This window comes from Acipenser ruthenus, chromosome 7, assembly GCF_902713425.1.
Source record: "Acipenser ruthenus chromosome 7, fAciRut3.2 maternal haplotype, whole genome shotgun sequence".
Classification (NCBI taxonomy): domain Eukaryota; kingdom Metazoa; phylum Chordata; class Actinopteri; order Acipenseriformes; family Acipenseridae; genus Acipenser; species Acipenser ruthenus.
The window spans coordinates 47449826-47521914 of record NC_081195.1 but is presented as its reverse complement, the minus strand read 5'-3'; the positions used below and the strand labels follow the sequence as shown (position 1 = coordinate 47521914).

At 37.7% G+C, this 72089-nt stretch overlaps 4 protein-coding genes across 8 annotated transcripts; 2 read left to right on the top strand and 2 right to left on the bottom strand.

Annotated features, from left to right (window-relative positions):
- Window positions 1–18510: 18510 nt before the first annotated feature.
- On the bottom strand, window positions 18511–36114 carry brd1a (bromodomain containing 1a). Of its 3 annotated transcripts, XM_034026567.3 has the most exons (13): window positions 35704–36099; window positions 32913–34282; window positions 32418–32574; window positions 31566–31697; window positions 30497–30625; window positions 29688–30000; window positions 28994–29251; window positions 25595–26092; window positions 25119–25245; window positions 21191–21318; window positions 20592–20701; window positions 20132–20286; window positions 18511–19960 (listed from the first exon to the last, which is right to left on the bottom strand). In XM_034026567.3, the coding sequence occupies exons 2-13, from the start codon at window positions 34268–34270 to the stop codon at window positions 19777–19779; spliced, it is 3549 nt and encodes a 1182-aa protein (XP_033882458.2). In that variant the 5' UTR covers window positions 34271–34282; window positions 35704–36099; the 3' UTR covers window positions 18511–19776. The 3 variants fall into 3 exon arrangements, 1 of the variants encoding a protein (XP_033882458.2); XR_004546451.3 differs by lacking the exons at window positions 18511–19960; window positions 20132–20286; window positions 20592–20701 and adding an exon at window positions 24539–24746 and having other exon boundaries at window positions 35704–36114; XR_009329173.1 differs by lacking the exons at window positions 18511–19960; window positions 20132–20286; window positions 20592–20701 and adding an exon at window positions 24559–24746 and having other exon boundaries at window positions 21208–21318; window positions 35704–36114.
- A 1971-nt stretch (window positions 36115–38085) lies between these two features.
- LOC117414850 (zinc finger BED domain-containing protein 4) lies at window positions 38086–47731 on the top strand. 2 transcript variants are annotated; one of them, XM_034921857.2, is made up of 2 exons: window positions 38086–38390; window positions 42953–47731. In XM_034921857.2, exon 2 carries the CDS (start codon window positions 43220–43222, stop codon window positions 47036–47038), a length of 3819 nt encoding a protein of 1272 aa, XP_034777748.1. In that variant the 5' UTR covers window positions 38086–38390; window positions 42953–43219; the 3' UTR covers window positions 47039–47731. The 2 variants fall into 2 exon arrangements, with proteins under 2 accessions (XP_034777748.1, XP_058883154.1); XM_059027171.1 differs by lacking the exon at window positions 38086–38390 and adding an exon at window positions 38448–38684.
- A 1173-nt stretch (window positions 47732–48904) lies between these two features.
- On the bottom strand, window positions 48905–55882 carry alg12 (ALG12 alpha-1,6-mannosyltransferase). Of its 2 annotated transcripts, XM_034025140.3 has the most exons (9): window positions 55610–55872; window positions 54805–54937; window positions 54396–54569; window positions 53749–53943; window positions 52927–53030; window positions 52492–52715; window positions 51886–52055; window positions 51457–51532; window positions 48905–49549 (listed from the first exon to the last, which is right to left on the bottom strand). In XM_034025140.3, exons 1-9 carry the CDS (start codon window positions 55766–55768, stop codon window positions 49321–49323), a joined length of 1464 nt encoding a protein of 487 aa, XP_033881031.1. In that variant the 5' UTR covers window positions 55769–55872; the 3' UTR covers window positions 48905–49320. The 2 variants fall into 2 exon arrangements, with proteins under 2 accessions (XP_033881031.1, XP_033881032.1); XM_034025141.3 differs by lacking the exons at window positions 48905–49549; window positions 51457–51532 and adding an exon at window positions 51539–51670 and having other exon boundaries at window positions 55610–55882.
- A 125-nt stretch (window positions 55883–56007) lies between these two features.
- LOC117415375 (cysteine-rich with EGF-like domain protein 2-B) lies at window positions 56008–65887 on the top strand. The gene is made up of 10 exons (XM_034025637.3): window positions 56008–56699; window positions 57155–57237; window positions 57645–57755; window positions 58136–58227; window positions 61477–61653; window positions 62258–62356; window positions 62789–62872; window positions 63308–63403; window positions 63894–64034; window positions 65579–65887. The coding sequence occupies exons 1-10, from the start codon at window positions 56574–56576 to the stop codon at window positions 65644–65646; spliced, it is 1077 nt and encodes a 358-aa protein (XP_033881528.1). The 5' UTR covers window positions 56008–56573; the 3' UTR covers window positions 65647–65887.
- Window positions 65888–72089: the final 6202 nt, after the last annotated feature.

Below are 72089 nucleotides of genomic sequence, written 5' to 3'. Positions count from 1 at the left end.
GGCCTCCCTTGCCTGCCAGGGATTTAATAAATTTACACGATAAATTTATCTTTCATTACGGTCGGGCTGTCTAATTTCATAATTCACCTTTCCTATAGCCCAAATCACTTCATATGGCCCCTGCCATTTAGCACATAGTTTCAATTCGGAGGAGGGAAGCAGCAGCATTACTTTGTCTCCTGGTTGAAAGGTTCGAATTCGTGCATTTTCGTTGTAATGCTGCTGTTGCCGGTGCTGAGCCGATTTGAGATTGTCCTGGGCCAAACGACCGACCGAATCCAGATGATCTCTCAGTAGGAGCACATGCTGCACTACATTTTTGGACAAGCCTTTGTGCTCCTCCCACCCCTCTCTCACCAGATCGAGGATGCCGCGAGGCTGTCGGCCGTACAAGAGTTCGAAGGGGGAGGACCCTGTCGAACTCTGTGGAACCTCTCTCACTGCAAAAAGAAGTTAGGGGAGAAGTGATGCCCAGTGTTTTTGCTCTTGGGTCACAAATCGTCTCAGCATCTGCTTTAATGTCTGATTGAAGTGTTCCAGCGTTCTGTCTGTCGATGATAAACAGATGTCCTGATGGGATGTATTTTTAAGATTTTGTAAACTTGCTGTAACGTGTCAGACAGAAAGTTATCAAAAATATATCTTGTATTCTTGTAGGAATGTACTGCAATATATTTTTAATGTTTTAAATATGAGAATATATATAAAAAACATATATTTAGGAAAGAGATGATAATATACCATGTATTTTAAATATATTTTTATTGCTTTGACATATACTGCAATATATTATTTTTCCGTATGGGATCTTCCAAACTGTGCTCTGATAACAGGATGCGGGGCTGCTGGTTCTTCATAGGGGTCAACAAAACAACACGGGAGGTAGGGCTTTTTCTTGTTAAGCTCCTAAATTATCGTTTGTCAGGGAAGCTGGGACCGTTACAGTTTTTAAGTCAAGATTAAAAATGCACTTTTATAAAATGGCTTTCTTATCTCAGTGGGTTTTAATGTAACTTTAAAATTGCTGCTTTTGTATTATTATGTGTATACTGTTATTTAAAAATGTTATTTAAAATCTCTGGTTGTGTCAGTTTATGTGTGACATGCTATACAAATGTATTGTGGTTTGTTCTCTTTTTTTTCCTGCTATGTACTGTACAGTGCTTTGACATACTTTTGTATAAAAAGCGCTATATAAATACAATAAATAAAATAGACATTTATTATTATTATTGTTATTGTTATTGTTATTATTATTATAATTATATCTACCTGGAACTACTATACTGTTACAGTGTTTGATATTCTGCCAGGATATACAGAGCTCTTAATGTGATTGGTTAAGACAATCCCATTTTTTTTTTTTTAATTATGCGATGAGAGGGATACATATGAAGCCTATAGAATTGTGAGGTTATTTTTGGAGAAACTGAACCCTGTGGAAGAAAGACTAATATTTACTTTCTAGGAAGCTTATAAAATATTGAACAAAATGTCAAGAAAATAAGGCATAAATCTCTTAGGAGAAAAGTAAACTTGTTTATTTGTGTTAACCTCGGGTTACCCAGTCTATAAGCAGCCATATTTCATAGTATATGTGTACAGTAAATATAATTGTGTTGTGTAAAACAATTTGGAATTTGATTATTTGTGTCACTTAATGCCACAGTAGCCTAGAAGAAGACATAATTACAATAACCGTCAGTAATTCTGCATTGTATAACTGTACAAATAGATTAATGCACCTTATTTAGATACCAAAATATTTTCAATTTCTAAACATACAGTTTTTAACAGTAATCTTTTTAATTCTTCAAGAAAATGGCTGTGCAGTGGCAATTGTTTTAATATTACAATGCCTATTACTAATCATTTGGCTTAAAAGGATATGCAAAAGTACATTCTGATTAGACATATTTATAAATTACTTGAGGGTAGTACTCATATGTATTGGGTCGTCCCCCCCCCCAAAAAATGGAATCACCTGTTGTAACACTGTCAATAGGGTAAAGGACCACCATGAGCAGCAGAAAGGCAATCTGAAGAAGTCTATTCCCAAGAATGGCCCACTGAGGGGGCGATTTAAATACAGTGGAGTGCATGTTATTTCTCTGTTTTTTGACCTCTTCAATCAGATTTCCTGTCCCAGGAGGACACCCCCCATAAAAAGCCACAGCATTAGCAAATGAGTCAAAAGCATGTGTTAATATTCAGGTCTCTTAATTTAAACCACAAATCAAGAACGTTTGATTGAATGCCAATAATGTGGGTACACGTTAAAGACATTATTACAGTAATTTTGAAAAACATATAAAGGATATTTAGAAAAGAATAATCTATGGCACTATTTTTGCAATGCATATATACATTATTTAAATCACATGATGGCGCACAAAGATGCCCATATTGAACACACACACAAACACACATATCTATATATCCTGACATAGAGATATATTTTGTTTTTACATATTTTTATATTACTAGTGTTTGAGAACATATTTCAATCCTCTCTATAAGATGCCTGATGCATTATCATTAATTTTTTAGAATCAATTACTGGAAAACAAACTATGCTGCTCTGTGTTTCATTATTAGAAAGATCCTTGAGACAAAATAGGTTCTTGTTTGTAAAAATCCAGCTAACTTAACTATATACACAATGCCAACTCAGAGCAACCTGACATTAATGAGGCAAGTTTTGTTGTTAATACTTATTAACTCTATCATAATTCTCTACAGATTTTTTATATTTGTATTTTGGAACCTAATCATCAATCAGAATGATGTGTTCAAATCCCTTAATGACCATTCTGCTAATTTACTGTTATCACGTGGTTAATGCTTGGTACTTCCAGATTTCAAAACCCCAGGAAAATACGAATAAGATATTCCTCCTCTTTTCCCTCACTTACACTTTGGGGACCATGTTTTATATCCAATATGTTCTGCTTTGCACAGTGCACCTAAAGAAAGTATTCTTGAAGATTATGCTAAAAGAATATGTAGCTTCAAATGTCTTTTTTTTTTTTTTTTTTTTTTTTTACATTTCCCTGAATCTGCCTTTATCTAGCTTTGAGCTTGCCTGGATAATTCAATGTACAGGGACTGAACAGCCTTCTTCAGCATTCAAATCATGTAACAGTGAAACTGCCAGCCTCACTCTATTGTCTATGTCTATATTATTAATATTATTATTATTATTATTATTATTTATTTCTTAGCAGACACCCTTATCCAGGGCGACTTACAGTCGTAAACAAAAATACATTTCAAGAATCACAGTACAGTATAATATATATATATATATATATATATATATATATATATATATATATATATATATATATATATATGTATATATATATATATATATATGTATATATATATATATATATATGTATATATATATATATATATATATATATATATATATATATATATATATATATATATATATATATATATATATATATATATGTGTGTGTGTATATATAGAGTAGATGGGACTGGCAGAGCTGACATGTATATAAATGAGGAACAGTAAGGGCCCAAGCTCTGATCTTTGTGATACCCCTTTAAATATCACCCCCCATCATATTTTACACCACATAATACACTCTGTTGAGACACATACTGATTCCTGTACAGTAAATTTTGTATGCCGATTTTCTGTGAATAGTGCTTGAACTCTTTGTCTTATGCCGTTAAAATGAGCCAATTATACTGCAGTGTCTAATCACTCCTCACACCTTCCACACATGGCAATCTTGTCTTCTTACCTGTTTTGCACCTCTAGAGCTTTATCTTATTAAGGTTGGTGACAAGCAACATTTTTGCAACTCTGAGATGTCTTCAGGTCCATCCAGTGTGCTGGTTCATTGTCAAATCAAATTAATATGGAAAAGACTTTATAGGGCAGATTGACGTGCCCTTACTACACCTTGCAGATTATAAAATTATCCTTTTACTGGGGCAAAATCCAAATCTTTCTCTCTGAAGTTGTCCCAATTGTTGCCACCTACCTGGGGGTGTGTTTTTAGAAACTGGTGGCAGGTCATGCGTTTACCTTGAACCACATCTCTCCTCCTATGCACATACTAAATGTATTACTAGTATACTCCCTCTGTGGGATTTCTTGTTTATTGTATCTCAGGCTAAACAGGTGGATGTGCAGGCATTTAGTGAGTAAGGTAAATTGACAGTTCACTGAAAAAAAGTATTCCCAATTTGAATTCCTCTTTGATAAATCTCATTGGCACCCTTTGGTCCATCATTTAGAAATTGTGTTTTTCAACCTTTTGTATTATCCTAAAATCTGGTGGACCACTGCAGTGCAAACCTTTTGGGGTTGGGGTTTTAAGCATGTTATCTCTGTGTAAAGCAAAAAAAAAACATGCTCACTTTGAAAACTACAAATAAACATTAAGGAAGATAAGTTTAAGTTTCCTATTGGTTTTGGAAAAAAAATGCAGACCTTTCTTTATTGATTAGCAGTTGATTTTGCTATTTGATTGGTTTCCACACAGTTTAGTTGGTTCTTTTGCCAAGCAGGTGTAACATTTAATCAAGCAGCTTATTTTGGCGCCAGCACACCGAAGAGCCTCAACAAAAGAGCCGGGAGTCTAGCTGTGGGAGTCCAGCAAGGGGAGGCCTGCGCTGAAGACGCTGTTCGACTAGATTCGAACCTAACGGGCCTCTAGAAGAAGCTATCTACTAGTCAGGTCTGTACCCTCCACCCTACTGCTCCTACTGTGCCTTTTGTCTTGCTTGTCCTGCTATGACTGTCTCTCACATCCCTGTTCTGTCCTCCCGTCCTCGTCCTCTGCCCTCCCTCCGCTGCTGCTCCTCCAACCCCTCTAACCTAATTTCTCTGCCTCTCCCCCCCTCCCGCACACTCTCTGGTGCACTCTGGAACTGTCACTCTTCTGCTAACAAAGCTGATTTCATCTCTGCCTTTGCCTCCCACCTCTCGCTCGATGTCCTTGCTCTCACTGAAACCTGGCTGTCCCCTGATAACACTGTTACTCCTGCTGCCCTGTCCTCTCTCTACGTCTTGTCCCATACCCCGCGTCTCACTGGACGGGGAGGTGGGACAGGTCTTCTCCTCTCTCCCTCCTTACTCTTTTCTGTCCCCTCCGATCTCACCTCACTCTCTGTCAATACCTTTGAATTTCATGCAGTCCAACTAACCTCTCCCTGTCAACTCCTGCTCATTGTCCTGTACCGCCCCCCTGGGCCTCTCACTCACTTTCTGGAAGAACTCGACTATCTACTCTCCTCCCTCCCCTCTCTGTCTACCCGACTGTCCTGTTGGGTGACTTCAACATCCATCTCTCCAACCCCAGCCACTCTGCTGGATTCCTCCCTCTCCTTCACTCCTTCGACTTCTGTCTCTCTCCGTCCCCTCCTACCCACAAAGCTGGCCGTCAACTGGACCTCACCTTCTCCAGGGCCTGCTGCCCCTCCACCCTCTCTGTCACCCCCCTGGACCTCTCATCACTATTTCATCTCTTTTTTTCTGTCTCTCCCCCCTCTCCCTGCTCCTCCTACCCCCACTATCACCTCTCCCCCTCTGTCCTTGCCTCCACTGCTCTCGCTCACCTCCCTCCTATCGACTCTTTTCACAACTCCCCGTAGACTCTGCTACCTCCACCCTCTTCTCCCTCACCTCCCGACCTGCTCGCCCCTCCCCTCCCCATCCCTGGCTCTCCTCTGCTCTCCGCTCGGCAAGAATCGCACTGCGATCTGCTGAAAAGAAATGGAAGAGAACCAAACTCCCTGCTGCCCTAGACCTTTACCGCACTCTCCTCTCCTCTACTCTCTCCTCTGCTAAATGTGCTTATTTCCAATCTGTAATCCAAGCCTCCACTAACAACCCACGTAAACTATTCTCTACCTTCTCCTCCCTCCTAAACCCTCCCCCCTCCTCCTCCCTCCTCTATCTCCCCTGATGACTTTGCCTCCTTCTTCTCTTCTAAAATCTCAGATATCCGCAAACTCTTTAACACCTCTCCCTCCCCCGCACCCCTTCCTGCTCCAACCCCTACACCCACTACATCCCCTACTAACTCGCCCTCCTTCTCCACCTTCTTGCCCCTCTCAGACTCTGACCTCTCCTCCCTGCTCCAGGGTCACAACCCCACCACGTGTGCCTTGGACCCCCTCCCCACTCACCTATTTCAAGCTGCTGCTCCTGCTCTACTCCCCTTCATCTCCTCCCTCCTCAACACCTCTCTACTTTCTGGTATCTTTCCCTCTGCCTTCAAAAAAGCCTCTATCACTCCCCTCCTCAAAAAACCTACCCTCGACCCCACCTCCCTCCAGAGCTACCGTCCTGTCTCCCTCCTACCCTTCCTCTCCAAAACCCTCGAGCGGACTGTACACCGCCAGCTCTCTGCTTTCCTGTCCAACCACTCTCTGCTTGACCCTCTCCAATATGGCTTCCGCTCTGCCCACTCCACTGAAACCGCCCTCCTGTCTGTCACCAACTCACTTAAGTGTGCCCGAGCTGCCTCTCTCTCCTCTGTCCTAATTCTCCTCGACCTCTCTGCTGCCTTTGACACTGTTGATCACTCTATTCTACTATCATCTCTTGCTGACCTGGGGATCTCTGGCACTGCTCTGGCCTGGTTCTCCTCCTACCTCTCCAACCGCACTTACCAGGTAACCTGGCGTGGAGCAACCTCCACACCTCACCCTCTCTTAACTGGAGTCCCCCAAGGGTCAGTCTTGGGTCCTCTCCTGTTCTCTCTCTACACCCGCTCCCTGGGCCCCCTCATCGCATCCTATGGTTTCTCATACCATTTCTATGCTGATGATGCTCAGATTTTCCTCTCCTTCCTCTGACTCCACCATCTCCTCCCGTATCTCTACCTGTCTGTCTGCTATTTCCTCCTGGATGCACTCGCATCACCTCAAACTCAACCTCTCTAAATCTGACCTCCTTTTCTTTCCCTCCTCCTCTGATCTCTCTATCTCTGTTCCTCTGGAATCTACCACACTCTCTCCCTCTTCCTCAGCTAAGAACCTTGGAGTCACCCTGGACCCCTGCCTCTCTTATTCCCAGCACATCTCCAGGTACTCTTGTACTAGCCTACAGATGCCTTGACCAGACTGCACCCAGCTACCTCCAGACCCTCATCTCTCCCTACACCCCCACTCGACCTCTCCGCTCCGCCTGCACTAGAAGACTAGCTCTACCTCCGCTACGCTCCCCTGCCTCCAGAGCCCGCTCCTTCTCCACCCTTGCTCCGCAGTGGTGGAATGACCTTCCTACAGATGTCAGGACTGCCCAGTCCCTGACCACATTCCGACGCATCCTTAAGACTCACCTCTTCAAAGAGCACCTGTAGAACTCCTCTGTTTGTATCCTGGGACACTATCACCCTTCATGTAAATGTGCTTTATTTTGCTCTTATCTGCCCCTATTTTACTGCATTTAATCCTGTACTTCAGAATACTGTAATCTGCCAAGTGTTTAACCTGTAGTACTTTGTATTTAATCATACCCTGATGTAACTATCACTATTTAATCATACCCTGATGTAACTATCACTATTATCTGTTGTATTATTGAATTGTGGTTTGTCACACTTATACTTTGCTTGAACAAAAGTTATTGTATTTCTTGCTCTTATTGTATTACTTGTATTGTAACACTTGAAATGTATTTGCTTACGATTGTAAGTCGCCCTGGATAAGGGCGTCTGCTAAGAAATAAATAATAATAATAATAATAATAATAATAATAATAATAATAATAATAATAATAATAAAATGATAAAAGCATTTTTATGTATTGTACCTATCAATATTTTGATTCGTGTTTTTTTTTTTTTTTTTTCAAAGAAATTCTTGGGACAGGCAAGGACTGGCTGTTGTGAAACACTGCTCTATACTACCCTGAGTAGTTTCTTGCCAGTTTTATACTGTTATATCTGTTTTATTCCACTCAAACATACCTCTGCACTTGCTTTAAAATAGGGTCTGATGCATCCAGTTGGTCTCTTAAGCTAGCTATCCTGATGTTTGCTATTCTCACCCGATTAGCCACCTAAGTTATGTCTTCCCCAAATAAGTAAAAAAAATTCTATCTGGCAAGAATAAACATTTTACTAGTTTACAGTGTGTCTGGTGTCTCGTATAGGAATTATATCCACCACCTAACTTTGCTTCGACATTTGTTTTACACATCTCCTGAAAAGATGGTTAGCATCTGAAATAGTAAAGTCAGACACAAGATTAATTACAGGTGACCATTTCCTAATGGAATTGAAAGCTTCACATTTTCTATTTTCTAATTTATATGTCTATGCACATTTTGAAAAAAAAAATGTAAAAAATAAAACAGCCTTGTGAAGTTCATTAACTAATACATTCAGGTCTAAAACTGACTGAATGCATCAATGTCAGCCTTGCTAACCTTGCCGGCAGAAGATAAGTGTCATCCAAACGAAGATTAATGAAATTATTCTGGTATGTTAATAGCAAAGCAAGGCCAGTGCCTTTGAAATCTGTGGTATTTTATTGCTAACATTTTGAACATGTAATGACTTTCCTTTATGTAAATACAGTTATAGCAGCAGTGAACATTTTACGACTATCTTCAGAGGTTTAATTAACCATAAACAACAGATTTAATCAATTACATTTCATTACTGGAGTGAGAGTTCTTTTTTACACTGAGTTGTAAGAATATTTTCAGAACAACCAAAAAAAAAAATCAAAATAGGTTTTCTAAATATGTAAAAATAAATAAATAAAAAATGTATATACAATACCACTTTTTTTGGAAAAGTAAAGATTGTAAACTATTGACAGGTGTAAAGTAATATGGTCAAGATTGTAAAATAATGGATATTTAAGAACAGTGCTATTTCTGCACTTAACAATTATTGTATTATTGTGCATTGTCTTACATATTACATACTTAATAAGACAACCAAAATGACAATGCATATAAAATACACAGAACAATACTGACAGTATGCATATACAATATAAGAACTGAACAAAAGATGTGCACATAGTATATGAAACCTTGTGCCACTTTTGCTATATATTCATAAGTGTAAGTAAAGGATTGTTTTTAAAGGTTAAGGGTATATTTATCTGGCACTTGTGAATGTAGCATGGTCTATCTTCTGTGTCATTGAAATCCCCCTTCACAGAATGACATTTTCCTCAGAATGCAGGTAATGCTTTTATGTAGAGAATAATGCATTCAAGCTCCACATTTGTCACCGGGGCTCACCTGCTGACTTTTATCAAGCAATTTCTTAGGAAATGCCATCTGAAGGAAGCAGCAATTGAGAATTCAGCTAATTAGGGTGCCTCAGTCAAAGTTATTTGATGAAACTGATCTGGGAGATTGAACTTCATGCTTCACTTGCTTTCCAACTGTGCCCTTTGTGTACCTCCCATAGCAATTATCATCTGATTGAGGCAACAGAAAACTGAAAAGTTGCCTCTTTGTTTGTTTTTTCCAAGGCGCAGAGGTACAGTATATGCAGATTTGAAAGTTGTTCATGTTTTCCCAGGAACTACTGTATGAATTATTAAATAACCAATTATAATTAATGACAATAATGACAGAAACAGATTTTCTGTGCAGCCTGCTTGTAAGAGTTTTCCTTTCAACCTACTTCAAAAACACAATCATAGGTGGGTAAAATGTACTGGAAACACCGAAAGCCCTAGCCAACATCTACAAGACTTTATTATTATTTTAATTGCATCCTAAAATTAAAATATATAAAATATGTTCGATGAGTCTCTGCATGCAATCTATACGTTTTCTTAGTATTCAAAACTTGAGATGAGAATGTTATAGCTAACATTTATTACCATTTAATTGTCTTGAATTCCTTAAGGTAGTTTTGCATAGCACACTGTGTTACAAAGTGGCCAGGTGAAACCATTGTAAAGATCTTAAAGATTGCTAAATATATATAAATATATAATATAATGCTGTGCATCTGTTTCAGGTATATTTGATGTTGAATTGTGTTATAATGTACTGAGTGTTACAGTGTGTGTGATTTTTACAGACTGAATGCAACACTTATCTGCAATGCTATATTTTATAAAGATGTGGTCCATCAAAATGCATAAGGGTATAGTACAAGGTGTAAAATTATTATTATTTTATGCAGGGGGGGGGACAAGTCTTTTTTATCGTGTTTTTTTGTAAAAGTGATAATCAACACTGGAAATGGATTAAACATTTTTCAAGTCTAGTTATTTATTGCTCAAACTATGATGAGTAGACCAGATATTTGAGGATAATAGGATACAAAGGTGAATAAACAGAAACTACACTTCTTTTCAACAGACCAAGAACCTTTATAGTAACAAAGTATGTCAAGGAATGAAGAAGGACAGTAGGATTCTCTATAACTCACTCTTCTAAGACACAAAAGTAAAGCAAGGATGACAAATGATAAAGGGGCAAACACGTTATTGGCAGTACCCACCAGTTAGAACAAAATGTGAAAATGACTGAATACACATGGGAAAGTAAAAGTGTCTGAAGAATAACAGAGGCTGCAACTGAAAAATTCTGAAAGGGATCTTAGAGGAAATCTTTTTGAATGACTGAATAAGTAGAGAATAAAATCAACAAAGGAAACAATATTTACACTAATGGAGCCCTAATGAAGAAAATGATTTGTTAAACACATCCAAACAAACATGTAGGAAACCGGATATATACTGATGCACAAAAGAAACACAACACTCAGGTCTGATGGATTTACTCAAATATTTTAAACATAGATATCAAACAAAATCACAGAAAATGTGAACAAAAATACAGACTAAATGAATCATGATAAGTTTTCAGTATGAAACATGACACACTCTCAAAATGAAAACATTACAAAGTTAGTATCTGGTATGACCTCCCCGAGCATTAACAAAATCCTGGCAGCGTTGACACATAGACCTGATCAGCCTCTGGATAGACTGCTGTGGGATGTTCCACCACTGTTCCTGTGCAGCTGCAGCCAGCTGGTGATGGTTGGCTGGTAGTAGTTGTCTCCTGTGGATGGCACTGGCGATTTGATACCAAAGATGTTCTATTGGACTCAGGTCAGGAGAAAAAGCTGGCCACGGCAAGACCTCAACATTGTTTTCTTGAAGTTGTGCAATTGTAATCCTAGCACTTGCTGGAAAATCGACACTTCCGGATTGGCTTGGAGATATGGAATAACTGTTGCCTCAAGGACTTCGTCAATGTATCGCTGAGCAGTAAGGGTGCTCTCAATCTGCACCAAAGGTGTTCTTGTGGTAAAAGAGATTCCTCCCCATATCATCACACTTCCACGCCCCACATTGGTTTGAACAATGCAACAGTCAGCACAACACTCACCACGGCGTCTCCACACGTCTTCCTGGAATTTCTCGTGCTTTAGTCACTGCAGTCTGAAAACGATTACGCAGATGGATCAGTCGGATGTGACAGTCCTTGGCCAGTGTGGTGACCCTCTGCCTTCCAGGACGTGGCCTGTCCCTCAGAGCCAGTTTGCTGGTTTCTCTGGAGTAGTCTGCTGATTGTTGAAGCAGAACATCTTATTCTCTGGGCAACTTCTCTCACAGACAGGCAGCCTTCAATCATGCCAATAGCAACCAGGCGATCTTCATTACTCAAGCGGGGCATGGTTGTATCTTTTGCCGTTCTTGTGTGAATTAAAATCATGTCTTTTCGAATGGCTATTCATACAGATTCTTAAATCGGCTCATTTTGGCAATTCTAACTCAACTCAAATACCAAACGCTGAGCAACTGGCATTTTTATGAAATCACACGACTTGATCAGTATTTTGTTATCCCAAGTAACAATACTACTCAAACAATCAACAAACCCATCTGCTCTCTATTTAAAATGTAAATAACATTATGTATGTGCCCAATGAGCTATTGATGTAAAACTTAAGACTGTTGTGTTTTCATTGTACTTCAGTATAGAATAAACACAGTTTACCTCAGGAATGGGCAGCTCTGGTCCTGGAGGTCTATTCTAACCAGGGCTTGAATCAAATCAAAGTTTATGGCAGCCATAGCTATATTTTATAATAGATAAAGAATACAACATTAGGGGTGCAACAATTAATCGATGCATTGATTATTGATCATCTGTCCTTAAATTTCCCGAGCTTCAATTACATATTGGTGAATCGATGCATCAAATTTGAACCCAGATTGAAGTCTTCTGTTGCCGGTTTGCATTAAAACCTTGAGTGTGTGAGAGTTTTAAGATAAATTTAACAGAATATTTTAAAAATTTCAAACCAATGTTAACAAGTGACTAATAAAGAAATAAACAAGTAGATGGCCTCAGCAGGAACACAAGCTGCTCTCAAACTTTACTTTAAAGTGAACTATATGGTTTTAAAAACAGTTATCTAAAAATGCTAAATTAGAAAGAAAAGGTACTCTCCCTTTTAAAATGTCATTTTTGCTTCCTTGGCTGTTAGCGCTTGGGGGTGTATGTAAGCTCCTACTGCAGTAAGCAAGAGTACAGAGATGTGTGTTCAGCGGAGGTACTTTCAAGGGACAAGAAGCTGAACTACACCAATTTAAACTATGTTTAAGTTTCTAAAAAAGGAATCTACAGGTGGCTAAATTGTGAAAGCCTACAGTAAACAGACACCAATGAATTATATTTGAATGTGGAAAATGTAACAATTGTGGGTCTCAAGTGGATACAATTTTAAAGCGTTTTAAATTAATAAAAAATATATGTTGGTCTTTTCTATTGTAGAGGTTTACAGCGATCACTGCATTAAAACATGTGAAAGCATCATTAAAACAAAAATGAAATATACATCATTTTGTTTTATATATTCAGCACTTACACACATGATTATTCTGTCCATGTGTGGTCCAGCAGCATATCCCAATGAAAGCTACTGTACTGTGTTATAAAAACCATAAGGCAACATGAAGTGAAACCAATATGATAATGTAAAAAAAATAAAAAATAAATAACAGTAGTTTGTGGCTTTCTGTATAAGCCGATTCATGAGGAAAAATAAGGTTTTAAGAACCACTGTAGACATGCCATCAGCTAACCTTTGAGTGTCAAAGTATAGCATACACCCCAAAACTAAACCAAGCTCCAATAATTCATTAATTGCACAAATCACATATTCTCTCATCATTCCTGTAGCACAATGCCAATGATAGCTTGGTATTTTACTATATAGACCAATAGCGCCATCTGTCAGTAGATGATGGAAGTCACTAATAACCAAAAATACCTGGTAATTCCAAAAATGTAAAATGGACATGTGAATTGCCACAATAAAATTAATGATGTATACAAATCGAACATATTACTTGAAATGGGTTAAAGCTACTTCTACTGCCGTGGGAAACAAAGTTTATAAATATATATGACAACCCAGTGAAATTGAGCAACATAAATTAATCTACAGCATTTTAGTGTTAAAGAAGGTATAAACAAGGTTAACAAAAAATGGAATCACTATAAATGTAGCACACACTTTTGTTTAAATGGACTGTCCCTTTTGTTACGTAAATAGAATGCCAGACATGTATTCTGTAATTATAAAAGTAGTATCTCCCCACTGAAACAGGTGCTGACTGGTAGGTGTTCTTTTCTGTATTATAGATCTGAATCAAAAACACCAAGTTATCGAAAGTGCCCAGCCATTTAAAGTGGAGATATCAAAAACACAAGCCAAGTTTCAAGAAATCATTGGGGCAACCTTGCCCAGCACAAAGCAAATATGCTCATAAGACCCGACACAGAGGGCATTGCCAGGCATTATACAACCGTTTGGGTAATGAGGCCCGAGACGAAGTCGAGACGCTATTACAAACAGCTGGTCATAAAATGCCTGGTAATGCCCGATGTGGAGGGTCTTATTGCGTATATATTTCAATGTTACAGCACAATTAACTATAATTTGTATTGATTTTAACTGAATTTTTAGGTTTTCCATTTTCTTCCCACGTATCCTGCCACATAAGCACTCTAAATGAACGTTCTATAAATATAGTCCTCCATAACAACAATCTTCTCTACAAAATGTGTAGAAAACAGCATTTTTAAAAACTGTATACTTTTATTTGAAAACAGAGAACAAAAGATTGTGAAAAAAGATTAATTATTTATTATTAATTATTATTATTATGGTTATTAAAAATGCTTCCGTGAAAACAAACCCCAAGCTCGAGCATGTCCCATACCTCTTTGCGAACGCCACTTCATCGACTTTCTGGGATCCGGTAGGGTCTCTCTCGCACTGTGACACCTGGGGGAGAGATAACCAAGTTAGTACAGCCAGGCAAGTCAGAAAAAACATCGCTGAACTCCTCAATAAGCTTGCTGATCTGGAACCAATTGTTCCCCCATCAAAATCATTTTTTTGCTAGGAGTCTCTGGACAGGGGCCTAAATCATCCTCTATATTGCCTGGGGCTATAAACAAGACCTCCCTTGCCTGCCAGGGCTTTAATAAATTTACATGATAAATCTCACATTCATTACGGTAATCGGGCTGTCTAATTTCATAATTCACCTTCCCTATAGCCCGAATCACTTCATACGGCTCCTGCCATTTAGCACACAATTTCAGATCTGATGAGGGAAGTAGCAGCATTACCCTGTCTCCTGGTTGAATGGTTCGAATGAATGCATTTTTGTTGTAATGCTGCTGTTGTCAGTGCTGAGCTGATTTGAGGTTGTCCTGGGCCAAGCGACCAACCAAATCTAGGCGATCTTAGTAGGATCACATGCTTCACTACATTTTTGGACGAGCCTTTGTGCTCCTCCCACCCCTCTCTCAACAGACCGAGGATGCTGCAAGGCTGTCAGCCGTACCAGAGCTCGAAGGGGGAGAACCCTGTCGAACTCTGCGGCACCTCTCTCACTGCAAAAACGAAGTAGGGAAGAAGCGACGCCCAATGTTTTTGCTCGTGTTACAAACCGTCTCAACATCGACTTCAAGGTCTGATTAAAGCGTTCCAGCAAACCGTCTGTCTGTGGATGATAAACAGACGTCCTGATGGGACATATTTTTAATATTTTATATACCTGCTGTAATGTGTTAAGACAGAAAGTTGGTTCCATGATAAATCAAGATCTCCTTGGGGATCCCTACTCTAGCCATAATCTGTACTAACTCTGTGGCTATTGCAGCGGCACTAATGGACCTCAATGGAACTGCCTCTGGGTATCGCGTTGCATAATCTACCACTACTAATATATGCGTATACCCAGAGTCAGAAGGTAGCAAAGGGCCCACTATATCCATTGCAATGCATTCAAAGGGAGTGGAAATTATCGGCACTGGAACCAAAGGGGCGGGGCGCACTCGACCCGGCGCTACTTGCTGGCAGTCTGGGCATGTGGCTACATATTTCGACACATCAGTATGAAGACCTACCCAATAGAATCGAGCCAATATCCACTCCCTTGTCAGCTCCGAGGTGCCCCGCAAAAGGGATATCATGAGCCAGCCTGATGACCTTTGTCCGACAAGACGGGGGAACCAATAATTGTGTTACAGGCTGCCCTGTGCCCGCGGCTAGATTTACCCTTTACAGTAATTGCCCCTTGATACTGAAGTGTGGATATACTAGTGCCCCAGCGCCATCAACATCCTTACCTTCAAAAGACTGGACCTGCCCCAAAGCGTGCACTTGTGACGGGTCATTATGTTGGCCCCACACTATGTCCGGTATATTGAGAGGGGCCAGAGTAGCTTCTGCCCTAGATGGCCCAGTATCCTTGCCCTCTCGGTCACATTGCATTCCTACTCACTTTCGTTTGTTACCATTCAAGCACTCTCCCACCAGACCCCAGCCTTGTCTCAGTGATGCTCCCTCCCATTTTGCGGTCCTTCTCTCTATTTGTTTTTCTAGGATGGAAAATAGAAGAAACATTTCAGCTTGAAAAAGAAACACATCACCAATTCATTCCTTTTTCTTTTTATCTGCCACGTTTACGTGTGCGGCTGAGTCATTATTTACATTAATTCTTTAAATTTTGGCCAGTCTCGGCCCAGAATAACTGGATGTGGAAACCTTTCCACCACCCCTACTACCAGGTGACGTTTTATCGGTCCTACCGATAAGTATGCTTTTAGTGTGGGGTATGCCGTTGTGTCTCCATGGATACAGGAGATGGCCATCTGACCTTGTGGCTACCACAACACACCGCCCAAGAAAGCTGTTCTAATTAAGGTTTGCTCACATCCTGTGTCCACTAATGCGTGGGTTTTCACATTGCCTAAAACCACTTCAATCATACAAGGCCCCTCGCGACCATTTTCCCTGCGCTTACCTATCTCAGGTGCCCAATTACACGCGACCACGTCACAGTCCATGGCAGCAGGGCATGACCTGGCCAGATGTCCGTTGGTTGCACCTAAAACAAGTTGGGGGGACAGAGGGAGCACTGGTCAAACACATCTCTCGCTGCTGGTATGGCAACGAGGCCGGTGTAACAACTTTACCCCTGCTGGGGGTCAACCTTGATCTCCATGAAGAGGAGGCAAGGTTGCCCATAGGGGCCGGAGATCTAGGAGGTCTGGACCCCGGTGTTGAGGATGGTGTTGGTGGAGGAGAGGAGGGGCTCGACTGCTCTGAAGGGCAGGCACCGACAGTATCCCTGTCCGGGTGGAGATCAGGGAGTCCTCGTAATCCTCGGCTAGTTTCACGGCGTCTTCCAGGGTGTGGGGGTTGTGGCATCGTTTCCAGGCTTGGGTATCGGTGCCGACCACATGGTAGAATTGCTCCATAACCACTGCTTCCCCCATTTGCAGGTTGGTTTTCTTCTAGGGGGTCAGCCAGTGTACCAAGTGGTCACGCAACCGGTCCGCACCCTGGGGTGTGTCTCCGGGGATCTTTGGTACTCCCTGAACCGTATCCGGTGGGTCTCTGTCGTGATGTTGAGGCGACGGAGAATGGCCAGCTTGACCAGGTCATAACTGGCGGCGTTGATGTCGCTCATAGCCTGGTAGGCTGCCTGAGCCTGCATGATCAGGTAGTGTCCCAGCTGGCTCGCCCAGAACTCCCGCAGCCATGACGCGGTGGTGGCCATCTGCTCAAACGCGACCAGGTACGCCTCTGGGTCGTCCTCCGCCGACATCTTCATCGCCTGAGCCTTCGGTGCCGACACTGCTGGTGTTCCTGTAGGAGCTGGTGCTGTGAAAAACGCCAGCCCTACCCGTTCAGTGAGCGCAATGTAGTCTCCCATCTGCTATCCAGCGCCTCCAGCAGCTCTGCCAGTGCATTGCGGTCCATGATCCCGTGTTCTGACACCACGTGTGGCAAAGTGGTTGATTGTGAACAGGTGCAGAAGTGATGCAGTGCTGGAATAACACAGAGAGACTGTAATCCGGTATGGAAAAGGAGTATTTTATTTTTATACTCCAGGTCTGTTGACCAATACAATGATCCCCGGCAATACACAGCAATGTATAATGCTCGGGGTTAAATAACGGATTGCAGTCCCAAACAATAAACGCAGGTATCCTTCCCACAATATACATACACGGTAACCAGTCCTGGGTGCGTGCTGTAGTGCTCGGGGTGGGTGATACAGTTTAATAAGTGACAATAGTGTAGTGCTGTTCCGGGTTTTTATGCTGGCCCTTAGCAACAGCTCCGGAACGTGTTAGCTGTCTATAAAATACAAGTAACAAATTATAGACAAGACAAACAAACACTCACAATATTTGATAAAATGCTGCACGGGTCCTTCCGGGTTGTTTCCGTAACCAAAGCGAAGGAGTAGATTGCGATTCTCCGTCCCCTTTTTATGCTGTCACGCATGACCCCTTGGTAAACGAGTGCAGCTGTCTCTACTATCTGCAGCTGCTACGTTGTTTCCTTTCCGGGTCAATACGTTCCTGCAACAGAGTCTCGCTTTCTTCCAGACTGACCGACTTCCCGGCCCGGGGAAAGAACTGTCAGGCAAGCCCGTCCAAAGAACTCTACTTTTGCTGTTTAGCGCCCTCACAGGTCAGAAGGGAGATTTACAACCAAAACTCACTGTGTTTCTGTCACACACATAAAAAAGCCAGACCAGACAACAAGTCCTGCAACAAAGCAGTTGTCCAGGTCATTACAATATATATATTTTTTTAATTTGTAAGTAAAAATATTAAAGCATGACAACCTTTACGTACAAAAATCTTCACTAACATACAATTGAACAAGAACTGTTGAGTATTTATTTGTTTCATACAGTAGTAAATGGCAGTGTTTATATCCGATAGTGAAAAATATCAATTGTGTATTAATTTTTCAATATTTATTAATGTATTTATTTATTTATGTTTTACTTTTACCAAATATATAGGCTATCCTTCAGCATATAGCTAATTCTCATACCTTTAAGAGTGGTCTAGGCCCTAGGGCACGTGCCTTCTTTAAATGTCACATATATTGTCATTCATATAGGGAAGATTGTTTCTGGATGACAGTTGTAGCCTGGGTCAAACTGGTTGTAAAAAAGAGCTTGCTCGCCATGAATCAAAACCAGGTTTTTATTTTCAATGTAAAAAAAAAAAAAAAAGTAATACAAATGCAGTACTGGAAACCCACCAAGCTTTTTTTTTTTATCCCACCCGTAATGCTGTTTCTCCCCACTCAAAATAATAATACAAAAAGAAGGTACTAATTCTATGCACATAACACATACCATACAAAAATGTACTCCAACATCTAATGCTACCCAGCTTGCCGACTAAATTAACAAATATCACAAACTCAACATCTCAATTGTCAAAATGACAAGATATCAAAATCTGATTATGCACAAACTAAGTACTTTATACTCAATATCCCCAACAATTTGTAGAATGTGTCATCTAATCTAGATTTTAGTGTGCCAATAAAAATGTACAACTCTCAAAATTCTCAGTTTATAAAGAAATTTATATAATTTTACAATAAATAAAAACAAAACGAGGCACATCATCCTAAAATGTAAAATACAGGTCCCATACAACACACATACATTTGATTAAAAAAAACTTTACAGAGAAATCATATACCATGTAAAAATTATTAAAAAATGAACCAAAAAAAAGTAACAGGTAATCTGGGCAGCAAATATTTGGTGTAATGAAAATGATACACTTCAGGTTTTTACATATACTCAAGCTTTCCCATGAAGCATTTAAACTATACAAATATATACATAACTGAGAATACTAAAATTCTAAAATATAATATCACTAATATTTATAAAAAAAAAATAAAAAACTAGTTAATGCCACTTGGAGAAGCTTAAGTAAACAGACAATAACTTATGTAATTCAAACAAGATATAAAAACAAACAGCAGTTACTGAAATCATACTTTAACAGTATGTTATAGCCCTATTTCGGTCTTTGATTTGTTTGTAGGATTTTACAATGCATTTAGCACCAGGAAAGCCCACATGGTGATATGGTACATTTCTTGTATTTATAAATATATATAAAAACTGCAGTTAATCCACTGTACCCAATAATAAAAAGAACGAACCGTGTCTATGGAATAAATTAAAGCTTCAGACAATATACACATTTACATTTTCATATTAGAGAAAAAAGTTCTTTCAACTACAGTGAGGGATGGAAAAGGTCATAATTAAGAATGGGAGTGAATATTTTAGCGTATTGCTCTTAGCTGAATGCAGTTACTAAGTACAATAATTGAGAAGTAGATCTCCAGCACATTCATTAAGAAACAGTAATCAGCCAAATATAGCAGAAGTCCAAATGAGGCAAGATGTCAAGTTAGCACCGATTTAATCAACATCACTAAAATCACTAACTGGTTCCCCCTGTACCCGACTTAGGTGATTCATTGCTCGATCAAAGGCAGTCTGTACAGCTTTGCGAATGCTGGAGGTTCGACCCTCCATCATTTTTAACTTGTCGATAGTTTTCTCAATTCCAAGAGGAACCATTTTTGATTTAGGAAGCCACTGCCTGGTAAAACAAAAACATAATTAAACATGTAATTACTTTCATTAATAATTAATTACTCAAAACTATAAGATAGATGGAGATAGATAGATAGAGATAGATAGAATAATTGATACAAAGTTACAGAATCTATTGAGCTTCAAATTCTTAAAATGTTTAACAGTATGCACTTACCAGCTTCTCTTGTTGTCAAAGAAAAGAACAAGGAAAAGTTTCTCTCCAGACTTGAAGTGCATTTGTTCTCCTACTTTTAAAACATCCAGTGGAGGTATTGGTATGGACACACCATTATGGTGACAACCAAGCCGAGGCATTTTTGGATCTATTATCTAAAAAAAAGAGAAAAGAAATAAATAAGTAAAATAAATAGCACATTGTAGTAAAAAAAAAAAAAAACACATATTTAGCATATTTAGTCCCCAACTAAAACAATAATTTATTATTTTGGCAATACAAGGGTTGCACTTATGCCAGTATAAATGAAGCACCAAGGATGCACATAAGGTGAGACCTGCAAGAGTGATAACTAGCCCCTTCCAATCATGACTATCTAGCATTTAAACTGATTAACCAATAACGGGGATTGACAAGGCCAAAACATATAATTACAACATTTTCCTTTGGTTTAACTTACCAGTGCAGGATAGGAGGGATAGCCACTACACTTTGCCCAAACTAGTTTCAGAGGTTCCAGGACAACAGTTGCAGAATTAGCAGGCATCCATATATTGTTGTTGCCAACTTCTAGGAGAGCAGGAAGAACGACAATCAAGTTATGATGAGTTCACTGCAATACATTAAAAAATTCTTCCACGACACACTTAAACACATACAATAATAAATGAAACATTGTTTTAGAAGACAGATGTGACTCAATGGGTGTATTTACAGGAGAAGGACCTATACTTTGTATATCTATGATTTGGCCCATATGTTAATATACATTTTCGTTGTGTGCGTGAAGGCTTTGCCTCACTGCATCAAAACAGCTAATTGCAGTGAAGTAAAGCCCAGTTTAGAATGGTGAGTGACAGAGAAATGAAACTTACAATGGCTTGTAACTGCAGTCCTGCAATTGAACATGAATGCATGATGAAGGCTAGCATTTCTGCAGGACAGACCTTTGTTGTGATGTTGCTTTGAATTTGTCATTTAAAGAACTTCAGATAAAATAACTGAATTAATGCACATTAAAACTGCAAAGTGACACTTTTTTTATATAATAATAAATACCTGCTGCAATTCTTGCTGCTTTAGCAAAGTTTCCAGTTTCAATGCAAGCTATTAACTCATTTTTGTCATCAACGGTGTTTCTTCGTACCAGTGCCGGTTTTCCTTTCCCACATTTCGGAAGGCTCAAACTTGAGGGAAAAAAAAAAAAAAGATTGCATTAAAATTAAGTTATTTTATTTTTAGTCCCCAGTTTGACACACTGGTTAATTCTTACCCACATATTATGTTAAAATAAATCAGCAATGTTTAAATGTGACTGTGTTTTTTCAATAAATAAAGACGCAGGATATGCCATGACTATTTATGGGAGTACGAAATACAGGGAATTATGTGCCTTAAAATCAAGCTCTACATCTGCTTAGCAATGGATTTGAATGCAGCCGTATATTACAACAAATTTACTAAATAATAACTTAACACTATGCACTCTGTAGCATTGAATCCAAAAATACTGTTCGACATTATACATGTCAACACTTTTTTTGTTAAATAGAATACTCAATGTTTTCCGTCGGTGTACAACTGGAGTAATATAATATCCCATGCATCTACTGGACTAATACAAATATTTATAACAATTAAAAGGTCACTTCCAAATTGTAATTATACTGCAAAATATGTTAACCATTGTTTTATAGATGGAAGCAATGATGTGTATCTAGTCTAAGTCAAACTTGAATGTGGTAATTAATAATAGCCAAATTTGGCTCAAAGTTTGCAACACTGGATAACAGTTACATTTAGAACACAGGCTCTCAAACTTGATAGCGGACCCTCCCTTGGTTAAGGGCAAACTTGACAAACGGTAATATGTAATATGTAAAAGATCACACTTCTGCACACAACACACTGGCCATTCTAAAAGTTTCCCATAGTAAAAGCACAGCAGTGTAATAAAGCCTCAGTGACAGCATGGCAAAGCATAGGTAAGCAATGTAAAGAACAGCAAGGAATGGTAAAGCATATTATTAATAAACTTGGCAAACCATGGTAAATGCATAGCATAACTGGGAAAAGCAAAAACTGCCAAAGTATTGTGCAAAAAGACACGGTAAACGTGTATAAGGGGAGGCTGTGGATCGTCAGTTTCCAAGCAAACCTGAAAAAAGTCAATTTTCTGAGGTTACGTTTTATTTAAATTAGTGCTGGGACGAACACGGGATTTTCATGTTCGGATACCACACCTTAAAAATCAAGTGATGCGAGCTATTTCACTCAATGGTTTTTCCTTCTTTATGCAAGTCAAGGTTGTTATAATAGTAGAAAACACTAGTGGAGGCTTTGAGAATTGTTGATGCTCATAATGCATCGAAGTAGAAAAATGCAACATGTCTAAGACTTTTACACAGCAGTGTATATATATATTTTACATATACACACATATATATACACACACACACACACAGTGCCGTGAAAAAGTATTTGCCCCGTCTGATTTTCTGCATTTTTGCACATTTCTCATTGTATTTGGTCAGATTTTTTTGTGGGTTGTAGTAGTATATAGAGGGAGTCAGAGAAAAAATGACACCAAAGTTTGGTGCTTCTTTCATTTGTTTGGTGTGCAAGGTAATCAAACATGCAATCTTCAAGTGTGAAAAAGTTATTGCACCCCCCCTCCCCCCTAGTTAACTCAGCCCAATTAAAGGGATAATTAGGGTCACCTGTTTGAGTACTTTGGTTAACAACCAGGCCTGATTTCGGCCAGCCCTGCCCAATATAAATCTTACCATCAGAATGAAGTTGTCAGCACACAGGTTCTAGAGGCACATCATGCCACGAACAAAAGAAATTCCTGAAGACCTCCGGAAAAAAAAAGTGTTGATGCCTATCAGTCTGGAAAGGATTACAAAGCCATTTCTAAGGCTCTGGGGCCCCACCGAACCACAGTCACAGCCATATTATCCAAATGGAGAAAGTTTGGGACAGTAGTGAATCTTTCCAGGAGTGGCCGTCTTGCCAAAATCTCTCCAAGAGCAAGGCATAAAATCGTCCAGAAAGTCACAAAGAACCCTAGAACAACATCCAGGGATCTGCAGGCCTCTCTCGCCTCGGCTAAAGTCAGTGTTCATGACTCCACCATCAGAAAGACACTGGGCAAAAATGGGATTTATGGCAGAGTAGCAAGGCGGAAACCATTGCTCACTAAGAAGAACATGAATGCTCGTCTCAAGTTTGCCAAAAAGCACCTGGATTATCCTCAAGAGTTCTGGAACAATGTTCTATGGACAGATGAGTCAAAAGTGGAACTTTTTGGCCGACATGGGCCCCGTTATGTCTGGCGAAAACCAAACACTGCATTCCACAGCAAGAACCTCATACCAACTGTCAAGCATGGTGGTGGTAGTGTCATGGTTTGGATGGTGGTGGTAGTGTCATGGTTTGGGGATGCTTTGCTGCATCAGGACCTGGACACCTTGCCATCATTGAAGGAACCAAGAACTCTGCTCTGTATCAGAGAATTCTACAGGAGAATGTCAGGCCATCCGTCCGTGAGCTGAAGCTGAACCGCAGCTGGGTCATGCAGCAAGACAATGATCCGAAACACACAAGCAAGTCTACATCAGAATGGTTGAAGAACAAGAAATTTAAAGTTTTGGAATGGCCTAGTCAAAGTCCAGACCTAAACCCCATTGAGATGTTGTGGCAGGACCTGAAACAAGCAGTTCATGCTCGAAAACCCACAAATGTCACCGAGTTGAAGCAGTTCTGCGTGGAGGAGTGAGCCCAAATTCCTCCACAGCGCTGTGAGAGACTAATCAATAACTACAGGAAGCTTTTGGTTGCAGTTATTGCTGCTAAAGGTGGCGTAACCAGTTATTGAGTCTAAGGGGGCGATTACTTTTTCACACGGGGGCATTGGGTGTTGCATAACTTTCTTGAAATATGTATCACATTTTTGTGTTATTTGTTCACTCAGGGTCCCTTTTATCTAACATTAGGTTTTGGTTGAAGATCTGATAACATTCAGTGTCAAAAAAATGCAGTAAATCAGACAGGGGGCAAATACGTTTTCACGGCACTATATATATATATATATATAATTCCCAGCTGAAATCATTCTCCTCCCCCTCCCCCACCAACAATACCAGAGCATAACCATCAATTACTCAACTAATCAGGTGTCAGTACTATGAAGTGACCTATATTCAATGTATTTGGAAAAACTACCCTTGGAAATTATCAATAATTTGGCAAACAATTCTGAAGATTTTGCCTTGATTAGACAAACCATTCAGGGCCAGAACTAAAGCAAAAATATCCAAGACCTAGATTTCTGCTCAAACCAAGTTTCATCAGAATCAGATGACCAGTTCTCAAGTTATATGTAAAAATGTGTGATATACATACGTATGGACGTATGTTCGTACTTAGGGCAGCCTCCACTAAATCCCCATCGTCGGGGATGTTCATCCCCATGAAGGGGTAATAATGGTTTAAGTGGAAAGTTGCAATTGCCCCATGATGTCTATGTATGAGGTGGCATCTCAAAGGAAGGCAACCATCAACAAAATAGGAGTTCCTCTACTTATCAGCAGGGATGCTAGGAATCCGTTTCCTGCGGATAAATGCGGAAAGAAAAATATTTTCTATCTTGACAGAGAATTACATTTTAGAAAAAAATACCCCACCCTTCTTTTTTCTATATACATGTTACACTATTGCTAAAATAAGTCAGAGCTAACTCCCATTCTGTGAGCCGCACAACACAAGTTCTGCCACAGATTGTGCACCCTCAGTGAAACTGAAACCAGCTTCCTGACACAAATTTAGTCCACTTTGCACATCAAAAAGTGAAGATAGCAAAACAGTAAAATTGATGAATTTAGTATTTTAGTTTTTTAAACCACTGCAGACATATGGAATGATAAAAGGTCATGTGACAAAAATTGATGATTAGCAGTTGGATATTACGTACGAAAGAAAATACCTTGTGCTGCATAAAAGACTACTGCTTGAAGAGATACTGGATTCTGATGCACATCTGCGTCTGGGTTCAAGTTTTCTGGTTGGAGTGAGCTCCTTGCACTCATCATTCCCGAAACCATTAGCAAGTCCTAAAAATACATGGGATACATTATTATTTTTTTTTGTATTGCAGGCCTGACTGACAACACGGAATAAGCAAGATAAATAATCCATAAATCAACTTTTTACTCACACTAAAAATTACACCAACAAAAATGATCAACACCTCGTAAATATTTTAATAAATGGCAATGGTTTCTGGAAAAAAAGTCAATATCTAGAAACATCATATTCTTATAAAAACGTAAGTGAAATTAAAGACAAAATAGTTCTGAAGTAAGTTGTGACTTAAAACCTCATATAAAGAAGTCAAAACCCTTAAACATGTTGCAGATACTATATCCAGTATATTATTGTTTGTTACCGTTTTGATTTTACCTGTATCAAAACGTTTCACGGGGGACTCTTCATTGCTTTCACTGTCTCCACATGCACTTCTGGACCTCTTTCTTGGCTGAAGAAGAGTCTCCAATCTTGGAATAACCACAGACAAAAATGTTTTGGTCCCTAGTTGAGGAGAACTAGGCTGTGCCTCACTGATTTTCCCAGGTTTTTGAGGACTTGCACTTTTAGATTTTCGAAAAAGAACAGATGTCCGTCTGTTGACATCACTTGAGGACTCAGCTAATGTAGATGTGGCCACCACACTAACATCGGTGTCTTTAAGCAAGTGTTCTTGAGTGTGTCCATTAAACATTTCCTTTGGTGGAGAAATACCACGCATTTCATTTTCAAACTTAACTCGTTTATGCAATTTATTGTTCTCAGGGTTAGGTTCAATTGGTTTGAGGGTAGGTGGTTCTGAATTACTGTCCAAATTTAAAGGAGGTGGCAAAGAATCAGATGGTTCTAGTTTTGGTGGCAATGACTTGTCTCCTGTAAAACAAAATGACAATACTTGCAAATTACTGAAAGTTGCAACAATAAATATTGAACCTTATCAAGACTTGTTCCAGAGTTGTAGGTATTTATTTTTAATCTAATAATAAAGCTTTACCAAGCAGGTGTTTTCATTTTAATGACCTAAACAGCTGCAAACCTTAACACTGCCACACCAACTCAAGATTAATCCCACTGGTGTTTTCTAGTTAGTATATTAGATGTAGTCATATGAACCAATTTTGGAGACTTAACATTTAATGAACATCATGAAATATGAACTTTCACAATTTCACTTTATTTGAATCTTCCACTATTTTATTCAAAAGAAAAAGGTGGCACAACAGAAATTTGCCACTAAAAACCCTTAGCGGGCCTCTTTCATAAGAGAGACATGCCTCACTTTCTTACATCTGGCATCTTGACCGAAACCGAAAGCAATAAATTATCATGGAGCCCGGGTGCTGGGCAGAAATCACTTTAAATGAAAGAGAGTTTATTTAAAACATATTTATTTATTAACAGCAAGGCTACATAACTGTACAGAAGGAGTACAACTAGCTGTCTACAGATGGTATGGAACGGTCAGAGTTCAGGCAACAGCACATGTAACTACAGCCTTGTGTTAGACCATAATAATCCTGCATTTTTTCATCATTTTAAAATATTGCAGTGGCCACTTTTGTATATTTATATACCCATACACAAAACATAAAAATCACTGTATATGAAACAGAATACCGAAAGAGAAACAAAAATACCTTTCCAGGATAAATGGGCAATTCTAGTCGATAAGCACCCCTTGTCTACAGAATCAACTGGCATAGTTTACTAAGTTACATGCCGAGTTATGAGAAAACATGTAGCGTTGCATTCAGTGTTGTAGGCCTTTAGACTAGTGGTTTTTTTTGTTGTTTTGTTTTTAAACTTTATTACTCGATTGGGCTGTAATTGCTTCTAACTGGTCTGCATTATTATCTGCTATTGGTGTCTTTTTCTTTATCTGTATTTTACAAAATCTGAAAACAAGTGAGTTACTGCGCATCTGTTTGTAAACGCATCAGATGGATTTCATGACATCATGCAAAACTACTGCAGCCGTTGTGTAACACTGGAGAGAACATAGAGCTGAATTGTATTTTCAGGCACTGCTTGTACACAAAACAAGATTAATACTATAAAATGAAGTTTGACTGTTGCTCCAAGTGTGTCACTACATCAAGGACACCCTAGGGCACAGACGGCCTGCGGGCCACATCTGGACCTCGAAGCCTGATTGTGGCCTGCGATATGATCAGATACTGCACTGTTCAAATTGTACTATATTTAGACTAAATGCGTCGTCTCTGACATCAAGCGAGAAAGAAGGTGGTGTGTCTGCAGTTGAGCAAAGTAGTGTTGGAACAATGATTATCAAATTACGTTCTTGTATAGATTATTTTATTGCGTTAAATTATCGATCAGATTATTATCATCCGTTACCCAATATGATACGTTTGTGAGCAACAGCAGCTCTGCATTGAAGCAGTAAGTGGGAACGAGCTGTCAACATGAGGCGTAAATGTCGACAAAATGACTTTTAAATACTCAATACCATAGGCTTCTAACATCATAAACTACTTTTGAAATCAGCCCTGCAAGTATCTAAATCCAGGATACTAACCTTAATTGAAGAGGATTTATTGACAACCTTTACATTGCCCAATACAAAGAGGTCTGATTTAGGAACGTGGTATTAAGATGTGCTGCTGTTTAAATTATTAAAAACGACACTTATAAACAGTTAAAAGTACCGGTCAACAATGTGAAACTCAAAAACAGTCCAAGGTAAAAGTTTTAAGAAACCAAGTCAAGTAGACAAATATTGTTTGTCTGCTTTTAATTTCTTGTTAGGTTTTCTTACTGTTGCTGCTATATTGCTCCAATTTTATTTTGAAAGAATTTTGGAAAGAAATTTAACTGCAACAGTTAAGATAAGGAGTTGAATTTCCTTAGTTTTTCCAAGTGCTTCTGTCCAAATAAAAATCCCCCTCAACCGACATTTTCTGTTGCCTCCCTACAGTGGCTGTAGGAAGTATTTTTTATTTAAGAGTTACCACAAATTTAAAATGACTCTGGACATGAGAAATATTTAAAAACAATGAAATTGTTCTCAAAACTTGATTGTACTAGTAAGAGGGCAGGATGCAGCAGCCAGCAAAGTGTATTTATTAATTATTATTATTATTATTTATTTTTTTACACCTTGGTTAGTATCAATGAACAAGAAACAAATGGCAGACACCTTCCCCATTAAAAAAATGTAATCCTGTAATGTCAGAAATCAAGTCATCACTGCAAGCCAATAAGAGATCTAAGTGTGAAAAGATTTTGTCATAAATGTACAGCCGACGTGTGTGTGTGTGTGTGTGTGTGTGTGTGTGTGCGTGCGTAACTTGATAATGTAAATATCTACACGGCTGGTAAATTTAGAAGTGTTACTCAATCTATAAGAGCAGTGCAAGCCCTGAGAAACACAATGGAGTGGCCACAACTGTGTTCACATGTGTATTAATGTATACATTAATTATAAAAAACTAAAAATATATCTTTGGTACTGCCATAACATATATTCCAAACATTATGTTAGTTGCACAATATAACTCGGTGGATTTGACCCACTGGAAACAGTTACCACAAGTATATCTGTTAGTAACAGAAACTATTTCTTCCTTTCCACAGTAGAGCTTACTTCTGTAATATATGAAACTTCAGGAAACCAGCCCTTACTTACAGGAAAAAAGGAAGTCCATGAAAAACAGCAATTAAAATGACACTGAAATTTAACAGAGAAAAGCAGAACTGAAATACACTTTGAAATGGCCCACTGCAAGTATATGAGAAATACTTTATACATACCATCTTCCTCGAGATTTTGCTCTAAAGGTGTACTCTTTTCAGCACAAGTTGTGCTCAGCTCTGGTTGCTTGGATTCAGTTTTCTGCAGGCTAAGTTCGTATCGGACATTACAGATTTCTTTCTTTAATAATTTTAAGCGTTTGCTCCGAGATGGACTTGATTTCATTGCACAGGTCAAGTCAAGTTTTTCAAGTAGTTCTTTGAGCTGTTCTTCCAAGGACATGTGTGCTCTGTTTGCTGGATTTAGGAGTTTGTCCACTGAGGAGACAAAAAAGCAAAAAAACAAGTATATTTGTAAAACAGCTGCCACAGACCCTGATTACAAACTTATTTTGGACTACCTAATATTACCTTACAGACTGCTGATAACTTCTGGTAAATAATGTTGTAACCAAGTTCAATTGAATAAGCAGTTCTCTAGACAGACAAGTCTCTAGATACAGCTATCTCAAGTGTATAATATATACTATATGTAGGCTATGTAGAATTGTGAGGCTCAAATTAAAGTCTACATTTTTAAGAAGCAGGAGTATGAAGTGAAATAGTATGTAGAAGTGAGACTGGAAATGAGACTACCCATTAAATCAAAGTAGTTCTACATTGGTAGGCATCAAGATATCAACATTACAAAATTTGTATGAACAATCAAGGACTATGCATAGCTCCTTTACATCAGTATAGAAAAATAAATTACCATCTTCCCAGGAAAAAGGCAGAGGTGGTTCAATCTTTGGTGGTTCGGACAAGTACATTCCTGTTTCATAATCAAATCCAATACGTTTGGCATCACGATGGCTTTGCCTCAGAACAGCACCCCCCTGATCTCTTAATCGAACAGCTGCTCTGTAGAATATTGTGTCCTTAGCATTATACTTCATACAGTTTTCAATGATAAGGTTGAAATCCTCTTCAAATTCATCCAGGTTTTTATATCCTTGAGCTTCTATCCTTTTTCTCATTGTAGAAAAATCCATTGGATGTTTGATATGGTCCAAGTAATCAGAAACCTGCAGGGTAAAAAAAATATAAAACTTTTCTGTATGTAGGCATATCTTGAAAACCTGCTACAATTCTGCACAACTTAAATATACAATATAATTTGTACAAACATTTTAAGAACATAGCTTATACTACATGATTCTAGATTGTAGACAAAAGGATGTTTGTATATTACAGTACTGTTTTGTTTAATTTCATACACAATACTGTGTGGACCATGCACAAACACAAATCCTTAATATGGCAAAGACTAACGTATATAAATTAGAGTTACTGGTACTTAGATTTTTTTTCAAACAAGTGTTCCATTACATTTGCTAATGTTGTTGGTTTTCAATGAATATACGAATATGAACACATTGATTTAAATTCTGGGTGAAATAGAATGCCCAGAAATAGGTCTAGTCCTAGACATTTACCAAAAAAATAAAAGTTTTCTTTTGAAACCATTTTATGTGTCAATAAGAACAAAATAATAAAAAAGTGACAGATGCAGAAACAAACCTCTTTGAGGTTCACTGGCTGGGCAAAAATCCTGGCAGTATCTTTTTCTTCAAGCTGATCTTGCACTGACCGCAGAAGAACAGTGAAAGGTATCAACTGTAGCTCCATGGCAACCTGCTGAACCTTGATCTGTAGAAGAATAATGCATCCAAAGAAATTCAAAAATACAATTGCAAGCAGATGTCCAAGAAAAGGAACAGCAATATCAAGCCACACAATCAGTACACCACCTTTGTATAAAACAACTGGCACATACATAAATGAATTCCTGACCTTTGTACATATTGCTTCCTTGTTTTAACTCATGATGTGTATAGCACAGTACAAGCAAACACTGTGGTCAATATATTTTATTTAGTTCTTGCAACAAACTTGCAATTTGTGTTTTATGCACTGCTTGAGTGATTAATCATCATTTTTGCAATTTTTAAATGGCCACAAAATGGTTGACCAGAATTCATAGAATGGCATAATTGTGCATAAAGATCACACTGAACACAGATGCAACAATAGCTTTACACAAGCAAAGCTAATTCCATGCACCACTGCAGAGACTGGCATGTGCCATAACTTGGAGCTTTTACTGGAAAAATGCGTTAATCGTATCTGTTAAAGCTGTTGCCCTGTTAATTTATATCTGAGCTGTAATCCTGTATTTATAGATCACATTTTGAACATTTCTTATGAGATTGCTCTGGTAGATGCATACAATTCCAAACAATACATGACACCACAAACTCCTGACTGATTGTGGCAGGTGTCACTCACAGACATGTGTCATTCCAGGAAATGGCTCAGGACAATCAATGCATTGCCACATGCCAATCCCAGTATTACAGTACATTTAATTACTTGTAGTATTGTACATTTCCAAGACTTCAATGTGTTACTTTTCTTGCCCCTGCCTGTGGGGCCCAGAGAAAATCTGCAAGGACAGAATCTGTGAAGTGTAAGAATGTAATGCTAAAGTAGGCACTTCCTTGCAATATATATGTATGTCAGAAAAAAGATCAAAAAACACAAATCAGGCAAATTTCTAATCAGGGAAAAAACAAACAAAAATGTTTACCTCCTCTCTCTTTAATTTCTCTCGTTTACGAATTAACTCCACCAATAAGCGTGCCCTCTCAAGGTCATGGCGAAGCCTGTGCCAGTACTTCAATTGTTCTTTCAAAGCACTGCTTTCCTCATTATCTTCCCGCTTCAGAAAACAAAGACCAAGACAATTAGTAACTTCAGACTGTTTATATTGTATATTATGTGCTGGAATAATAAGGCAAAACCAGATGACAATGGGGTAAAAACATTAATAGTTACAAAAGAAAAAATATTTTACAGGAGCTTGAAAAGGAAGGCTTGAACGAAACATAATCACTCAAATTCAGAATAATCATAATACTGTAATCCGTCACATATCCGATTGCGGTGGGACCAAAGGGTGGATATGTAAAAAGGTGGATGAATGAATCATGTTTTAAATACCATTACACACAGATGTAACAATTAATATATTCATACAATTATTTTTTTGAGATTCGGTTTATTAGGGAGCTCTCCTGTATCCCTTGTTTAGAAAGACACAGGGTATTCATGCTTGTGACAAAGTAGCCATCTCCCATGTCGATGCGTGCATTCGCTGCTGAGTAACAGGCAGGAGATCGAGACGGAGATTGAAGTTGATACGCCCCGCAGGCGAACAGGATTTATTTACAGATCAACACACTGAACAGCTCAAGTGACACTACCAGCAATGGCATCGCACGGATCACAGATAAGTGTACGAAAACTTTGGTAGGATCTACAATATCCGAACTAATCTCCTCTGTTCAATAATAAATTAACATTGCTGAAGAGGTTGATCATGGCAGATAAACGAATGTGAGACGGACTACTTTAGTTATCTTGATCCAAATTTACTTACCTGCTGTACATTTCGTTGTGACTGTAAATTTGACTGTAAACGCCGTAGCAATGGCACACCATTTCTTGACTGCCTTTTCAGTGTCCAGTAATTCAAAATACGTTCTATAAATAGTTTCTTTCTCTGTACAGCAACTTGATTGAGAATTTTGTTCAACCTAAAAGTAAGAAAACTGGTTCAAACTCAGAAGATACATTAGATTAACAAAACAGCAAAAAAGCCAGTAATCTCTTAAGTACGAGACATGGCGTACCTGTGGGATCTAGGGTACCACTGTACTTAATGAACACATATTTTGCCTATTTTTTAATAATCTATTTCAGGGATACTACTATATTTAGTAAGCAGGTGGTCTGAGTAAGTACAACTCCATCATTTACTGCCAATCCTCCATGTTGCACCATGTTAGGAAAAAAACACTTGGTTTTCACATTACTAAGAATTGAAAAGATATTAACAGTTAGTAACCCACAATTCTTATATGCTTAAACTCACCTTTGAGATGGGATACTTGGTACAGATACTGTAGGAACAGCTCCCAGTGGTTCAGCTAAATTTTTTTTACTCTTCTTGTTTTTATGCCTTCCTTTTAATCTGGTCCTAGCTGTTTTTTGCCCTTTTTGACAAAGTCCATTTTTTGTTTCAGCTTCGTCATAAATTGTCAGAGGTCTCCTTACACAGCCCGTTGGAGTATGTGCATCACAATAGGCAGTCTTTTTCACAGAGAAAGTTGTTCCAGCCTCTATTACTTCTTTTACAGGTTCCATTTTCATGTAAAGGCCTGCTTTTTGAGCACAAGTCACATGAAATGCTGTGTAACAGTTTGCTCTATGACACTGAATGCAAGCACCATCCCCTTTCTGTTTACAGAGGTAGCATGTCAACTTCCACCTTGCTGGAGGAATATTCCTTACACCATCAATTGGCTCAATAAAAACAGTGTTAGCAAAACCCACTTCAGGTACCCACAGGGCACAAACCACATGTCCCCAACGATCATCATCCGTCTTTTTCAATGCACCACCCTTGTTGGGGCAAAGTATGCAGTCTAAAGGCTGGGAAGGAGACTGCAAGCAATGCCGGCAGAGCCACTGCCCCTCTGGGATGTATGGAACTCCATAACACTCTTGATGCACTGCTAAATTACACATGTCACAAAATAAAATGACATTGCTGTTCTGGCATTCACCATCCATACATATGCAACATACTGCATCTTCATCAATGAGAGACTGGGGATCTCCTTGGTTCTGGTTCTCAAAGAAAGATTCTTTTTCAAATCTGTCCATGAGGAACTCAAATACATTTTGAGAAACAACACTCTGCCCCTCACTTCTGCGTTTTTCATTAACAAGTTCTAGCCATGCATAATCCTCCTCGTCCATATCATACTCTACCTCTTTATCAAGCTCATCAGAGGATTTCTCAATAAATGTGTAATATGACGGCGGTCTCCGAGGAGCTACAGGTGGGTTGTAATCAACAATACGAATTTTGGGCTCTGGGAGAGTACTAGATGATACTGGTACCCCATGTGCATTTGGCGGAACAGCATTTTTCTTTTTTAAATTATTGTTTTTAAGTCTTTTGGATCTTATCAGAGCTGGCCGTTGGCTGTTTTCCTTATTGCTGTTACATTCAGTTAGCTCTTGTGCTGTAAGGTCATCCTCTGATACGATCTCTAAAGTGTCAAAAATACTGATTCTATGTAGACGACCATCAATCTCCATGTCTACCATCCGCTGTGCCTGGGCATATGTCAGTGTTTCCCGTGTGGGAGAGTTCTTGATATTGCAAGGAGAAGCTGAACGCCTTGTCGTAGACACTCGATGATGACGCCCTTTTCTTTTCATTTTGGATATAACCTGGGAGAAAAAAGTCAGGGGACATGTAAGCAATATTGTAGTTATTTCTAAGAGAATCACTCATGTCATGTGACAATTGCCAATAATTGTTCCCACTTTTTGGCTGCATCCATGTTACTTCCTTTAACAAAAAGCTAACACCAGTCTCATTACTTTTTATTATCAAGCGATATTTTACAATTCTAAAGTTAAATAAAGTTGTTTATTAGATTTTAAATTCAGTAGTTTTTATTTATATACTCATGGATATTAATAGATAAAAAGGAAAGGGTTACCTTTTATTGGACTAACTAAACAATAACTAATCACAAGCTTTCAAGACAGATGTCTCTTCAGGTTAAAGTAGAAGAGAGAGGTTGATGTTTACATTCAAAAGGTGACGGATATTAATTAACGCCAATGCTATCCAGGACTTTAATAAAACACTGACTGTGAAATACATATAACCTAGACAGATTTAACAGGAATGGGCTTCTATCATGGAATACTACATTTTGCTGACATATTAAAATCACCAATACGAGAAAATACAGCTAATAATAGTGCAATGTCGTTTTGGCTCAAATTACAATTATTACTAGTATAGTAATGAAACTTAAAACAAGCCACAATATTAGATTACAACTGATGTATATGGTTTGACACCAGAACTGAAAGACAATAAACACAAACGCCACAAGTATTGACATACTTGTTTGAGGGAAGCTAGTAGGGTAGTCAGTTCTACCTGAAATGAATAATATTGATTCAAACGGGAGACAATTACATTCTAAGTCAACCAACTCTTAATTTCCAAAATAAACATCAACTCAAAAAAAAAAAAAAAAAAAACATAATAAATTTAGAATAAAACATCATAACCACTTTAGTGTGTTTGAGCAGTTCCCCAAATTGTTCAACAATCAAGGGTACAAGTAATACGCCAAACACAATGTTTAAGACTCATTCAAAACCTGCGTTTAAACCGACTTAAAACCAGGAACTTCCCATGTAAATATAAGTTGTCCTGGAATACTGCCCAGCTCTGTGACGTCACTGCACCAAACACTTTCCCGGGCCTGTTTGAATCAATGGGACATAGCAACATTACAGTTTAACTATTGTATTCCTGACTTCATATGGAGTACGGTTGGTGCCTAACCCAGGCAGAAACAAAGTCTAGCAGCATATCCTCTTTCAACCAACAGTTTTATCGAGACACACAATCGGAGTCTACCAGCGGCCTAGAGCGATAGGACAGTTCACAATAATAAAACCAGAAAAGGCAAATATGGCGTCCAACAAAACAAGCACCCTATGTACAAAAAACAAAAGCCCTATAATTTACATACAGGCCAACTTTCATTATTTTACGAGATTTTTTCGATTAAGAAAAGCAGTACTGTATAACTGATTGGAAATAATAAGTAAATAAATCTTACTTGTCAATGTTTTGTTCTGCAGACAGCGGTAGCAGCTAAAGCAATGGCGATGTGGCCCGCGGAGTGGCTGTGATTCCGCACAATCTGATCCAACGGGCGCCGCTCGAGAAAGGCTTCAACTGTTTATTTAGAGAAAGCAGTATGGTTTCCGTGACGACGGTATCAGTTTGGAACGTCGTACTTGTTTTCGGCACGCAGTTATTACTAAAAAGGACCATTCGTAAATCGAAGTGTCCAATTTCTAATAACGAACAACCTCTCTCCCAAACAACAATGCGGTTACACTAAAGGTTCCACCCGCTACGCATTCTACGCAATCACGCCTCTACGGCGGTGGCACGTGAAGACAGGCAAATGTCTATTGGTGCTGTGTCAGGAAGTAAAATATTCCAATCACTTTTTTGCAAGGAAGTTGTTTGGCACTGAGCTAGAATATGGAAACAACATCCGTATTAGATCATCCGTTTTGAATCACCCAGAGTTGTAATGATTTAATTTACCAAGTGTTATTCCTGTTTAATTTTGTATTTGTAGTTTTTCCCACCATGTAAGGTAACATATCGGGATTTGTTAATATTTTGTCGGTCTGGATTATGCCTTAGGGTTATAGGTATTTAAGGCTTTCGTCCCCTTCTTTCATTAAACAGCGTAAAACCAGTGATACGGGAAGCACATGAGTGCACGTCCTAACGTGTCGTGCCTTGCTTTTTATGTGTTAGAACATTTTCCTGTAGTTAGTTAGCAGGTGATGGCAAATATTTTCTTGGTCATGTGGGGAAAACTAAATTACACAGCTCATAAAATAAAGGTAGAACAGCTAAACAAAATGACACAATGAGAGAAAGTGCATACTATGAAGAAAAAACCCTTTAGGAGATTTGGATACGCATAAGAACATTTGAACACAAAACCGTTTTAAAATATTGTAGTTATGCTGAACTATATTTAAATTCCAAGCGAGAGGTGTCCAGATATTAAAATATTTTGAGAAATCATTACAATTTTTTTTTTTTTTTTTTAAATCGTTTAAAGGAAATCTTACATGAATCCTATGCAGTTCACTTTGGGAATCCAACAGATATGTTATAGGAATTATGTGTGTAAATAAAACCAAGCTGTATTGGAATTACATTATGGTGTATTGCGTTAATTATTTTTTGAGAAAAACAAATGCAGTAAAGTAACATTAAAAATGCTTAACTTTTGATGAATGTGCTGGATAAATGAACAATGCAGACTTCGGGATTATACCAACCCACAACCTTATGAATGCTAACTAGAATAGTGCTGAAGATCTTTGTTAGAACTGCACTTGCCTTTTACTTTTGGGCATAATTATCAAGAGAGAATAGCAATGGAAGCTTCTCTATGTATCTCAAACTATACAATCACAGACTGTAAATTGTGGAAGAGGCCACAGTTAGACTGTATAGTACTTGCCTTGGGCATCTACTTTTTCTTGTTATTGATGACTCTAATGTTTTATTTTCGCAGATGTTTGTTTTAACTATTGATTTGGAATGGCAGGTGTCACAATTAAAATCCCCTTGCTTTCAAAACACCCTTTAGAATGAGTTAGAAACCTACCACATCCAATGTTAGAATCAACTTGAAGTACAGATCTGCTTATTTGACCTAAAGTTTCAGATGTATGTATGTTTTTAATAACACATGTTTAAAAATATACAACATTTTAATGCTTGAAAGCTCAGCTTTGTTACACAGTTCAACTTTAACTTAGCCTTACCTAAACCTAAAGAAACAGGGCATTCCAAGTAAGGACATTTTACACAGATGTAGATGGATTTGTTTTAATGTTTAACTAAATGTAATGTAGTATTTAATTAAGATTGCCAAAGGCATTCTGATTAAGAAATATGACATAAAATAATGTATCCTAATACATTAAAATGTTATTTTTTTTATTATGGGTCTTGGTTTTACTTTACTAACCTCTCATTTCTTTTCTGTAAGGGATCCTGGGTACAAATCAGTCTCAGATCACATATAAAGTAAGTATTGTGCTTTCAACTTAGCCCATTTATCAACCACACAATTCAGCACAATTGGCAGAATATCTCATGGCTTCTGGTGACATTTTGTGACAAACTGAAGCCAGTGCCATTCTGCCATTCATTGTTATATAACTTTCAAATACAGTCCATATGCTTTAACTACAGACAAACTACTTACACATACCAATAGGTTTCTTCTTGTGCCCCACCCATAAATGGCGCCGCCCCACCCCTGTAGTAACCCAGTGGATCAAGAAACCCCGTGTGCTCAAAGGCTTTTCGCTAAATGCGAGATAAGCAGAGAATAAAAAAAAACATACTGTGCGTTTTAACGTTTACCAATAGAATGTCAATTAAACACACCTATATCTACTGGAAACTGCAAATCAATTTTCGTTCACGAATGTGTAGTAAAAGCACTGCCGTACAATGTCTTGAACTGAAGCGAAACCGCTTGTTTTCCTTCTGCCTTATAGAGCGCCGCCACTTTGAAAACCCTGATGACATCACAAAGCACGTTCCCTGCGTCCTACGCCATTGAGCTGCTGCTGCTGAGTGCTAACTGCAGAGGAGACAAAGCGACGAACTAATTGACTCTTCGTTCAATTAACTACTTTTTAATTTAACTGTTTGGGTACCGAAACAGACTGTAACAGAGTCCTGGACATTCTGGTATGTATATTTCTGTTTTTTTTTTAAATGGTTTATTCTGTTGCTTTGGCGTTTAAAATGAGGGGGTGTTGGGCTGATCCGGTTCACAGGCTGGTTCTTCCAGTGTTCTGCTGCTAGGATCTGGTTCTGCCTCGCCAGGTTGAGTTCCTGTTTGGCCTAACATGGCCGGGCCTCTAGTTGCTGTTGAAGTAGTGAAACCGATCCATTTATGTATCTAGCGGAAATGAAGGATGTGAAAGCCATAACGTGAAGTTTGTTTTCATCAATTTTCGTTCATCAGTCACAGAGAACCAGGTACATTCCAGTAACCGATTCCGAATTGTGTTTTTGTTATTGTCTGCATTGTGACGGAGGTAGGCCTCTATTGTTTACAGTAGCTGATTGTGCCATTTATTAAGTTGTGCATTTAAACCATTGAACTACGGCTGTGTGTACTGTACGTTGTCTCAATACACCTCCAGTAAGGTGAGCTGTGTATGACATCGGGTTAAAACAAACAAACAAAAAAACGCAGTAGGTGATACAAACAGAATGTTTCTAGTACGGTTTAATTTTCTAGATAAACACAATATCAGGTTGCAGTGCAAGGTCATGTTTAGCATTATTTATAGTATATAGTTAAATAACAGTGGTGTGGTGTTTTTTGGTTTTATTTAAGTCGCAAATCATCTCATTTATGACCACACTACTACAAGGCAAAACGTATTTACGTATTTGTGGGAATGTAGTGTATTGTTATAACATTGGTGGTAATAAAAGAGACGTTCAGGTTGAACAGTTTATATTTATTACTCAAGATGCAGTGGTAGTTAATTGAAGTACACATATATAATACATACGATTACAAAATAACAAGCGTACACACTTGTAGCTAGCCAGCTAGTTATAATCTTTAGAGTTTTTACAATGTTATCTGTAAGCACAAATTAGTCGAACCTTATTGGTAACAGGTTTACAAACATAAAGCTTGTATTCCAATGGGAATTTAGACGAGAATCGGATTTGCAAACTCAGTCAAACACTGACACACACACACACATATATGTATGTATATTGTATATGTATATATGTAATATATATATATATATATATATATATATATATATATATGTGTGTGTGTGTGTACCGTATTCCTTAGATTAAGACGCAGCCCAAATTTCCCACTCTCAATTTGAGGAAAAAATAAAACATCAAATAAATATGCATTTATAAAGCTACAACCTTAGTTACACATATGGAGGCAGTTTGTGGCTGTCTGCTATCACACAAGTGCATTACAGTTCTGTGTTGCATCTTATTTCCAGTCGTGATTACTCACACCTGTTCTTCCAATTTGTGAACTGAGGCCCCTGTGTGTGCCTTTATTTTACAGCAAGACCTTACAATATGTAACATGTTTAAAATAGACAAAATATCCCAGGAGTAAAGAATATGTTGTGTAGGCCTTACTTTGCCCCAGTGAATTAACTACAAAACAAAGGACACCAAATAGCAGTTCAAGTTAAACGTTGTTTTGTTTATTCCCTAAATAAATAGTAGGCTACATAAAGTTGACACCGAATATATTTATTTTTTACCTTTTTTTCCGCCCATTCCTTGCCATTGCCGTTTCTTCACAGTAAACAGTGGCCATAGACACGTTTTCATAAACTTTTAAATAGAGGCTCAAGAGCTGCTGTGTTGATTCTGTGTTTAAAAATAATCGTTTGGATATTTGTTCCAGCACACACACACACACATATATATATATATATATATATATATATATATATATATATACACACACAGCTCTGGAAAAAATTGAGACCACTGCAAAATTATCAGTTTCTCTGGTTTTACTATTTATAGGTATGTGTTTGGGTAAAATGAACATTTTTGTTTTATTCTATAAACTACTGACAACATTTCTCCCAAATTCCAAATAAAAATATTGTCATTTAGAGCATTTATTTGCAGAAAATGACAACTGGTCAAAATAACAAAAAAGATGCAGTGTTGTCAGACCTCGAATAATGCAAAGAAAATAAGTTCATATTCATTTTTAAACAACACAATACTAATGTTTTAACTTAGGAAGAGTTCAGAAATCAATATTTGGTGGAATAACCCTGATTTTCAAGCACAGCTTTCATGCGTCTTGGCATGCTCTCCACCAGTCTTTCACATTGATGTTGGGTGACTTTATGCCACTCCTGGCACAAAATTTCAAGCAGCTCGGCTTTGTTTGATGGCTTGTGACCATCCATCTTCCTCTTGATCACACATTCCAGAGGTTTTCAATGGGGTTCAGGTCTGGAGATTGGGCTGGCCATGACAGGGTCTTGATCTGGTGGTCCTCCATCCACACCTTGATTGACCTGTCTGTGTGGCATGGAGCATTGTCCTGCTGGAAAAACCAATCCTCAGAGTTGGGGAACATTGTCAGAGCAGAAGGAAGCAAGTTTTCTTCCAGGACAACCTTGTACTTGGCTTGATTCATGCCAAAGCTGCCCGATTCCAGCCTTGCTGAAGCACCCCCAGATCATCACCGATCGTCCACCACATTTCACAGTGGGTGCAAGACACTGTGGCTTGTAGGCCTCTCCAGGTCTCCGTCTAACCATTAGACAACCAGGTGTTGAGCAAAGCTGAAAATTGGACTCATCTGGGGGTGCTTCAGCAAGGCTGGAATCGGGCAGATTTGTCTTTGTGAAGGACGCATGAATCAAGCCAAGTACAAGGTTGTCCTGGAAGAAAACTTGCTTCCTTCTGCTCTGACAATGTTCCCCAACTCTGAGGATTGGTTTTTCCAGCAGGACAATGCTCCATGCCACACAGCCAGGTCAATCAAGGTGTGGATGGAGGACGACCAGATCAAGACCCTGTCATGGCCAGCCCAATCTCCAGACCTGAACCCCATTGAAAACCTCTGGAATGTGATCAAGATGAAGATGGATGGTCACAAGCCATCAAACAAAGCCGAGCTGCTTGAATTTTTGCGCCAGGAGTGGCATAAAGTCACCCAACATCAATGTGAAAGACTGGTGGAGAGCATGCCAAGACGCATGAAAGCTGTGCTTGAAAATCAGGGTTATTCCACCAAATATTGATTTCTGAACTCTTCCTAAGTTAAAACATTAGTATTGTGTTGTTTAAAAATGAATATGTACTTATTTTCTTTGCATTATTCAAGGTCTGACAACACTGCATCTTTTTTGTTATTTTGACCAGTTGTCATTTTCTGCAAATAAATGCTCTAAATGACAATATTTTTATTTGGAATTTGGGAGAAATGTTGTCAGTAGTTTATAGAATAAAACAAAAATGTTCATTTTACCCAAACACATACCTATAAATAGTAAAACCAGAGAAACTGATAATTTTGCAGTGGTCTCTTAATTTTTTCCAGAGCTGTGTATATATGTGTGTGTATGTGTGTGTGTGTGTGTGTGTGTGTGTGTGTGTGTGTGTGTGTATATATATATATATATATATATATATATATATATATATATATATATATATATATATATATATATAATATAATATAATATAATATAATGTTTGTATATTTGCTCAGGTCAGAGACCCTAGTCAATTATCATATAATAATAATATAAAAAAAAAACTTTTTTTTTTTGGCCCACTGTCTGAGTTCTCAAATGTAACAAATGTATGATTAAGCAGTAAGACATACTGAGGTGTGTGATGGTGTGGAATTGCTGCACTACTGCAGTAGATGAGCAAAATTATTATTTTTTAATATATTTTAAAAAAAGTAAAAGATTTCAGAGTGATGTTTTATGTGTAAAACAAATGACTTATTTTAATGGTTACAGCATTTAACCCAAGAAATCACTTAAAATGAAAACGATCAACAAATCAGAAAACCCTGTTCACCCAAATAATTTGATTGTGTGTCAGAAGAAAGCTTTTTTGAGAACAGTTTTTGCATAGAAATTATTTTTGGTTAGGTAACTTAATTATTGTTTACAACTGTGTCATTTTATGAGTTTTAATTTGATACACAAACATGTAATCTTAAAGTACATCGAGTTGGCAAACAAAATAATTAAAGTAAATCTAACCCAATATAAAGTTGGATCACTTCATCTATGTCACTTTTCCATTTTAAAAGACACTCCATTATAATCAACATGTATTTTATTTTGTATTGTTTTTTTTTTTTTTTTCAAAGCTGTTTAACAAAATATACAGAACTCTGAGCAGATATCTGCAACATGGCATTTCTAGCACGCCCTTGTGTTTCACAGGTCATGTGAAGATTACATGGACACTTAACCTGTGAGCGGAACAGCAACAATTGGAAATTTAAGACTTACTTTTGAGACATCAGGTGTTGGTTCTCCTTCTCAGTACCATAACAAATCCCTGCTTTTTTAAAAAATAAATTATTCATGTGTTCTCATCACATTCGCTTCTATATGTGGCCTCTTGAAATGGATGTTTGTTTAGCTCAAGGTACTTTTAATGTTTTCAAACTTTTGAATACCGACTGACTAGATACTTTTATAACAACATACATGAAATATTAATTCCTTCTGTATTTGTTTTTATTTTAGGTTATAAAGATGACCGTAACACATCCTGAGCAAAAGGAAGCATGATGGTGCCACAAACATTACTGTGATTGGAACAGTAAAACTCACCTGGACTTGTGTAGAAGATTAAGTGATGGACCGCACTTTTCATAATATCCCAATCTATTAAAAAAAACAAACAAAAAAAAACACATGCTTCTAAGTCACAAAATAAGCTCTTAACAGCCTTTTTTTTTTTTTTTTTTTTAAAACAAGGACATTTTCTGGATCAGCGCACACTTGCCTAAAATGGATAGTGAGGAGAATTTGTCCCATAACAGTGAGGATACAAGTTCAAAACATGAGGACTTTACAGAAGATAATGGAAAGCCAGAAAATACAAAGGGAAGAAGTAATATTAAGGAGGAACCTGACAATTCTGAATATGAAAATATGCTTACAGGTTACACTAATACTCTTTGTGATGTAGCAGTTTATGCAAAGTCTGATGTGCCACATGAGCTGGCTTCTGGACAATCATCAATGGACACACAAACAGCAATATTGCCTTCTCCAGAAGGGGTGTTTGAGAAGGACATTCAGACTTTAACTTCACCTTCAGATGATGACCAGGATTCAGTTTTACAACAGAATAAAAAAACTATGAAGAGAAAAGCTGAAATGATGACTGACGAGACATCAGAAAAAGTCAACAAAAGCATAAATATTAAAGAGGAGACAGAAAACTGCATAAATGACAGTAGTGAGGAAAAGAATGAGACCTTTGTTGGTTCACCTGGCAGATATGTTGCTAGAGAAAATGATGAATATGGAAATTTGCTTACCGGGTACACTAGTACGCTTTATGATGTAGCAATGGATGCTGTTACACAAAGTCTTCTCTCATCAATGAGAAATAATGTTAACCCAAGGAAAAAGTCACCTGCTTGGAATCATTTTTTAATATCTCCAAGAGATAATACCAAAGCAATCTGTATGTACTGCATGAAGGAGTTTAGTCGGGGTAAGAATGAAAAAGACTTGAGCACAAGTTGTCTAATGAGGCATGTGCGGAGGGCTCATCCTACAGTACTTTTACAGGACAATGAATGCTCTTCAAATTCCATTCCTAATTCGGTTGCTACCTCTGTATTGCCTCCCATAAATCCATCCAATAATGGGGAACTGACATCTCAAAAGAATACTTCCGTCTCACCTGGTGAACATACCATGGACGAGAATCCATCTAAGGAAGTATTTCCAATGACCACAATATCAGACAAGTGTGTCAAAGATGAGACCTGCATGGCTTCTTCCCCAAATTCCAGTAATAACCATAATGAAGATGCAATGGAGAATCTGTCTATCATGATTACTCCAAAAAATTCAAACTCAAGAAGAAGATCTGCTGTTTGGAAACATTTTTATCTATCTCCTGTAGACAGTTCGAAAGCAGTGTGTATACATTGTATGAATGAATTCAGCCGCGGAAAGAACGGAAAAGATCTAGGAACAAGCTGTCTTATAAGGCACATGTGGAGAGCCCACCGTGACATTGTTATAGAAGAGAATGGAAATGGTTCAAGTATTCCGCCTCATTATTCAACACCCCCCACTTTGTTACCAACGTTCCAGCTCCCAGACACAGGGGATTCAAAATTCAAAAAAGATTCCCATTTCGTAACATCTTCTCCTGAAAGGAAGACTGATGAGGTGCCACAGAATATCAATGAAAGCATGGACATTAAAGAGGAGCCTGATGATGCACTTTATCACCTGTCTACTGGCCAAGCATTAATAGACACACCAGTAACAGCACTGTCTTTTCCTGAAGGGGTTAGTGAGAAAGACGTTTTGCTTACCTCATCACCTGATGATCTGTCTGAGGGTCCAAGTTTAAATAAAGACCAGAGTTCAGTGTTCCAACAAAATAAGAAAATTATGAAGAGAGTGAAATCAGAAGTGTGGCATCATTTCATTGTGTCGCCAGTTGATCATCTTAAAGCTTTATGTAGATACTGCCCCTGTGTCATTAGCAGAGGAAAAAGAGGGGATTTTGGCACAAGCTGTTTGATGAGGCATCTGATGAGGCGTCATCCTAATGTTCTCAAGAACCAAAAAGGCACATTTGAGAATATTCCTTCATCTCCTCGATCACCCTATGCTACATTAGCTGCTGCAGAAGCTCTGTCATCTAAAATCACTGAAAACTCCTCCATGGCTGAGGAAAAGCCACACATACTACCTGTTACTAGTAAAAAAACATCTAAATTGTGGAATCATTTTTCTATTTGTACTACAGATCCAACAAACGTTGTGTGTTTGCACTGTAGTCGCACAATAAGCAGAGGAAAAAAGACTACAAACCTTGGGACAAGTTGCTTGTTCCGGCACATGCAGAGATTTCATGGAAATATTCTTGAAAACAAGGGCAATGTCTCAAGAGTTCTAGTATCTTCCTCAGCAGGCCGCCAAGTCAGATCTGATTCAATGGAAACTAGTACTGCTACTACATCTGAAGACAGCAATGAAAGATACAGTGAATATCATCCAATTGCCAAAAAAATTACCAAACTTGTTGCTGAAATGCTTGCATTGGACCTTCAACCATCATCACTTGTGGAAAATGATGGATTTAACAGATTACTGGAATACCTTCAACCACAATATTCCATACCTTCATCGACCTATTTCTCCAGCACAGCCATACCTGAAATTTATGAGAGTGTGAAGGAAGTAATTGTTTCACATCTTAAGGAGGCTGAAGGTGGCATTGTTCATTTCACAGCTGGAATTTGGGTTAGCAACCAGACACGCGAGTATTTGACTCTTACTGCTCACTGGGCAACCTTTGAATCATCTGTTCGACCTCCAGGGCAAGATTTCCACTGTTCTGCTCTTCTGAATGTTTCTCAAATTGACTGTGACTACAACCTCACGGACATTAAAAAACAGCTAGAATACTTGTGGGACACCTGGATTATTTCCTCTGGTCTGAAAATTGGCTTCACTGTAACGGATAATCAGAGTATTGCAAATATCCTTGATGACAATGAACAAGCAAGCATGCAGTGTTTCGGACATACTATTGATCTCATTGTAAGTGAAGCCATAAAGAGTCAGAGAATGGTTCAAAATCTTCTCAGCATTGCAAGAAAAATTTGTGAGCGTGTTCATCGTTCAGCAAAGGCAAAAGAGAAATTGGCAGAGCTGCAAAAAGTGCATGACTTGCCTGAAAATCAGCTAGTCCAGGATATCCCTTCCAAGTGGAATACATCTTTTTATATGCTTGAACGTTTAGTTGAACAGAAGAAAGCAATCGATGAGTTGTCTATAGAGTGCAACTTCAGGGAACTAATCAGTTGTGATCAATGGGAAGTGATGCAGTCCGTGTGCCATGCTTTAAAACCTTTCGAGGTTGTCTGCAGGGAGATGAGCACCCGAACAGCTACACTTGGACAAGTTATCCCATTGATTCACATTCTAAACCGAAAGATAGATATGTTGTTTGATGAAACCATGGGTATAGACAACATGCTAAAATCTTTGAAAGATGGCATGGTAAGCCGAATGTCCTCTGCACTTCACGACCCGAGGTACGTCTGGGCTACTATGTTGGACCCCCGTTATAAGACCTCATTATTTACAGAGGAAGAAGCAGAACAGTATAAACAGGACCTGGTCAAAGAACTAGATTTATCATATTCTACCTCAGGAGAGAGAAAGCCTATTGTTTTTAATGGTTGTAGCGAAGTTCCTGCTCCATCTAACAGCGGTCCCAGTAGCAAGGACAATCTGTGGGCCCTAATGGATGATATCAGGAATAAAATAAGAGAGGAAAGGCCGAAGTCTTCAGAACTGACCGTACTTGAGTACTTGGAGGAAGAAATAGTGGATCAAAGCTGTGATCCTCTTGATTACTGGAACCTGAAGAAGTTCCTATGGCCAGACCTTGCCAAAGTAGCTATTAGATACGTGGGATGCCCCCCAAGCATCATTCCAGCAGAGACACTGTTCAGTACAGCCAGCAAGAGCTGTAGCCTGAATCAAACAAGGTCAATGCTAGAAAATATAGAAAGACGGATCTTTTTAAAAGTAAACCTTCCCCTAATATATTTTCAGTATTGAAGAATGCCTGAACTACTGTTTGATTGAGTGGGAGTTTTGCTATAGGAGGGTGTACTGTAAATTTTGTTTGCTGTTTGTACAATTCCCCCCCCCCCCCCCCCCCCCTTTTTCTTTTTTACAAATTTGTAAAGATTAATTTCTTGTGCCTTATGCAGAATTCTTCAGGTAAAAATGCTGTAAATACTTAAAGGTTTACCCGAGGTGTAGTCCACGAATTAAAGTGAGTATGTGCTGTAGTTACTAGATGCTATACTTAATGATTCTTGAAAAATGTAAAGTAAATGCAGCCCTAAAGAGAAATGTTGTGACCGGAATTTCTTTGTTTTTTTTAAATGGTAATGTAATTTTTATTTGATCCTTTCATTGTGGCTTATGGTACTGTTGTTTAAATTTAGAAGATTAGTTTCCTTTTTAAATTCCTGAAAGCATTTGTATGTAACAGACAATGCATATTGGTAATGTATAAATAATCTTTGTTCAAATTATACTTTTATCTCTCTAAAGGACAAGTTGTTTGTATAATTAAATGTTTTACTGAGGGTTAAATTATGGGTCGAAATCCAGTGAATATACATTGTACATTTATACATATTCATTTCCATATAGAATTTGATAACCATGTGTAAGCATTCAGACTGGAAACATACTAATTAGGTGGTATATTGTAAAATAAATAAAGCATTTTTTTCCTTGGATGGGTTCAAAGAGTTATTTGTATATGTAATGGTATAGTAGCGTAGGGTTATTTTGGGGTCATGTAACACTTTTCAGGAAATTAATTCCAAATTGTACCCCTAAAAATGGAAAAGGGCTCGCTAATAACAAACACGTATTAACCACTGAGTGTAATAATAAGGAATTTTAGTTAAAACCTGACACATCCTCTAAAAAGTCTTTCCAATATGAGGACTACAGCCTTCATATTGCCTTCCTCTTTATACTGCCACGTATGGGTGGCAATATGACTGTCCAGGGGTTTGTATTCCCTTGCAACAAGAAAAATTATAGAGGCATGGACTTAAGTCGGAACACAAAACTGGGGTACATAAGCTATGGAAATGATTATTCTTGCATTTGTATTTCTTCTGGTTTATGGCAGTAAATATTTACTATAAAAAATACATTTAAAACCTATTCATTTAGACACAGGCACACAAATGATTTAATTACTTGAACTTGGTTGTTACTTGAATTGCATGTAGTTATCTTACAAGACCTAAAATTGCATGGTTAGGAAATCCTCAGTTCAGGTAGCAGGGATGGGCAATTCTGGTCCTTGCAGACCAGGGCTTTGTTCCAGCCATGTTAGTTATTTCATAATACCTGTTCAACATGGTATACAGTACAATGGCCCTCCAGGACCACGATACCCATTCCTGTTTTAAAGTGGAAACTTGCGATCATACTGTCACACATTTTGGGTTTCATCATGAGAACTACATGTCCATTTGTTATGAAGCATAGTGTATATGTTCTTTAGCACAAATTATCTAAAATTCGATCTCTTTTGTTTTCAATGCTTCAAATGTATAATATCTATTGTATTCCCTTTTAACATTGACTCGAGTTTTATCTGTCAGTTAAAGTGTACATGGTATAAAATAAAATGTATACGTGCAGGTCAGTCTGCACAATGTAATCTCTTTCAAATTAACCCCATTATGCTCCACAGATTAGTGTATTGTTTATTGCCTAAGAGATTCATTTTATATTTCTGATAAGGTTATTTTGTATATGTACTTCAACATTTTAATAAGCAAACAATTCTCCATCTTAGTAATTTATCATATGCATAAAATAAGATGTATGAAACATATAGCAAAACATGTGTAAGTGCAGTGCATATAAAACCATACTTAAAATAACTGCAAAGCAATGTGATAGACTTTAATAAGGCTTAAAATTTTGTGTTTAAAAAAAAAAACAAAAAAACACACACACTTTAAAATGTGATTCTAGAATAAGAATTAAGGTTTTCACAAAGAACTACTCAAAGATATTTTATTGTTACTGGTACTTGCATGTACTATTTTGATGATTCATGGTTATTTTAAAATAAAATACTCTTCTGTTGTATACTCCTATTATATCAAATTAGAGCAGAAAAACATTGCCTTGACTGTGATCAAAATAGGAGTCCAAGTATTATTTAAACAGCAACAAAACAACAGCTTCAAACTTAAAAAAAAAAAAATAATAAATTAAGTGGTCCAATATATATTTACTTTCAAAGTACATGATTTACAAAAATAGAGCTTGGGATTATTTCATATATTTTCATGCTAATGACTTTTTTTCTTTTCTAGTAATACTAATTTTGTTTCAAGTTTTACATACAGTGGAGGTAGCAAAGACACATTTACAGCAAGTTCACTAAAGCCAGGTATATTTGCCAGAGTTTTGTGCGTGCCTTTGAAGTAAACTAGCTGGGCTGGCTGTGCTTCAATCAAGACATGTGAGTAACTAGTCATTTCTGGGTCTCCTGGTTTAATATCTTCCCTTTTGTCATACCTACAACACAGATATAAATACTATAATTAATAACAGCACCAAATGTTAGATTTTCATGCCTTTATCAATTGTTTTTAAAGATTTTTCTGCATTTATATATATGTAGTATAAACATTTCATTTTGGCATATAAACATAATGTACTGTATATTTCCTGACTTTATATAATCTGGTATTATGACTAGAATCATATTTATATACAAACATTAGATTTCAATATAACCACAAATAGTAACTCAACAGTAACAAAAGTCTATAGAAAAACAAACTATATGGTGATAAAGCAGTAAAAGTAAAAATCATTGGGTGATGCAATAAATGTGGCCACCTCTGTAAGCAAACAAATAAATACATAATGCATAATTTACTATACGGCAAAAGGTTCCATTATAAACGTTCGTGGTTCCAATTCAGCCTGTAAACCCTCGCAACTTGTGGCAGTGGAACGGTATGTTTTTCTTTCCGTTTGTAGATTTTTGCTTGCCATTGAAACTGTCTGTTTTTGTTGTTTTGGTGTTCTGTATACCCCAAGGTGTCTGATAACAAACACACCCAAACAGACACCGTTACAACGGCAAGCAAAAATCTACAAACGGAAAGAAAAACACAGTGCCACTGCCATATCGAAGTTGTGTAATGAAGTTTCAATTTAAATTTTCCTCAGCAACAGTGTGACTGTACACAGGGAACGTCTGAAATAATGCCAGACTATACTTCAACATCAGATTGTTCAGAAACTGATAGGGAGATGGAATTTGTGTCCGAATTCGACTTTCCCCACTCAACGATGTGTCAGGCAAATGAATACCAAATACAAATGATGAAAAAAATGCAATATTTAATTTTTTAGGTCAGATCATCCTCAAAGACCTCATTCCGAAAGGAAATATATTGTTTCCGAATCTCATTAACTAGTTTATTTGATACATGTTCATTCTGCAAACATATCGAATCAGCTGGAGCTATATCTAAGACTTTAGGGATGTGTATTGAAATAACACAGTGCTGCTATAATTGTGGTAGGTCCCTTCATTAGTTAGAAATGAGAACAACTCCATCTTGGGTTTTCTTTTCCCCGCAACCACTTACACAGCACAGACTTTTTTTTTGACTGCAACATTAATCATGTGGCTCAGAAGAGATGCTTGAGAACAGTGATTTTGAACATAGCAGTGTGGCATTATGCAGATGTTTGGGCGCATATGGATTCTACAAGGTGGGATAGTTTGTTTTACTTTTTATGTAGTGCTGATGTACCATTTAAGTAGTGCAATACCCCCAACAGTGATTATTACTGTAATAAGAACATTATGTAATCGGAAATGTGGGCAAGTCGGGTAGCCTATTATAGATTTACCAGAAGTATTTTGAAAATGTAAACATTTTGACTGGATATCTGTCACTAACCTAAAATGCTGGATTTTAACTCAGACTACCATAAGGATCAGCATTCTTTAGCAAATCTCTTTAGCAAATAATGCATGCATAGTACAAAGCGCTCTCTTATTGAATGTTGGTATTTTTTTGGTATCTGTGTAATGCTATGTCCGAGTTTTTTTTTTTCTTTCCCTTGATTTTATATTGTTTTGCAGCCAAATAAGGCAGGCTGCACTTGCAGTTCTTTAACACATCATAAAAACTTCTTGTAAACCCAGTTTAAGAAAGCTGCACAATATCAGTAGATAAGGCCAAATTGGAACACTGACAAACATTTAAATATACTCTACCATATTTTAATATTAATTAGGTCACTTGAACTTTGACAGATCATTTTTTCTCCCTAAAAGGTAAACCTAAATTGCCTGAAAGGTACTACCAAAATAGCGTTCCAAAAACATTACATTTTTATTTTTGCATGTAAACCAAGCCAAAGTTTTTCTTAGTGATAGTGTTTGTGCTTTAGCTTACCTCCAGTTATTGTTAAGCTCCAGAAAGCGTGAAACCCCAGTTTGTGCGGCAGCCCCGCTGATGTGAACTGAAACATCTGGAATTAAATTGAATCGGCCTCAGAAGCAAACTAAATGGATATTACAACTCCAATTCTTGTGGTGAGGCACACACAACCTACCAAGGCAGAATATGTCTTTGTTTCTTTAGTGAACCCCACCCCCAGAGAAATTACCTGTAAGAATTTCAAACATTTAAGTTTCCCTTTCAGAACATTGCAGTCTATCCTAATTAATGGTGACAGTTCTTAATTGTATTTTAATTTTACTTAAAACTGTTGCCCCTTAAGCACGACAACAAATTAAAATGTGTCTTAATCACTGGGATCTAGCAGTTGGGGAGAAACAAACAATAAAATACTACATTAATACAAAATAAAATTGTACTAACCTGCAGTTGAAGGTAATAATTCATGTAGTTTGTCCATAGCTTTTCCACCAGGGTAATTAAACTGGGAGACATATAGTGATGTGCCAGAGTATGCAGTATTAACCATTAAATGGCCAATTACAACTAAAGTGCCTAGTTGATAAATCCAAGATTTGTGATAGTTATTTAATCTGCAATTCAAAGCAGATATAACATTTAATGGTAAGAATGCCAGTAAAGTATATTCATAAATATAATGGCTGATAATAGCCTGTGGGTTTTGTGCATGCAACATGCTGTATATACGTTATGACAAAAACTATTTAAAACTAGTAAAAATGTTCAAACACAAAACAAAATACTGGGAGTGACCCTGTAATTACAGGGCCTACTTTTGAACTATATAAATAAATTACTCATTGGTCTTAAAGATTAATATATCTACCAAAACTACACATTTGAGGCTGAATTACTGAATGGAGGTACATGGCATGAAACATTTTTTAAATTACTTTGCTAGCTGCAAACACTAAAATAAAATAAATAAGACAATAGATCAACCTCTGCTGATTTTAATCTTGTACAATGATGAATAAAAAAAAGTTTTAAAAAAATGCAAATACTTACATGTAAGAACAACCTTTTGCTGCTACTATGTTAAAGACTGGAACTGTGTATATTATAAAGCGCAACTCCTTGTGAGGCAGAAGTGAATATAATAAAATAAATCCCATGGTTGGTAGAAGCAGAAGTCGTGTTCTCCTATCCATTGCACCAAGAGGAACAAACAAAATAGTGCAGCCCAGTGCTCGGGGCAAAGCTGAATAGAAATACCACAGAAATGGAGAAGTCTGAAGAGAAGAGTCAAGGAAAGGCAAAGAATTGTGTGTCTGAATAACAGTGACAAACTTACCTTCTGTTCAATATGCATAAATATACTTATTACCTCATTCTACTACTGTATAATGTAAATCACACCCCTAGACATACATATCACATCCTCAGAGCCATACTGCTATTTTTAAGGACCTCTTGATGAGGCCTGAAAAATAAAAAGGATATTCCCCAGTTTGAGCTTTTATTCAAAACTATGTTGTACCAAAGTACTTCTCCTTCAGGCCATATCAGATGTTTCCAGAAAACAGAATCAACTGAAACTGTCAGGCCTTAAAAAAAAAAAAAAAAAAGAAAGTGAATACAAATCTAAAGTGTAACAAATTATGGTCCTAAGTGTTCCTCCATTATATTCTCATTGCAGAGATAATACAACGTAGAGACTTCTTAGCCTGGGAGACAGGCCTTTCAGCAGTGCAGATGGTTAAGGATAAATTACCTATGGTAACACAATGTGGTTTCAGTGGCGATAAAGTAGAACATCAAAGTTACAAACTCAAATGGAATGGAGGGTGTTCAAAAATTGTAAGTGTCTAACTTGTGTCCAGGCTCTTTATTAATAAAAAGTCTACAACGTAGAGACTTCTTAGCCTGGGAGACAGGCCTTTCAGCAGTGCAGATGGTTAAGGATAAATTACCTATGGTAACACAATGTGGTTTCAGTGGCGATAAAGTAGAACATCAAAGTTACAAACTCAAATGGAATGGAGGGTGTTCAAAAATTGTAAGTGTCTAACTTGTGTCCAGGCTCTTTATTAATAAAAAGTCTACACCTTTAACCTGAGGAATAAAAAGAAAACAAAACTTATGACAGGAGACTTGTTTTTACTGGTAAAACTCCCTTCCTGAACTGTTTCTGGTTCCAATGGCTATGTTCAGTTGACAGGTTATTTTGCAACAGTAGGGTTCTTAACTTTTAGGTTCTAGTGTAAAAAAAAAAAAAAGCTTGTGTGATATATTATACAATACAATGAGTCAGAATGCACTTACCAAGGCAGATTATACCAGCTGGAACTGTGTAGTAAAACAATTGTAAGACAGAAAGCCTTCTATTTATCAAAGACATCAATAACATAAGGCCCAGGAATATGCAGAGTTCGGATCTGAATACAATGATTGCCAGGGCAGATAGACTGATAAAGATGCCATGCTTTTGTTGCAACCAAGCAGTAAAAGCCAGCAGAACTGTAATGATAAGAAAGGGTTACAGATATTACATTAATAATCATAAGACTCAACAGTTCATTACGCAATAATGGTTACAATTACCCAACCACTTAAGGCGATAAACTCACATAGTTTTTACAGATATAACCATTTAGTACTAATTATAAGAACAACAAAAACTGGCAATCAGAATGTGGTCTTCCTACAGTAAAGCACCAGGTGAATGTGTGCATTAGAGCAACTTTCTGAAATTGGAAAAATGAGAACTGAAGAGCAAACCATAGGTTCACCCTAGCTTTGCTGGTCCCTGTCTTTAATTAGATAGCATGGTTTGCCTTGTACTGTTGAATGTTTAGCTAATATGAAACACGTAGTTCATTAAACCATAACTGCTATTTAAAAATCCACATGCAGTAGAACAAAAATGGTTTAACAGTAAAAATGTATGTATTATATGCAGATAACCTCACCTATGGGCAAGGCAAACACATTTGGTAGTGTTCTTGTGCTATAAAACATCAGATGAAACTGAGTGATCGTAATGAAGCAGAATAAGGATGCCACTGTTGATCCAAAGAGCCTTCTAACTTCCTTCTGAAGTTTCCAGAGTGCATATGTCACACAAAGACCCAAACAGCCCCTCACTGTTTTAAAAGAGGAAAAAAAGCTTTAAAATAGGATGAACAACGTTAGTTACTCACAAAGTACAAACAGAAAAAACATGTAAAATTGAGCTTTTCAAAGTTGTCAACTCACTACCACAACCTACTATATATTGGTATTACACCCCAACTCTTCATCACACAGAAGTGATATTAGCAATCAGTGTAACCATTTTGACCTTTTGAAAGTTATGATAAAACTGCAAGGTATTCTTACCTGTTATCTGCGAGTAAAACTTGGATGCTTCAAGAACTGAAAGGACATACACTACTGGTGAACACAGTATTGAAATAAAAAGTGGTCCAAGAAATGTTCTTGGGACAACACCAGGAAATTCATTATGGTCATACTAAAAAAAATAAAAAATAAATTAATTAATAATATTTTGTACACATGGTTACACAAAGTTTATTATGGGACATCAGCAATCATACTGAAATACTCCCCGTGGTATTCTAATGTAATAAACTATTTCAGTATTAAGTAACTTTCAAGAAAGATAATTCCTAGGATAACAAATGAAACCCTGTAAATAAAAAATCCTATACTGGGGGGAAAAAAAGACATAGATATTTGATGTACACATTGGTTGCTGTTTTGATTTTAGTCATCTTTACGGGACCGGTTACAGTTAGCAATGTTTAAAGTTGCTTTTGATTCAAGAATCATTAAAATGTGCAGCTGAAAGGTACACTCCTCATTTGAATACTGCTACACCATAGCGCAAATACATTGTAACAAATTACGCTTAGCTTAATATGAACATGTCATAACAAAAAAAAATCACATATTTAATTATATACCATAATATCATATTTAACGCATGGATCGGGTTGGACACATTAATGACAGACCTAACACTGTTTTTATTATTTGTTGTTATTATTATTATTTGTATTATTATTATTATTATTATTATATTTATTTATTTATTTATACGAATCAGTTCACACCCCTATTCTCAATCGACAACATGCAGCATCTCATCGATTAAGTGAATACATTTTATGAAGTTCCATACCTTTTCTAAATCCAGTCTGTGATAAAGAATGTCGTGCATTGCCTGTAAATTAAAACTCTCCTCTACCTTAGTGTAAGGGCATATCAATAAATGAACAAAAACTACAGAAATGATTAGAAACAGCAGGGCCTGTCCTGTGGAGTTTCTTTTCTCTGCCATGTTGCGTGATCTTCTCTCTCAGGTTCAAAGTTGAAAGGTAGAAGTTCTTAACAACGTAACCAGGGAAACAGTAAACGTTCCCTTCAGCGCGCTTATTATTTTTAACTTGCTTGTGTGACTACGACAACGCTGACACATATCTAAACGTATTTATTATTATTATTATTATTATTATTATTATTATTATTATTGTTATTATTGTTTTTTTAAATCATAGCTGTTTTTTATTATTTAAAATCGCTTAAAACACGTGTGTTTTTAAACTACTATTGTTTGATGTCGAGTCGGAGATAGAAGACTAGCCTAGCAGAATACAATGTGTTGTGACCGTTGTACTTGTAGGGATGTTTTATTCAGACTGCGGCAAAAAATAAAGCTCTACAATCAAAAACATTACAACCAATTAACTGCATTAATGAGAAAAGCATACTCCCTCTTTCGGTTTTTACTGTACTGTGTCTTTAAAATGTACACGCGAGTCATACATTGTCCCATAGCGTGGCGTGGTCTCATTGGCTCTGCCTTTGATTTGCTGTCACCGTTTTCAAATCAGACGAAGCCACACAAGTAATATGAGGCTGACGCGGAAATCAAAATCTGGTAAAGTGTGTTTTTTTTTTTTTTTTTTTTTAACCGGGTGTCTCTGAACGTTACCATTTTTAACACGCGGGGTTCTTCTATGTGGATTTATGCATTGAGAAGAATCAAATAAGCCATTATTGTATTTAAAGCTGAACTGATTATCAATTATTTTAGTATACTCACTTTTATTGTCACCTCTACACGAATCACTCCTTGTAAAAAAATGCAATTTGTAAATATAGTAACGTTATTGACACTTACTATAGTTTTGCACAGTCCCTGTTCATTGGCTGGCGATTCAAAAACATCCTGTGCAACGTGCCGGACAATAGTTGACAACTTTGTTAAGGTAAGTTTAAAGACATATATTAAAAAAAAAAAAAAGTTCTTATGTTTGTACGGTGGTTGGATTTGCTCAATTAACACATTTACATAATTTAGCCTAAACGTTATTTGTCTGACAGAAAAACAGGAAATGTATTAGCAATACTATAGATATAAATAATGATATACAGATATAGCCTGCATGTTCAATGTAGTTTGAACAATCCAATTCCCTTTATCAAAAATCGTTATTTGTCATTAATCCCGACAGTCAGTAGACATCGGGCACATTCACTTGTCACACTTCTGTACACACGACCCCATTGGGTTCAGACAGGTTGGGGTGTCCTTCCAGCCAATTATAAAATTGGGAGGAACATAAATGAGCTGTCTTTTAAATACTGAAGAGAGGGACTTTGGCAGTAGTTTTTAATTATATTTACTTTTTTTTTTGTTATTAAACTTGGATTCTTGTTCTAGGGTTTAGATAAAACAGCTAAAAAGAATTTCGGGGGAGGAAACACTGCCTGGGAGGAAAGAGCATTATCAAAATATGAAACTAGGTATTTTATTTTAGTTTATTAATTAATTTATTTGTTTATTTGTGAAAAGGTTCAAATGTACAGTAATGTGGCCTTAACACTTAACAGGGAGGTGACAGGGTAATGTACTTGGGTGGGTCAGCAGGTATGCTAAGTTTGTTAGGTCACACTAGTGGGAAGGACAACCTTGCCCATCAGTGGAACAATGCATGCTTAAAATATTTAATATTTATGCAAACCTGAATTATCAAAAATGCACATTTGTGGCTGCTTATTTAAGGTGCAGTGGAGCATTAATAACTAAGCATTTCTGCATTATATTGTAACTCCTCACTGTTCTCACGCTAATAAACTAAATTCAATTCAAAATGTGTTTTAAATAATGAATGATTTTTGTTCTCAATGTTTTGTTTCGATTTTCTGTCAAGTGAGATTCGTCTAGTGGAGATCCTTGAAAACCTCTGTGACAGCAGCAGCTTTGAATGTAACCACATGGTAGAAGAACATGAAGAGCAATTTGAAAACTGGTGGTTCAAAAAGTTAGTGGGGTTTGTCTGTTATAATTTCCAGTTACACTGTACTTTGTGAAAAATGCATATAGTGAGTGTATCATTTACATTAAAAAAGCCTGCTAATTTAGTAGTAATATGTATGCATTCAGGTAACAAGTAAAATGCAGTAATACTTCCTGCTGTTTGGATGGTTTGCCCTTTTTTTCAGGGGAGAAGTTTAAATAAAGGTAAAACATGTTTGTGGGGTGGAGACTTTATTTTGGGGAATAAAATCTGATGAAAAAAGAAACCTTGCAGATTTCTCATGCCATGATACAGTCTAGAGTGTGGATGATGATGATGATGATGATGATGATGATTATTATTATTTTACTTTCCTCCATTTGTTTATTTTTTTCTTATTACAGGAAGGATAAATACCCAGACCTTTTAAAATGGTTCTGCATAGACAATATTGAAGTGTGTTGTCCTCAAGGAACCTTTGGTCCTGACTGCAACGGTATATGAGATTTTATTTATTTATTACTGACATTAGCAAGGAATCAAATCTGATTTTTATCATATTTATTTAAAATTAAACATTTAATTTACACTGCTGTGCAAAAGTCTTAGACATGTTGCATTTCTCTACTGTGATGCATTGTGAGCATCAACAATTTACTCAAAGCCTCCACTAGTGTTTTCTACTATTATAACAACCTTGACTTGCATAAAGAAGGAAAAACATTGAGTGAAATAGCTTGCATCACTCGATTTTCAAAGTGTGGGTATCCGAAGCATAATCAACAAATACAGAGAAACATCATCTGTAATTGACAAACCCAGGACTGGAAGACCCAGAAAGCTGTCTAACAAGGATGAGCAATACTTGAAGATAATATCCTTAAGGAATAGAACGAAGACAAGTGTTGAATTGACAACAGAACAGACAGAAGGCACAGGTGTCGTTGTCCATCAAATCAACAGTATGAAGGTCACTCTTGAAATCAGGACTTAAAGGATGTGTTGCAGTAAGAATACCTCTGTTAGGAAAGGGGAACAAGACTAAAAGGCTAAAATATGCACAAGAACACAGAAATTGGACTATGGAACAATGGTCAAAGGTGCTTTGGACTGTTGATGGATGGATGGACAACGACACCGGCGGCAAAGAAAGCCGTGGAAGATGCAAAGGCTGCCCTTTGAATCGGTGATATCATGGGGCAAGTTCAGCATGGAAGAGGGGGTCTTGGTCTCAGTTCAGCTCTTCCTACATTGCACAAGGTAGCTCCAGCTGAATGGTGGAAGCTGGTAGTCAATGAGGTGCAAAAGCAGGAGGAGAGGATGAGGTGTGTAAAGGCAGTTTCCCAGGCCAAGGAGGGAGAATGGATGAGATGGGAGAGTGTGGAACAACGCAAGATCGGTTGGCAAGACCTGTTGGCAATGGAACAGAGCAGGATCAGTTTCCTCATCAGGTCAATATATGATGTTCTCCCATCACCACAGAACCTAAACCTCTGGGTAGGAGAGGATCCCTCATGTCCTTTGTGTTCATCACCTGCAACATTAAGGCACATTTTGACAAGATGTAAGGTGGGTCTTAGCCAAGGACAGTTTACTTGGCGCCATGACCAGGTGCTGCGATGTTTGGCCTTAGCATTGGAAGACAAGCGTAACATGACCAATAAGTTGCCACCAGTTCCATCAAAACATTACACACAAAAGACAACATTCTTCTGCCCAAAACAGCAACTGCCAAGAACACGTGTTAAAACCAAGCCTCGCCTAGGACAACTGGAAGCTGCTAGAGACTGGAAAAATCTGGCAGATGTTGGTCAACGGCTTATTTTTCCACCTGAGATTGCCACTGCTAACCTTCAACCAGATATTGGCTTGTGGTCTGGATCAGCACGCCTTGTTCACCTGGTAGAGTTAACAGTGCCATGGGAGGATGCTGTAGATGAGGCATATGAGAGGATGAAACTGCGGTATGCTCAACTATACGTTGAAGTGGAACAGCGAGGATGGAGAGTCTGGGTTTACCCAGTGGAGGTGGGTTGTCGAGGATTTGTGGCACACTCTACAACCTGGTTTCTTAGAGATGTCGGATTCAGTGGCCAAGAGTTGAGTCACACAATGAAGAACTTATGTGCAGAGAGGAGCAGCAACTGGCTGTGGTTGAGACAGAAAGATTCTGGTTGGGGATCTCAAGCACAATAGAAAGAAAGAAACGAGTTGAGTGGGGGACGGAGGGGGGTAATGCTGGGACGCCACAATCACCGTCGTGTCGTGGGCTAGTCAACGAAACACAAAGGATGGAAGGTGCCCTCTTGAAGACCCCAGTGATATACCCTACTTAACTCAATCCAGATGGTTGTCATGCTGATGCGCTGGGGAGACTGTGGTTGATGTCCGGAGCCAGCATTGTAGACGTTGTGTGTGCTGATGCGCTGGGGAGACAAAATAAGCTGATCCCTGGAGCCAGTATTACACTTCAGCCATCAACAGCAGGCAGAAGGATATCTACATCATCAGATGGAAGGAAATGCAAATGGATGGAGACGCAGATGGATCACATTAGTTTATTGTAAAGCTACGTCTTAGTTGGTGCTTATCTTGGCAAGAGCTGAGTTCAAATCAGCATGAAGTTTTAACATCTACTCCTGTAATGGAAATCAAGCACATTCATTCCAATTACTGTTCCGGATCTACCTCACTGTGGGATGTCAATAATTTACATTTTAAAAGCTCCAGAATTGAGTTGTATTTTAAAGTTCCATCTGTTTTCTGTCATTAAACCAAACTGATTCCTATACTATTGATCTAGAGTACATCACCCTTGCTAGACTAAAGACAGTAAAAGACAAAACTTCATAGTTTATGTTTTTAAACAGTGGAATTTTTGTTTTTAATTACTTTGTGTACAGGTAAGTAAACATATGTTTATATCGGCATCAGCAGAAACAAAAACAAAAATAGGGACAAATAGGGACAAATTTACAAAGCATTCACCCAGACTGCCTTGGTACAATTACATAATGTCATAGGATTGCTGTGAGATTTCTGGATGAAAGCTGTTTATTGTCTGTGAGATCGCTAATAAGCCTAACCTGATTTGTTGCCTTTTAAAGTCTAATTTGTGCCATTATATTAGCACCTGTATTAATTGCTCCTTTGATCGTTATGCACAGAGTAAAAATATATATTCAACAGTAGTTGCTACACCATTAATTAAAATGCTTTGTTACGGATTTACTTTCAATAATAGCATGCTTAGTGTGTTGTAAATTTGTGTTTTGAAAGCACTTGCACATTAATGAGACTAAAGGTATTTATCGCATTAAAAAAAAAATAAGGGTCCTTATTCGCTGACTGCATCCGTGTCTGGCTCTCTGTCACACTCTACATGGTGATCATGACAACTGCTGTGACATGTTATTTATTAAAAAAATATAGCAGTCAAACTGAGGTACTATCCGATTTATGAGGACCCTTTGAATGTGGTTTTACTGGTTCAATAGTGCAAAAATCACTGATGCCTCAGAAGAAATGGTCCCTTAGGTGATAATCCTGGATAACCAATTTTGCTAGTTGGTTTTCCACCCCCACACTTCCCAGTCACAGAGGCTCTCGTCTCATTGAATAAGTGCCAACCAGACTGGTGATAATAGCCCTACATTCTATTGATAGTGTTGCAGCAGGAGTTCTCATTTTTTGTAGAATGTTGTTTTTAAATGATTGTGCTTGTTTTGTTATTTTGTCATTTTAGCTTGTGTTGGAGGGTCTGAGAGGCCATGTCATCACAATGGTGACTGTGATGGTGACGGCACTAGAAGAGGGGATGGGAAATGTCGGTGTAATAAAGGATACAAAGGAGATTTCTGTTTAGAATGTGATGATGGATATTTTAATAAAGAAAGAAATGACACATTCTCTCTGTGCACAGGTAAATAAATCGCTACATCACAAATCAATGCAAGTATTGGGTGATACCTGGTTATAATGAATAATGGTGAATGATTTCAAAATGATAGGACCATCGTAAATTTCCTTGTATTAGATTTCATGGTATTCAAATAGTTTGTAATCGTGTAGATTATTTCACAATACTGATTCAGGTGGTAGTAATAAAAGGATGCAACAGAATGAAACCAAAGAAACAGAAAAAAAACAAACCTTGAAAAAGTGCTTGAGTCCACTCTTGTGGTGATTATATCTGCTTGACTTGTACAGATCCCTAGCCTGGATTTACTCTATTGGGTCATTTATCAACAACACACCTTTTAGAAAAAAATAAATAATAATAATAACATTATTACAAGACATGTTTTTTTGCACTTACTCGGATAACATGTTCCCAGGCTGTAGAGTGGCCTCCTCGCTCACCAGACCTGTTTAGGAACCAAACGACCTTGGATTACACCATGTGTGGCTACTTGGAGTCAGTGGTATGCACATGATACCCAACATTTAAGTTTTCTGTAACTTAACAACTTGTGATGGACAGGGAATTGCTGATAGTGTTTACAGTTCCATTAATTTACCTACAGAATGTCATGAGTCATGCCAAACCTGCTCTGGCCCAACTAACAAGGACTGCAATGAATGCAAAAGTGGCTGGGTACAGGATGATGAAAAATCCTGCAATGGTAAGTTGATAATCATCTTATATTGTTGTACCTTTTACATGGTTATGTTACACAAAAAGAAAAAGGGGAAAAGGTGCCTGAAAAAGTGTCTGAGGTTCAAGTCCACCTGGTACACCAGTCTTAAGCATTAACATCTAGTTGATGTAAGAAATATATCAGTGAGAAATAACAAGAACAATACATTAAGGTATCTGGTATTTAATGCCTGTACCAAGGTCATCTTTAGTTGTTTCTGTTTGTATTCTTGTAATTAGAAACTATGGGCCAGATGTACTTTTGCTGCAGTGCAAAATTTGCTCCACTTTTATAGAAAGAGTCATTAATACAAATTATAAATCGACCATATTGGCAGCTTAAGTTACATTGTTGTTGATTTGCAGAACTGAGAGTTACCCTTGTTGAATAATATTTACAATATTTTTTTGTTTCAAGACATGGATGAATGTGCAAATGAGACATCTCCTTGTAAAGAAAACCAGTATTGCCACAATAAAGAAGGCTCCTACTCCTGCAAAGGTTGGTTTTAGAGGACCTGTTAAAGTAGTTTCAAGATAATATCGTTTTTTAAAACTTATTTAAATAAATCCATAAGGACCATGGTACATTTCCATGGAGCTTTGCCTCATGATGTACCCCAGATATGCAAAAGGATGCCCATTTGTTTCCTAAACAGGGCATCTTATAGGTATCTTATCTGATTCACCCATGTCACCCCAAGTGGTTCGCACCGAGCGTATTGTATAACATGGTATTTCAGTTCCGTCACCATTTCACATAGGGAGTGGGTAATTTATGGAAACATACCATGGTCCTTTAGTTGTGTAGTTTTCAGCATTATTACAATGGCAATATATGCTTAAAACAGGGAATGGTATTAAAAATAAATAAATAAACATACCTGCTTGAGAATTATTAAATTGTTTGTATAGGCTGATTGTTTATTGCTCCTAGCCTGTGATGCTGCATGTACAAGTTGTTCTGGGGAGGGTCCTGAAAAATGCACAGGCTGTTCATCTGGATACACTGAGGAAGATGGAAAGTGTACAGGTGAGAGCATTAAGGCAACCACATAACCACACACTTTTTGCCTAACTAAGTTGGCAGTTTTACATGGCCGCCTGACATTAAATATGTATAATGATTTATTAAGCATCCCTGTTGGGGACTTTTGGCCACTTAAGAACTTGGCCTTTGTTTTTAATATAATCTTTTTGCTACTTTAACATCTAATATCTCGTACAGCAATTGTGATTTTATGTAAACTTCTTGTGCAATATTTAAGAGCCCGTCACTTTGACCTGTGATATTACAAGGCTGCCATATTGGGGTCATGTAACCTTTTTGGTTTCCAGAAGGTAGAGCCCCAACACTTTGCGATATTAATATATTCCTAATCTGACAGTGTTTAGGAAATATATTCCTTGCCAATAGTAGCTTCTCTCCTGTTTTTAAAGGTCTTACTCTTTCTTCAATATCAGTGAATACTATAAATATCTCCTGTATTTAGAAGTGATACTGACATTTACTATATTTTCAGATATAAATGAATGCAGCCTCCCTGACAAATCATGCTTGCGTGAAAATGAGGACTGTGTTAACACCAAAGGCAGCTTCAAATGTGTTTGCTCTCAAGGCTTTGAAGACAAAGATGGAGCCTGCATACAAACTGAAGAAACAGGTAAATCTGGCTTACTTGGAAGTGGGCTCATGTACTTTAACAATCCAAGGTGCAACCGGCCTATGAAATCCTAAATTCTATTAGAAGGCTGTTTGGTCCAATCCCGGCTCGCTCACTGTGAGACCCTGAGTAAGTGACCTCCTTGTGCTCAGTCTTTCAGGTGAGACATTGTTGTAAGTGACTCTACAGCTGATGCATAGTTCACACACCCTAGTCTCTGTAAGTCGCCTTGGATAAAGGCGTCTACTAAATAAACTTATAATAATAAAATGGGTGTCTTAAACTGGTTTCTTTGACAGAAAAGAAACCTCCTTTTTTATTTGTGCAGTTCTGTAATTGTTTTTGTTATTTTAACATAATTATGTTTACCCATTTTCTAATTTCATGAAGACAATTGGAATCAATTTATAAAAACAAAGTGTGAGTGTTAAGGTTTTAAAACCTATTTTCTTACTAGCACTAGCAATATGGTCCCCCCTTTCTTTCGTGGAATATTTATTGGTTCTTTGCTTGTATTTATTTATACTTCAATGTGGAATGTGCTTCTTGATACCTGACCACTTTGAGTAAGTAGCAGGGTTCTGAAAAATATAGTTACACGTCCCCACATGTTGCTACAACTGTTTAAATAATGTACCTGTAATTTCTTTCTGTTGTTAACATCCCAAGGACTCTTTACACTTACAACTTTTTAAAGACTGTTTCAAAGCTGTTTTCAAAATGTCTGCTCTAGTGTACTGCTCTAGTGTACTGGTAGTGTAAGGATTATTGCCCACATTGTCAAACAGGTAACACAGCAATAACGATCCATAATGTGGTACAGATCAGAAAAGCCAGAGCTTTTCTTCCTTCTGGGATTTGGAGGACAGATCTCAAACACCAGTGCACTTAAGCTGACATTTTGTGAAGAGCTTTGAAACAGACTTCAAAGTTATAAGTGTAAAAGTGGTCAGGTTGTTAACAGTGAAAACATAAATTACAGGTATATTATTTAAACAGTTGTAGCAACATGTGGGGATGTATAATGGTATATTTTTTGGAACCCCACTACTTCCTCTTTAAGGCTGCTACACATCAGACTTTTAATGGGATGTATTTCAAACTCAATCCAGTGGTCTAGCTGTTATCAGTGTGACCTGTGACCTACAACAAAGGTACCAGGATACAGCAGTTTATTTATAAGGATTGTATTTTCTTTAAACAAGACTCAAACACTTTTGTCAATGTGTCTTTCATTTTTTTTTAATTTTATTTATTTATTTTTTATTTAGCAATGGTTGAAAAAACTAATATAATAAAGTATGCAAATACAATATTTATCAGACTTGCACAACCAAAGTTGCATGATGAATGCATACATGCTTTTAATGTATCCACATTTAACCTTGTAATTGCAATAAGACTTTTCAGGCTGTGCACATTTGTCAAATAATGCACTTCTGCTCACCACATGGTTTTTGACAAATCTCTGACTTTATCCAACAAAGCTATTTTTATCATTCCTGACTACTACTTTTGTTTTGTATTTGTTTTTAATTTTACAGAGGAAAACATGGAAGATGAGGATTCTTCAGAAACTGTATCGCCTGACAATGTGCATGAGGACCTATAATGTTTTCTAACCTTTGCTGCTCTATAACCACTTCATTTAAATTATTTGAATTGTATCATCAACTTGACTGCACTATCTGGACAAATGTTTATAACTGAAATATCTGGGGAGACAAACCGCTTACATTGAGATTAATAGAATTAAATGTGGCCATTACATTGTTTTTTGTGTACTCCAAATGCACTTACTTTTGTAAAAGGGATGTCTTTTTTGGAGAAAAATAAATTAAACCTTAAATGTATTTTTTTCACAATATAAATATTCCTTTTTTTATTTATTATTTTTGCATATGGTTGAAGTAGTCAATAAAAGGGTTAAATAATACTGTTTCACACTTCCAGTCCATATTTCAAATTCCAAAAGGGGTGTTAACGTGTATGCAGTTTCCAGCAGTGACCACATGATGGTGCAATATACTAAAGAACAAGAACACTGTAGTGTGGTACTATTCAATAATGGGGAGGAAAAACAACATATACTTGAAGGTCAGCAAGTACAGTACTTTTTAAAAACTGAACTACATCTGTGAAGGTTTTAGCCCAAGTACCCCTTACAATTTCTGCACTACTGAATGGTACCACAGTTGCAATAAAATAAATAATAATTATTATCAAAGTAATTTATTCCTGTTTATTTAATATATAATTTACGTTAAAAAAAGTTTGCAACTGACAAACTGCTGGTTTAAGACAAAATACCAAAGAGTAGGCCTAATTCTTAAAACGTTTAATTCCAGGTCTTTGGGTGCACATAATCAAAAGACAGTATTTGGGAATTTCATATTCACTTTCTAATGGCCAAAATTATAAATAATAATGTTTATTATGTACACCATTTACTTCCAATCTCAGCATAATTATGTGTGCCATTTAAAATGTTTACAAATTCAAAAGCATTAACCTCAAGATAAGACTATATTAAACAAACAATGATAAACCTTTTATTGAAGCCAACAAAATAATTATCCAAAGGGACTCTATAACTGTCTGTCGCTTTGCACTTTCTGTAGACTCTTGTGTTTTCTTCCTTTGTTTTTCTTTTGCAAGTTAGAAATGTATCCATTTTTTACTCAAGAAATGATACACAGAATAATCTGGATGTACTCTATAAAACACCGGAAACAAATTCAACCAGCCACTATTAATGTTACTGAAAAGCAGCCACGCCTAATAAATAAAACAAAGCCCGTCAAAGTATGACTAATGTGATTATTATTTATGTTTGCCAGAGCATTTCTACCAGTAAAGATCATTATTTTCTTTTCCTTACATACAGTCGTTCTGCATACCCCCTATTACCCTTTAAAAGTACCCCTGGTTGAAAACCCCTGCTCTAGATAAATACTGGAGCTTTGTTGTCCGATGGTACCCAGACTTGTGATGTACGACTGACAACTCCATGCACCACACTATCCTGGTAAAGTATGACACCCATGAACTGCATTCTGGGCCTGCTGAATTACATGATCTCTGTTCAGTTTAGGCCCTATTGGGTGAGCTTCCCTAATGTCTTCTGGGAAGGTGATCCCAACCTCCAACAATGTGTATTTTATGTATTTTTCGATACCCCAATAGATCTGTCAACAAAATTATTTCAGTTATTGTAAGCACAACCACAGTGTATTGTTTTACATTAACAGTTTTCAGTAATGTGTATAATACATTGAGTTTGCCCCGGTGGAAGAAATCACTAAAGTTGAAGGGAACCAATTTTGTGATACAGATTTTCAAACATCTAGCAGCTGTTACTAATATGTACTAGACTTGGAGTTTATATATATATATATATATATATATATATATATATATATATATATATATATACAGCTCTGGAAAAAATTAAGAGACCACTGCAAAATTATCAGTTTCTCTGGTTTTACTATTTATAGGTATGTGTTTGGGTAAAATGAACATTTTAGTTTTATTCTATAAACTACTGACAACATTTCTCCCAAATTCCAAATAAAAATATTGTCATTTAGAGCATTTATTTGCAGAAAATGACAACTGGCCAAAATAACAAAAAAGATGCAGTGTTGTCAGACCTTGAATAATGCAAAGAAAATAACTTCATATTCATTTTTAAACAACACAATACTAATGTTTTAACTTAGGAAGAGTTCAGAGATCAATATTTGGTGGAATAACCCTAATTTTCAAGCACAGCTTTCATGCGTCTTGGCATGCTCTCCACCAGTCTTTCACATTGATGTTGGGCGACTTTATGCCACTCCTGGCGCAAAAATTCAAGCAGCTCGGCTTTGTTTGATGGCTTGTGACCATCCATCTTCCTCTTGATCACATTCCAGAGGTTTTTAATGGGGTTCAGGTCTGGAGATTGGGCTGGCCATGACAGGGTCTTGATCTGGTCGTCCTCCATCCACACCTTGATTGACCTGGCTGTGTGGCATGGAGCATTGTCCTGCTGGAAAAACCAATCCTCAGAGTTGGGGAACATTGTCAGAGCAGAAGGAAGCAAGTTTTCTTCCAGGACAACCTCACTCTCTCCCGTTCCTTCGCCCTGAACACACAACCCTGAGTGAAACAAATGTGCATCTATATATACTGTTGTGCTGGGATTCAATTACTAATTAATTATTCACTTGAATCCCAGCACGTGAATTAATTCTGTGCAACCCCGTGCGTGCATATTACTTACTTTAAATGCACGTACAGTGATGTGCAATCCCGTGCCTAAATACAATTATACAATTTAAATACCACGTGAAACACAGACCCGTTTATATTCCGTGTACCAATCTCTATACACCAACATTAACACACGCAAAATACAACACATAACACACACATGCACACAGGGATGGGGCACATTGCCACAGAGCCAAATTCAGCATCTTAAAATTAAAACAGATTATAAAAATGCACATTTGATTAGACAAGGATTTATTTTGCAGGGGAATAAATATTTTGTGTGCAGCAGGTTGGTTTATTTTAAGGGGGGAATTAATGGAAAAGGCTATGTACAGTAGCTTATCTTTTTGTCCCTATTCTCAGGTCTGAATGCCGCAAATGTCTGCGAAACCAAGAGACAGCATCTGCAGATTGCAGCATTATAACTAAAAAAATAAATAGAGAGGTGGTGCTAATACATTGCCACATCATGTGTTTTTTATGTTACTTGACGCACTTCGAAACTTGTAATCCAACTGCTTCAGCTGGGTTCTGAACCGTGGTTTTGTCTGCCTTTCTAAGTTTTAGGTTGTTTTGTGAAAAGTTACTCAAGTTACTGCAGTAACATTGTCTGTGGACACTGATAAGCATATGCACATCAATTTGTATAACGGGCCTTAAAAACCAGAGCAGAAAGTGTTGCTATGGATTTGGAAGGCAGATCATTGGTAAAATTGCTATTGACCGATAAAGTAATACTGCACATGCACATTTGTAGATACAGACACAATGTTGGCGAAGTTGTTTCCATGGTGATTTATTTGATACAGATGTAGCATTTGCATTTTTTTATGGTGTGGGAATCGAGGCTATCCACTTCTTTCATGTGGCTGCTGAACAGCTGATTTTATTTAATTTAGTTTTTAGATTGGGAACTCTTAAACTGCCATAGCCTTTGAAGTGTGCAGTCAGTCACCTCAGAGGGAGCACACTGTACACAGAGCATATGGATTCCATAACCTAAAGAAGTACTCAAATACAGTTGGTTTCTTTGGCAACTCCTTTTTTCATCCCTATAATATATAACATCTGTGACTTTGAGTAAACATTTTTTCCAACAGTTTCTAAAACAAAAGGGAAACCATTCAAGTTATATAGGGATGGGAAGTTTAAACATTTAAACGTATAAACTCTAAAGAAATGGTAAAACGTTTAATAATATGCTAGACGTATACCGGTCACGTGACAAATGTCACCAAACGCATCTTTTTTTATGCATTAATTTTAGACATTTATCATCAGTAGTTCGTCGTGTATCAGACTGCTCTCGTGCCACAGTAAGGGTGGATATTATGAAAAGGAAGGGGTTTGGCAATTGCCTCCAAGTAGCTTTTCTAATTGGTGCAACAGAAAGATTGACACTGGAGCGGGTTTTATTCTCAGTCGATCTGGCGCTTCATTGGTGCACTGTGTGTGTTCATGCCTGTAGTAGGCATGGTATGGTATCAATTCCAGTTTGTTCTATATTTAAAATGGCATCTCTGAACAAAGGAAGCCACGTTTGGAAGTATTTTGAGGAACCAGATGAGAAAACCATGGTATGTAATTAATTATGCCAAACAAAATTGCCGTACCACAAAAACACAAGTTCAGTGCTTCACAGTTTGAAATGAAAACATTTAAAATTATTGTGGCTGGAGCTACTGATGGCAGTAAAAAGCAAACATTCATAACAACATTTGCTATAGATTTGGCCGAACAGGGGTGTGATCACGTGTTCAATATGTATATAGTATAAAGTTATATCTTCACTAGCAACTTTAATTACAACCATAAATATAAACATTTCATGATATACTGTGTATGTGTTTTTCTTTTTTTTTTACTTTGCAGTTAAGTCTTTGCAATGTTACAACATTATTTGCTTATATATATATATATATATATATATATATATATATATATATATATATATATATATATGGAGAGGGAGAGAGAAAGAGCTGTCTGAATTCTCTATATTGCTTTCACTTAAATTTTTGTACAAAATTCATCAAACTTCAAATAAGATATAACAAAGCTGCTTAGCGAAGCCTGTGACGCAGTTATGCCTGCCCCCAAGGGCACAAAGGACTGCACTCACAGATCTTAGCGTCATTTTTCCTTCAAGCCTGCTGCAATCATGGATGCAGCAACCTTGAAGGATAATGGTTACATTTCTTTCAAGTAGGAAATGTAACCATTACCGAATGGGTGAGTGTACCAAAGCCGTCTCAAGGGCAAGTTTGCTGCACGACCAGAATGCTACAAGGTTAAGCCCAGGCTGCCCTGTGTGTTACCATTCAGAACCCCAGTAACAAATAGCTAGGGCTAATAAATTGAGGGAGGGGCTCCTGAGTGGCTCATCCAGTAAAGGCCCTCCGCATGGAGTGCAGGATGCGCCCTATAGCCTGGAGATCACCAGTTCGAATCCAGGCTATGTCATTGCCGACCTTGACCGGGAGTTCCCAGGGGGCGGCGCACAATTGGCCGAGCTCAGCCTGGGTAGGGAGGTCTTGGGTCAGCAGGGCAATCCACGGTTCACCGCGCACCAGCACCAGGATTAATAAATACAATTTGTGATTCCAAATTCAGGAGAAAACTTGGGTAAAATCATTGGAAACGACTACAAAAAAAAAAAAAAAATGAGGGAGAAACTCACCCCTATGCCTGTGTTATAAGGGTTGACTGAAGCCAGGGTTTTGAGGATCCATGACATTATGTCTGTAGAACCTAGTATGTCCTTGACAGATGCACCCTGCAATGGACAGTGAGCTTTTCTGGAGGGAGCAAGTTGGCTCACTCATAGGCAGTCCTGACTGTGTCTGCTATCCATTTGGACAGCCTCTGCTTAGACAGGGCTTGACCACGGGACTTTGCCCCATAGCAGACAAAAAATTGTTTGGACTGCCTCCAATTTTTCCTTCTGTCAACATAATACAGTAGGGCAGGAAGCCGTCTTCAAGCTCTTCCTCTTCCTCCTCTGCCTCTCCTTCTCCCTCCCCCCGAAGAAGAAGAAGAAGAGTCGCCGCTCCAAGTGATCGGCAGACCCAGAGCAGATGGAGAAGCTCTGGGCAGCAGTTTCCCATCAAGGAACGATGTTCGCAGAGTTACTGCATGAACATTCGGCACTGCCTGCTCCACCTGTCCTCTTGGGGTCCCAGGGGCTACGAGCACAGATTGGTAGCAGGATGACGTGCTCTCCCTTGCCGCCTCTGAAAAGGTGGGCGAACAGGAGCTGGCATTCCCATCTGAGGATGTGGAGCAGAAAAAGTAACAAGTACTTATCTGAAAAGGCTCTCCTATCAGGTCAGTTCGTGAAAGGAAAAATGGTGCTGAGATCTGTGCGTGCAGTCCGGGCATGACTGCATCGCAGGCTCGGCTGAGCAGCTTTGATATATATTATTCAGGTTTTGGTCTTTAGGCGGTAAATACTCATTCGGTAATGGTTACATTTCGTACTTGAAAGGTAATTGAAGGTTCAGTGGGCTTCCTCTGATCCCACAACTGAGCCAGCTTCCTCTTTTACACCCAGGAGCTCGAGCGGATGTCAGCGAGGGCCAGCCCTGCAGATGTCCACTTTTGAGCTCACTGGGTGCCTGGCCAGCAGAGTTCGCTGTAGCATGATGAGGAAAAATGGTTCCAGCCGGTTTTGCCTCCCTAAGCCACAGGAGCACCACAGCCAATGTGACGCTCCCTTCGGAACCCAGTGAAGACCAGCAAACCTGCACTGTATGACTCACCCTGCACACCACACGACTGCACTTTTATCAG

Coding starts and splice junctions, on each gene's coding strand:
- brd1a (XM_034026567.3), bottom strand. CDS start 34,270: ATGAAAAGAAAAGGGCGTCATCATCGAGTGTCTACGACAAGGCGTTCA. Junction 32,575..32,912: donor CCAAGTATCCCATCTCAAAG/GTGAGTTTAAGC, acceptor TCTTACTTTTAG/GTTGAACAAAATTCTCAATC. Junction 21,319..25,118: donor AGTCTTTTATGCAGCACAAG/GTATTTTCTTTC, acceptor TTTTCCCTCAAG/TTTGAGCCTTCCGAAATGTG.
- LOC117414850 (XM_034921857.2), top strand. CDS start 43,220: ATGGATAGTGAGGAGAATTTGTCCCATAACAGTGAGGATACAAGTTCA.
- alg12 (XM_034025140.3), bottom strand. CDS start 55,768: ATGGCAGAGAAAAGAAACTCCACAGGACAGGCCCTGCTGTTTCTAATC. Junction 54,570..54,804: donor GTTTTACTCGCAGATAACAG/GTAAGAATACCT, acceptor CTTTTAAAACAG/TGAGGGGCTGTTTGGGTCTT. Junction 49,550..51,456: donor GAGCTTAACAATAACTGGAG/GTAAGCTAAAGC, acceptor TCTGTGTTGTAG/GTATGACAAAAGGGAAGATA.
- LOC117415375 (XM_034025637.3), top strand. CDS start 56,574: ATGCAATTTGTAAATATAGTAACGTTATTGACACTTACTATAGTTTTG. Junction 62,357..62,788: donor TGATGAAAAATCCTGCAATG/GTAAGTTGATAA, acceptor TTTTGTTTCAAG/ACATGGATGAATGTGCAAAT. Junction 64,035..65,578: donor CATACAAACTGAAGAAACAG/GTAAATCTGGCT, acceptor TTAATTTTACAG/AGGAAAACATGGAAGATGAG.